This window comes from Triticum urartu, chromosome 7A (genome assembly GCF_056163025.1).
Source record: "Triticum urartu cultivar PI428250 chromosome 7A, HENAU_Tu73, whole genome shotgun sequence".
NCBI lineage: Eukaryota > Viridiplantae > Streptophyta > Magnoliopsida > Poales > Poaceae > Triticum > Triticum urartu.
Window position 1 is genome coordinate 397,078,730 of NC_141879.1, and position 72,089 is coordinate 397,150,818.

Genomic DNA, 72,089 nt, shown 5'->3' on the forward strand with positions numbered 1-72,089 from the left:
CTCAGGGACCCGGTACCAAAATCTCAACAACGGGCACACAAGGTTATGCCTGCTTACCGGCCAGGGTAAGCACGCCCATAACCTTCCCTAGTTGGAGGCACCGACCAGAGACATGTCAATGGACCGAATCAAGGCCTCCCCACAAAGGCAAATGTGATTGCACTGGGAAAATCTCCATTCAGCGGCACCATGCCAAGTCAATGATATATTCAAGATGAGTTATATTAAGGTTCAACTTAAAATGAAAATGATCGGTGTCATAGCATGCCATGAAATGCAATACTACACATGCATCATATAATACAAAAATGAATGTTGTCAACCATATTCACACTAAGCATAAGCATCAACAACTTATTTTACTTTCCTGGTCTCACTTGAACAATATATTTTTCAGCAAGTAACATTATTTTCTCATGCAAGAAAATAACTTCGATTAATTCCTCATATGCATAGCAAAGATTCTACCATCATCACCTCAAGCAAATCCAAATTTCTTTACCAATCAAGTTAGGTTCAAACATTCTGGAAATTAAGTAAAATGGCTACACCAGCACTAAACAGGATATATTCTAGCAAATTTAACTATTTATTTATGCAAGAAAATAACTTTAAGCAATTATTCATACACATAACAACTTATTTTATCATTACCATAATTAGATCTTAGCCTATTTACCAACTAAACTAGTTTCAAGGTTTTGTAAATCAAGCATAATACCAGCACACACTTTAACAGCATATAAACAACATAATAGTTATTTAAAATGCATGGATTGATCATTCAATTCAAGTAAGAAATTCATCAATATTGAAATGGCACCATGAAAATGTTGTTGTGGCTTGCCTTAGTGCAGATGAGGTTCACAAGCCTTCTGGTGATCCTCAAGACAAGCCTCCCCTCTGAAAATAATTTTAAACATAAGAAGAAAATATCAAGAACTCTTCTGAAAATCACCAGAAATTCTAGACACCTCAGAAAAATCTCATTTTTGGTGAGCTGCTAGATTTCCTTGCAAAGAGCATAATGCAAAAAGAATCAATTCATTTGGACTTATGGTTGAAAAGTTATGGTTGTTTGAAGCTCTCTGGAATTGAATGAAATTTGAATTTAAATAATCAGACTAGGGGGGTGATGTCGAAGGCGTAAAGCCTCAGGGTGCCACCACTCGTACCGCATCGCGCGCGTACAGAGTGGCTGACTAGCGTGCCCCGCTAGTCAGGTGAGAAGGAGGGGAGAAGGAAATAGAGGAAGGTCGCGGCTTTGCCGGAGCTCTCGCCGGCGACGAGGGCTCCTTGGCCAAAACCAGAGGGAGGGATTGAGGCACACCTGCTCGTACCCGTAGCACAGCTAGGGGTGGTCAGACGTGTCAGAATCTTCCTCGCAAACGGAGGCAGAGGGCGGGGGTCACTGGAGATGAAGAAGACGGAGAGGAGAGGCAGCTCCAGGGGCTCCAGGGGGAAGGGATGGCTTCTCCGGAGAGGCGGAGGCCCTAGAAGGATCGCCCTGGCCTGGGAGGGGCTGGAGCTACTGCGGCGACCAGAGGGGATCGCCGGCGAGCTCGAGCTCGAAGACGGCGGCCCGCGGCCTGCCCGGCTGGGCTATGGCTTCCTACGCATTTGTGGGGTGTGTGGGAGTGGTGGATGGTGCTCGAGGAGGCTGGGGGCTGCTCCATTTATAGACGAGCGGAGAGGCGGGTTCGGGCTCTGCCGGTGGACACTTGTCCATGGCGCCTGGCGACGAGCGGCGTCAATGAGAGGGGGAGAAGGCGACGCAGCTCACGCGGGAACTATGGGCGAGCGGGGACGAGCACAGGAATGAGGAGATGGCTATGAGCACAGTGCGCACCGCTCTGTTGGGTTGGCCGGACCGTGCTCGTGCTCGCTGCGGTGAGCTCCGGCGTCGGCGGGCGCCAGGGAGGAGTAAATGGCGTTGAGACGATGATGGTGGTGAGGTTTGGCACGCTTAGGCAGGCGAGGAAGCGAGCACGCGAGTAATAGAGGCTCGGGCGCGTCGCATAGCGCATCGGCTGCATGCCAGCACGCCTGGACGAACGCGGTCACCGCATGAACTATGACCTCATGCCGACCTAAGCCCAAACTCCATGTCTGGCACGTTGTTCGTGGTAGTTTTGAATGTTACCACACCTTGGTTTGCCTCCAGGTGCAGTAGAGAAGATTTCACACGCCAAGTAAGCTTCTGATCAGTAACTTTGAGGTGTTACTGAGGTTAAATGGCTGGGAGTTGGGGGCTGTGCTTTGGAGGCTAGCCATCATCTATTAAGGTGATGATGCACAAGAAAATTCAGGCACGGGGGAGCAAGTAAAATGGTAGTTGCTGTAGAAACCACCATTTCTGTCCTGAACAGAAAATATTTTCTGTAGCAAATATATTCCAAAAAGTGATGAAATATTTTTGCTCAGGAAGGTGCCCTAGGTTTCAAAGAATATTTGGGAATTTTCTCAGATTTTTGTGGGCCATAAAAATGAGGGTTGCTTTGGAGCTCATTGAACTAACTAGGGTTTTAGAGAAGAAAATGAATATTTTTCATTTAAGAAAAATATTCCCAAGATTATTTTGAGATGGATCGAAGGGGAAAGATGATTAGAGAGGGGAATGATGCACTTGGGTGAAAGCTAAGGGTACCTAAGTGTTTAAGTCCATATGAAAATATTCAGAAACCCCAACTTTCAAAATAAATCCAAATGAAAATTGGGCAAATAAGAGAGGGCAAAATCAGGCTGTCACACTCACTGTTATGAGGAATAATAAGATCGAGTGGCACTCAAGGCTGAAAATGGATGTTTCTCAGCTTTGTGGTCGAAGATATGATGAGATTTACGTCAAGCAGATCTTGCTCGACGAAGAATATAGGAAGAGAAGAGTTAGAAAGCTAAGTAAAGATCTAGCAAACCAAAGGCTATCAAAGATCGCCAAATTCAAACTGTAGCAACTGATGCCCCTGTAGACACCAGTGCTTCACTGCAGCAGATACCACCATCCCCTCTTCACAAGGAAGAAGCCATGTAGCAAGCTGAGCCTGCGGTAGTTATCATTCCTACCACAGTTGCTCAAGAACCTGATGTGGTGGATATCTTTCTGAACAAGAATGACGAAGATAATGTCATGCCCGAGCAGCAAGCCACTAAGAAGAGAGTTGATGAAGAGATTGAGGTTCAGAAGGCAGTCTCATCGCCTCTGAAAGAAATGCAAGTTGAGCCCTCCCGATCCAACAAGGAGGATGATAAAGCTGAGGGGGGCAACTTGCTTCCTGAGGAAATACCACCCTGGTCACCTCATCTGGTGCCCCTACCCAGATGGAGGTTGATCTGGCTCCTGCTTCTTTGGCTTCACAGCCAGAACTGGGAGAAAAGATGTCTGAAGAGCCCATGTCTCACGAACAAGTTCTATCGCCTGTTGTGACTTAAGTGTTCGAAGAGGTTGTAGTGTCTCCCACTGTTGAGAGTTCACTGAAAGAAAAGGCCCTAGTGCCTGATAGCCAGAAAGCCGCTGAAGGAATTCCAGCGAAAGAAAGTGTAGGTCAGACAAGTGCTTCAATGTCATCTGCACCAGAGAAGATGAGAAGGCCCCTCGCTCCACTTAAGCCCATCGATGAAAATGTGCTAGCATCTAATGATGTTCAGCTGATAGAAATTAGCGATGAAGAAAATCGAAAAAATCCCTAGGAAGCATTTCCTTTGTTCCCTGCGGGATATGGCCCAAATGGTCCTGCGTTCAATGAGCAGCTTCATCTTTCGAAGCTTGTGTTCTTTGGGATCAGTCTGTATGAAGGAGAAAGGACTTCACTGTCACCTAGGTTCTGGACAAAAGAGAAAGTTGTATATTATGCTCAGATCTTGTTTGGCAAGAATAGAATTTTCAGTCACAAGATATTAAACTTTGCTGAGCTCGAAGAAATTCCCTATTTCCACCATGCAATTGAGCATATTGAACATGGCCTCCTAAAAGGATTCATGCACTTCAATCATGGCTGGAACAAAGAAATTATCCTTCAGCTCTATGCCACATTGTATATCTCAGCAGAGCTTGGAAACGCCTTGAAAGTGCAACTAATCCCCGGGTGGTTTTGGTAATTTATAATAACATATAGCTCACTGAACTAATAACCATTCAAGTTTAATATTTCATAAATTTCAATGAATGGCATTGCATGGACTAGAGATGTGGACCCCTCAAAATGCTAAGGACGCATATTGGCAAAACCTCAAGACTCTTCATTTCATTTTTAGTGATCCAAGATCACATTGAGTCCATAGGAAAGCCAATACTATTAAAAGGGGATGAGGTGTTGCTTAATGGATTGCTTGCTCAAATGCTTAGTGGTATTGCTCCAAATCCCTCAACCACTTTCTCATTCCAAATATGTCAAAACCCTAAACTCCAACTCAGCCCCACCGATTCTTTCTATACTGCGCCATCGAGTTCATATGACATAGCCACTGCTAGAAACCCTAATAGTTTGGTCACACTGATACAGATCTCGGTCTCACCGAGATGGCCTTGCCAATTCTCTGTTGCTTGTTGCAATTATTTTGGTCTCACCGAAATAGCGACCGGTTTCAGCGAGATGGCTTGACCAATTCTCTGTTACCCTATTGCTTCACTTCGGTCCCACCGAGTTGATGCAATTAGCGCTATTGAGATGAGGTTTGTGTCGGTGTCAAAACCGGCAGATCTCGGGTAGGGGGCCCCGAACTGTGCGTCTAAGGCGGATGGTAACAGGAGGCGGGGACACAATGTTTACCCAGGTTCGGGCCCTCTCGATGGAGGTAATACCCTACTTCCTGCTTGATTGATCTTGATGATATGAGTATTACAAGAGTTGATATACCACGAGATTGTAGAGGCTAAACCCTAGAAGCTAGCCTATGATTATGATTGTTGTTCTTGTCCTACCGACTGAACCCTCCGGTTTATATAGACACCGGAGGGGGCTAGGGTTACACAGAGTCGGTTACAAGGGAGGAGATCTACATATCCGAATTGCCAAGCTTGCCTTCCACGCAAAGGAGAGTCTCACTTGGACACGGGATGAAGTCTTCACTCTTGTATCTTCATAGTCCAACAGTACGGCCAAAGTATATAGTCTGGCTGTCCGAGGACCCCCTAATCTAGGACTCCCTCAGTAGCCCCTGAACCAGGCTTCAATGACGATGAGTCCGGCGTGCAGATTGTCTTCGGCATTGCAAGGCGGGTTCCTTCTCCGAATACTCCATAGAAGATTTTGAACACAAGGATCGTGTCCGGCTCTGCAAAACAAATTCCGCAAACCACCATAGAGAGAATAATATTTCCACAAATCAAATCCGCTGAAAACTTTTCATGACGTGACGTCCTGTCGTAGCCTGGTCATTACGAACTGTTTTTCCCTGCCTGCCATTACACGTGTTGCGAGGCGGTTTTATCGGCACGTCTTGTCGAAGCAGAGATCGTGTTCCCCTTATCACGGTAGTCTCATCAATACGGGCGTGGGTAACCCAACCGTGCTTGTTAATATGACTCCTTGATTTTAGGCAAGTTCCAAACGGGCACACGAAGGACGCTTGATATTCGCCCTCTTTATAAAGGGGCCAAGGCATGTCCTTTTCTTCTCGCGCTCAATCCTTCCCCTCCCCCACCTCGAGTTCCAACACCCAAGGCCCAGGCTAAGCGCTTCAACCATGTCCGGATCCAACCTTCAAGGCCGGTGTATGGCCTCCTCTGTCACAGAGGGGGACATCAAGAAGCTAAGGGAAGCCAGGTATCTGACCACCGAAATCTCGCACAGGCTGCCTGCTCAAGGGCAGGTCATCCCCACTCCCGAACCCAACGAAAGTGTCGTATTTGTTTCCCACTTCCTCCGAGGGCTAGGCTTTAGTCTTGATCCCTTTGTCAAAGGGCTTATGTTCTATTACGGGCTCGACTTCAACGATCTAGCCCATCCTTCACATCTCGTCGTTTATCGTTGTGTGTGAGGCCTTCCTCCGCATCACCCCACACTTCGGCTTATGGCTCAAGACCTTCAATGTGAAGCCAAAGACGATCGATGGGCGACACGCAGAATGAGGAGGTGCCATAATAAGCAAAGGCGCCGATGTTCCATGGCCAAAGGGTTCCTTCCCGGAGGTGTCCAACTTATGGCAGCGGGAGTGGTTTTACATCACAGCTCCCCGAAGTACTAAGTGGGTAGCTGCCCCCGCCTTCCGTTCGGGCCCCCCGCCACAACTGGCGTCATGGGTCAACAGGGGGCTAGACTGGGGGCCAGTTAATGACATGCCGACATTGCAAAGTCGTATCCGAGATCTCCTCAAGAGGGATGTCAATCTCGTCAAGGTAATGCAAGTTATGCTAGTTCGTCGGGTCCTGCCATGCCAACGTCGATCTCTCTGCATGTGGGAGTTCAACCCGGAAGGACCGCGAACTATTCAGCAATTCTTCGGCATGACGCTTGAAGGGATGTATGGATTGTTCTTCGGATCACGAATAAAGTGTCCGGACACCACCGAGGATGCTGGTCTAAACTGCAATCATCCAGATACCCATGTAAGTAATTATGCGGCCAAACATGTCGTCTTTTCATTTATCATAACATCATTCTGAAAAAATTGCTCTTGGCCAGGACTGGATAAGAAAGGCGAAGATGATCAGGTGTTCGGCCCCCCTTCCCGAAGGCTCACCGGATCCTGTACTAGCCAGGATGCTTGAGCACGCACTTTATCAAGTGCCATCAGGGGAAGATAAAGGGAGGAATAAAGAAGCCGAAAGCGGGCCTCACGCATTACTCATCCAAACCGGGGGAATTAGTGTCTCCGCGAAGAAGGATGATCGGGGAGAAGAATCTAGAATCCCCTCTTGCCAAGGAAGGAAAAGGACTGCCTCTGACGACTTGGAAACGGAAGTTTTCAAACGAGGGAAGAAACCTTCGCTAGGGGGCCCTGCCCCGAAGGGCGTCCTTACCGCACAGTGCCCGCAAGGGGGCCAGCCCTCCACCGAGCTGTAAGTGAATCAAGAGTACTTTTGGTAAATATATCCTGCTTTATCTCCGAGGACAATAATGAGACATATATCTTGCAGCCCGGCTCGTAGCCCTTCTCAACAGAGTTCGTCTTCGGGGGATCTTCTTCTAGAGATGATGGACAGTGAAACGCCTCCCCCTGTCTCCCCGCCTCCTGGGGCGGACGACCCTGAGGTGTCATCACAGAGGATTTCTCCTGATCCGCCGAGGCCAGAAGGTAGCCCTTCAGCCACCCGAAATCTGGAGCATTCATCTCCTAAGGAGAGCAACTGAAAGAGTTTGGGACTGTCCGGTGCGCAACCGGATGCACTGATGGGTCTTTTGGAGCAAGCGGCTATTTTAGAGGCGCATCATACTTTAATGGGTATGGTGGTTGAGAGGATTTCATCTACCCAGAGTGGCTTGCATGAAGCTTTTATGAGTCTGCTAAGAGGCTTTGAGGTACGCAAAGTAATATATAAATTTTTTGACGGTACCGCACACGCTAAGTGTGCTCTATACATATAGTAGCCCCTGATACTCTGGTTGCTATACAGAGGCGGTAAACAGAGGATCGTAGTCCCAGGTAATGATTGTGCTGCTTTCATGTGCAGGCGGCTGACGGTCCGGTGGCTGGCCGGACTGCTGAGTTTGCCGGACTTAGCCGGCAACTTGACGTGGCAGATGCTGACATTGCGCTTGTGAACAAGCGGCTTGACGAGGCACAGGGTATGTATTTTCGGGTAGTCAACAAATATTTAAGAGGAGCATGATGCTAGTATCTATAATATGTTGTGACTGCAAATGGAGTTGCCACCGTGGAGACCCTTTGGGCGGAACTTGCTTGAGCCAAGGAACAAGCCAGGAGGAGTGATGCGGCCACCCTAAAGGCGGTTGGTGAGTTAAGAGCCGAACGGCCTGCTCATCGCCAGAGCGAAGATAAAATAGCCAAGATGGTCGTTGAGCTGAAGGATGCCGCCAACCGGTATGAACTTCTTGAAAAGGAAAGCCAAGCGAAAGTGGCGGACCTGGAGAAAGCACTGGTAGCAGCCAAGGAGACCCGCTCTAAAATCAGAGCAGCGAAGGAGGAGCTTCGTCAAGCCGGAGATATCATGGCTGGAAAGCCCTTTTTGTTGCGGACGAAGTTCGAAGATCCGAAGTATGCCCCTCTGCATCAATTATGGAGTTCTGCGGACGCGTATTCGGACCTGGCAATGAGTGTTGCTGATGCGACTGAGTTTTTCAAAGATAAAAAAGATCACGAAGTGGAAAAGTTGTTCTGGTCGCAGTTCAGTGCTCCAACGCGTCCGCTGCTGTTAAATGAGCAAATGGCCGAGTGGGCTGAGCTCCATAGGTTGTCCAGGCTTGCCATGAGGTCTATCGTGGATCATCTTTGGCCGGAAGGACCAAGGCCGAATAGTTATTTTGGTTTAGTGCAACGATTCCTTCGTGTTGTGCCGCATATCGACGCTGTAAAGAGGTCTGCATGCATAGAGGGTGCGCGGATGGCTCTTGCCCGTGTTAAGACATACTGGGAAGAGATGGATGCCACCGCTATTGCAACCCGGGGTCTGGCCGTAGGCCAGGTCTCGTTCGAGCACTATTTTGAAGAAGTCCTAGAAGGCACTCGTTTAATAGAGGCTCAGTGCTCGGAGAGTATCATGTTCGAGTGACATGTATCCCAATTTGTAAAAACAATGATATTTGTCTTATAAAAGGCTGTGTTTATACTTTTGCCTGAAAGTATTATGATACCTCCTATGCGGCCATTTTATGTATGTATATAACCTGAAAGTTTGCGGTCGTCGGCTTCAGCCCCCTCGCATATAATGCGGGGGTGTTCGGAAAAGCGCGTATTCACACTTGATCCAATGTCTTGGTCCATTAAGGAGGTGATAGCGCGGCGAACAAGCCAATTGGACTATATTGCTTTAACACTTTCACTTAGCCATAGGAGTTTGACAGTGGGGCTACTATATAGCCCCTGGTACTTCCGCGCTTATCCGAATACGGTGTGTGTACATACATGACCGGGAAACCGGTCCTTCGTTAATGCGGAGGAATCGCGAAGATTCCGCTAAGTCCTCGAGTGGTTGACCAGTCTCGCGCTTTATCATGACAGTCAGTTTTCGGCTTTCTCTACCGAGGTGCTCATCCAGATGAACCAAGGCACAATCGCAGTAGTTCTCCCAGTGCCACCTTAGCCGATAGAGCGGAACGTAAGGTAGCAAAACACGGGAGCCTGGCAAACCCAACTATTGACCAAAGACATGATTCGGAGCTGATGCATATAAGGCCAAACTCGTAATGCCGAAAACTCCCTAAGGTATTCGGTCTTTAGAACATATGCTGGGCTGAGTAACGCCCTCGATAAAAAGCCCTGAATTTCTAGGTACGTGCATTAGTCTGACGTGACGAAATGTCAATAACGCCAGCATCCCTCTTGGTTATGTTGAGTATCCTGAGGGTGTGAAGCAACAAGAGACAGTAAAAAGGTTTACACAGGGTCTTAATCTAAAAAGAAACCTTTGAACGGGGCCCTGCTGCACGTCTGCGCCTGTGTCTCCATTGTGCCGTATCCTGGAAGGGTGTAGCACGATGATCATCTGTAAGAGAGAAAAGCCCAGGTGAAAGTTTTCGTGTGAAGAATTGGTTATTCTCAATAAACCATGAAAATTCAATCTAAATAAGATCGAGCCAAACTGTAGTCCTTTTTACATGTGGGAAGCCCCTAGCACCACCTATGGGGGTATATCCATCGACCCAGCCTTAGGTTTATTTGAGCTGTTACAGCTAGTGGTGCGCCAGACTCGTCTAGCTGTGTTCGCGGTCTTCTCGACCGATCATTTATTCCGGTTGGAGAGGGCGTTTAGTGATCGGCTGCTAAAGCTGCCACATGTTCTTCCGCACGTAAGGAACGTTCTGTGTTTCTGCTAACTATGATGATGCCACGTGGACCGGGCATCTTAAGCTTAAGATAAGCGTAATGTGGTATTGCATTAAAACGAGCGAAAGCCGTTCTTCCGAGTAGTGCTTGATAGTTGCCTCAGAATGGAGCTATGTCGAAGGTTAACTTTTCACTTCGGAAGTTGTCGGGACAACCGAATACAACCTCTAGTACTAGAGAGCCCGTGCAGCGGGCCTCTGGGCTTGGTATTACTCCTTTAAAGGTAGTATTGATTTGGCTTATTCTTGTCAAGTCTATCCCCATTTTGCGGAATGTGTCCTGATATATCAGATTAAGACTACTGTCGCCGTCCATAAGGACTCGGGTGAGGTGGTATCCGTCAATTATTGGGTCTAGTACCAAGGCAGCCGATCCTCCATGCCGGATACTAGTCGGGTGATCCCTGCGATCAAAAGTGATCGGGCAGGCCAACCAAGGGTTGAACTTGGGGGTGACGGGCTCCACGGCGCATACGTCTCGAAGTGTGCGTTTGCTCCCCCTCTTCGTTACGTGAATCATGTTCACTGTTTTGACCTCTGGTGGGAATTTTTCTGTCCCCAGTGTTTGGCTGGCAAGGCTCATCCTCGTCTTCGCTTGGTGTTTCCCTCCCCTTGTGTTCGGCGTTTAGCTTGCTGGCCAGCTTGAAGACCCAACATTCACTGTTGGTGTGATTTGCGGGTTTGTCGGAGGTGCCATGAATCTGACATAATCTGTCTAGAATCTTGTTTAGGCTGGACGGTCCATCTCTACTGCCTTTGAGTGGCTTTTTCCGTTGACCAGGTCGAGAGCCCCTGAATCCGGCGTTTACCACTGTGTTGTCTGGGCTATCTTCATTGTTTTGATGCTTGCTTTTATTGCGTCGTGGTTTTCCATTGCCATCCCTGACTTCGGATGTGCCTGGGTCGCTGGCGCCGCTACGGGCCAGCCAGCTATCTTCGCCCGCACAAAAGTGGGTCATAAGGCTTGTTAGGGCTGCCATTGTCCTCGGTTTTCCTGGCCGAGGTGTCTGGCGAGCCATTCGTCCTGGACACTGTGTTTGAAAGCCGCTAAGCCTTCAGCATCCGGGCAGTCGACAATTTGATTCTTCTTAGTGAGGAATCTGTTCCAAAGCTTTCGGGCTAACTCTCCAGGCTGTTGAATTATATGACTTAAATCGTCTGCATCCGGAGGTCGGACATAGGTCCCTTGAAAATTAGCCCTAAAAGCATCCTCAAGCTCTTCCCAACTTCCAATTGAGTTTTCAGGGAGGCTCTTTAGCCAGTGCCGAGATGGTCCTCTCAACTTGAGGGGCAAGTATTTGATGGCGTGGAGATCATCTCCGCGAGCCATGTGGTTATGAAGGATAAATTCCTCAATCCATACCCCAGGGTATGTCGTTCTGCCGTATGCCTCTTTGTTCACGGGTTTGAATCCTTCTAGAAATTCGTGATCCAGAACCTCATCGGTGAAGCATAGGGGGTGCACGGCACCCCTGTATTTGGATGTGTCATGGCATTCTGACGGTTATAGTGTTCGGTTTTGATTCTGTGTCTCAGCGTGCTTCCTAGATCCGTAGATGGACCTGGTCATACCGGCTTTTTGGTGCAAGTCCTCACGTAAATCGTGTGCTGACTTGTGTGTGACATCGTTAGCCGCCCTATCGCGGCCACGGGGTGGTCGATCCGGCTGATCGGTCGTTTTATTCTTCAGCTGTGTAGGCTCTAAAGCCTCGTCGTCGAATTCAGGCAGCAGCTTGCGCTTTGGATAGCTCTTTGTGTGGCGGCTGCCACCGTACTTTTCTTCAGTGTTGAGCACTTTATTCCATCTACTATTGAGTGTATTTTGCGCGGCCTTAAGCCTTTGCTTCTGCTTCTTCAGACTCCTCACGGTGGCAATAAGCCTTCTATGGAGGTCCTCTTGCTCCAAGTGCCTTTCCGGGATGATGTGTGCATCGTCGTCCGGACTGTTCTCCTCTCCGGAGACAGGTTGATGAGCTTTACCCTCGGCGTCGCCGTGATCGGACAGCGGCTTTGTACTATGTTCGCCGTCCGCTGGTTCATCCCGCTCTGTCGCTGGGTCCATGTGGTCATCGTTTTCTTTGGAGTCGACCGGGGTATTATTCTTTCTTGCGATGTTATCGTTGTTTTTGCTGAGGCAGGATTTGGAGCGGCGCCTACATCGTCGCTTTGGTTGCTTCTCGAGGGAACTATCCTCCGCTGCATCCTTCCGTTCCTCGTCATTGTTTTCTTTGGGTCTATCCAACATGCATATATCGTGTGATGAAGTGGTTGTCCAGCGCCCTGTGGGCGGTGGTTCCTGTTCCTCTCCTGCATCGTCGTCCATACCGTCGATGTCTTTGGAGTCGAAATCAAGCATGTCGGTTAAGTCGTCGATAGTGGCTATTAAGTGGGTGGTGGGTGGGGAGCGAATTTCTTCGTTGTCTGCTTCCCACTCAAGACGGACATAGTTCGGCCAAGGGTGTCCTGACAAGGAGAGAGACCTCAATCAATTTAGCACGTCGCCCAAGGGCGAGTGCTGAAAGATATCCGCGGAGGTAAACTCCATGATCGGTGCCCAATCAGATTCGATAGGCACGGACGCAGGCGGTTCGGAGCCTGTGGATGGGGACAAATCCAAGGGTCCGGCAACACAGGTCTCATAGGAGGAGAAGTCCGTATTCGGCTCTATCGCCGCTGGGTGTGCGGCCTCCGTGGCGGGGTCCATCCACCCGTCCTCGGACGGCACGATCTGCTCCGGATTGAGGGCCGGAGTTGCCACAGGTGTGATCTCCCGAACACCGTCCGGCGGCAGAGCTAAGTCATGCTCGTCGTGACTGTGCGGCGCACCTGACATGGGCTCGAATCCGTCGAAGATCAAGTCTCGCGGATGTCGGTAGTATAGTTCAAGCTTCCAAACCTGACCTGATGGCCAGGGGCGTAGCTCTCGATCTGCTCCAGATGGCCAAGCGAGTTGGCCCGTAGTACGAAGCCGCCGAATACGAAGATCTGTCCGGGGAGAAAAACCTCACCCTAGATCGCATCGTTGCCGATGATCGAAGGAGCCATCAAACCTTATGGTGATGACACAGTGGAACTCTCAGTGAAAGCACCAATGTCGGTGTCAAAACCGGGGGATCTCGGGTAGGGGGTCCCGAACTGTGCGTCTAAGGCGGATGGTAATAGGATGCGGGGGACACAATGTTTACCCAGGTTCGGGCCCTCTCGATGGAGGTAATACCCTACTTCCTGCTGGATTAATCTTGATGATATGAGTATTACAAGAGTTGATCTACCACAAGATCCTAGAGGCTAAACCCTAGAAGCTAGCCTATGATTATGATTGCTGTTCTTGTCCTATGGACTAAACCCTCCGGTTTATATAGACACCTGAGGGGGCTAGGGTTACACAGAGTCGGTTACAAGGGAGGATATCTACATATCCGAATTGCCAAGCATGCCTTCCACGCAAAGGAGAGTCCCACCCGGACACGGGACGAAGTCTTCAATCTTGTATCTTCATAGTCCAACAGTCCAGCCAAAGTATATAGTCCGGCTGTCCGAGGACCCCCTAATCCAGGAGTCCCTCAGTTTGCCCTAAGCCCTAGCACATCGGTCCCACCGATTTGTTCCAGTTGGTCCCACCGAGATTCCTAACGTTCACATTTTAAACTAAATCGGTCTCGCCGAGTTCATCTATTCGGTCTGACCGAGTTGGGTCAAATATGTGTAATAGTTGGATTTTGTGTGGAGGCTATATATACCCCTCCACCCCTTCTCCATATGAGAGAGATCCATCAGAACATGCCTACACTTCCACCATACATTTTTTGAGAGAGAAACATCTACTCATGTGTTGAGATCAAGATATACCAATCCTACCACAAGAATCTTGATTGCTAGCCTACCCGAAGTTGCTTTCCACTCAAATTATCTTTCCACCATACCCAAATCCGTGAGAGAGAGTTGAGTGCTGGGGAGACTATCATTTGAAGCACAAGAGCAAGGAGTTCATCATCAACACAACATCTATTACCTTTTGGAGAGTGGTGTCTCCTAGATTGGTTAGGTGTCGCTCGGGAGCCTCCGACAAGTTGTGGAGTTGAAGCAAGAAGTTTTTAAGGGCAAGGAGATTGCACACTTCGTGAAGATCTACCCGAGTGAGGCAAGTCCTTCATGAGCGATGGCCATGGTGGGATAGACAAGGTTACTTCTTCGTGGACCCTTTGTGGGTGGAGCCCTCCGTGGACACGCGCAACTGTTACCCTTCGTGGGTTGAAGTCTTCATCAACGTGGATGTACGATAGCACCACCTGTCGGAACCACTCCAAAAATCTTTGTGTATCCATTGCATCTGCACTCTCCAAACCCTTCCCTTTACCTTCATATTCAATGTTTTACTTTCCGCTACTACACTATTGGAATTGCATGTGTAGGTTTATTGCTTGACTTGTGCTAGTTGCTAAAATCTGCCCACAACTAAAATTGGGAAAAGGTTAGATTTTTATTTGGTCAAGTAGTCTAACCACCACCCCCCTCTAGATCTACTTTGTGTATCCATTGCATTTGCACTCTCCAAACCCTTCCCTTTACCTTCATATTCAATGTTTTACTTTCCGCTACTACACTATTGGAATTGCATGTGTAGGTTTATTGCTTGACTTGTGCTAGTTGCTAAAATCTGCCCACAACTAAAATTGGGAAAAGGTTAGATTTTTATTTGGTCAAGTAGTCTAACCACCACCCCCCTCTAGATCTACTTTCGATCCTACAAGTGGTATAAGAGCTTTGGTCTCCATTGGCCTTGATTTCCATAGCTTTGGTGATCATAGCCTTGGTTTCACAATCTAGGATAGTATGGCGTCTAGCGAGGGAAATTACCACCGTATAGGTCCTTACTTTGATGGTACTAATTTTGCTAGTTGGAAGCATAAGATGAAAATGCATATTCTTGGTCATAACCTCGCTGTTTGGGCTATTGTGAGTATTGGTTTGAAAGGTGATTTCTTCGAGGATGGAAAAGAACCGGATCATGAAGCATATGTGGAAGAAATGAAGATGTTGCAATACAATGCTCAAGCTTGTGATGTTCTCTTCAATGGATTGTGCCCCGAAGAATTCAACAAATCAGCCACCTTGAGAATGCAAAGGAAATTTGGGATACTTTGGTTGATATGCACGAAGGTACCGAGTCCGTGAAGGAATCCAAATTGGATGTGCTTCAAAGTCAACTTGACAAGTTCAATATGAAGGATGGTAAAGGAGTCGCCGAGATGTACTCTAGGCTTGCTCTCATCACAAATGAGATTGCCGGCTTAGGAAGCGAAGAGATGACTGACAAATTCATCATCAAGAAGATTCGAAGAGCCCTGGATGGAAAATATGATACCATGTGCACCTTGATCCAAATGATGCCCAACTACAAAGATCTCAAGCCCACGGAAGTCATCGGTAGAATTGTTTCTCATGAGATGTCACTAAAGGATAAGGAAGAGATGCACAACAAGTCAAGTGGCACTTACAAAGCTTCAAGTGATGTTCCTACAACATCAAGTGAGAAGCAAGCCTCCAATGAAGAATTGAGCTTAATGGCAAAGAACTTCAACAAGTTCTACAAGAATAGAAGAAAAGAGAGAAGCTCCAAGTCAAGATCCTACAATGACAAAAGATATTCTAGTCGTGATCGTAATTGCTAAAATTGTGGAAGACCCGGACACTACTCCAATGAGAGTATGGCTCGCTACAAGAAAAGAGAAGGTTCACTAAAAAGGAGAAGTAGAAGAGATGAATCACCTCCAATAGAGAGAAGGAGTAGAGATGATCATTATGAATGAAGACCCTCTCGTAGAAGCAAAGATTCGAAAAGGAAGGACAAGTCATCAAAGAGCTACACAAGACGAAGACATCAAGCTCACGTTGGTGAATGGGTATCTAGTTCCGACTCCGACAACTACTCTGATAGAAGCTATCACTCCGACTCCGAATATACTCAAGATGAAGGTGCTGTTGGTCTTGAACTTGTGTCATCCAACTCCTACGACATATTTGACTCACCACATGAAGGAATTCGAAGATGCTTCATGGCTAAAGGCCCTAAGGTATCACACCCTGAGTATGTTGATTTCAATAGTGATGAAGATGATTTGCTAGGTGATGATGATTTACTTGTTGACAACACTAGTGATGGAAACTATGATAAACTTGATAGTAATCATGCTAATCAAGATGAACGAATGACAATGATAAGAAGGAGACTGAGCGTCTAACTAAAGAACTAAACACTCTTAAGTTAGCTCATGAAACAACTCTAGAGGATCATAGATAGCTCCTAAGGACTCATGAGAAGCTACGCTTCAAGAAGCTAAATTTAGAGCAGGAGCATGAGTTCCTAAAAGCTATCAATGATGATCTTCGAAAGAAGAGTTCTTCTTATCTTGCCAAACATCTCCTCTTGTCTACTTATATGCCACAAGTAAAATCTAGCAATAAGAGAAAGAAAGATTCTTCCTCTGGCAGTAACAATAACCATGTTAAATCCAATATTGTTGCTTCTATTAGTTCTCTTGATTCCACTAATGATTCTCTTAGCCAAGTTACCCTTGAGCAAGAAAATAGCTTATTGAAGGGAATTATAGAGAAAGGTGTTTACAAGAGCCTTGCAAGAAGTAAGCAATTTGAGGAAATTGTACGCAAGCAAGGAAGGCAACGAAAGAATCAAGGTGTTGATTTTGAACGAATGTTCAATGCCAATGGAGTTGAGTGGGAAGAAGATCAATACCCTAAGACGAAGTTTGTTCCTCACTAAGAGAAGTATGACCCCACTTCTTTCAAAGGAACACAAGGTCAAGATGATATTCCACCATGTCGGTGTCAAAACCGGCAGATCTCGGGTAGGGGGTCCCGAACTGTGTGTCTGAGGATCAATGGTAACAAGGGACGATGGGGACACAATGTTTACCCAGGTTCGGGCCCTCTTAAGGGAGGTAAAACCCTACGTCCTGCTTGATTGTATTCAAAGAGTATAGGGGTTACAAGAGTTGATCTACCTCAAGATCGTAATGGCTAAACCCCAGCTATCTAGCCTATGCATATTTTGATAGCCTCTACGGAATAAACCCTCTGGTTTATATATACACCGGAGGGACCTAGGGTTGTACAAAGTCGGTTTGTAGAGGAAGGAAACAACATATCCGGACACAAAACTTGCCATCCATGCTTATAGGAGTCCTACCCGGATACGAGGGATAGTCTTCTGCTTTATCCTTATGGCCCATCAGTCCGGGCCATATTGAATAGTCCGGACACCCGAGGACCCCCTAATCCAGGACTCCCTCAATATCCCCTGAACCAGTATTCGATGACGATGTGTTCGGCATGCAGATTATCTTCGGCATTGCAAAGCGGGTTCCTCCTCCTGAATATTTGAAATTAGCTGTCACGCCCAATATGCGACCCTATCCTAAAGGAACTCGAAGGTCCCAGCAAGGATAGAAGCACATATTGGAGACACTTTTGCAAGGTGGATATCATTACGTTGTACCATTACATAATAGCTGGGGATACATACAAAGGCATACAAATGCCACATGAATACATCAAACATCATACATGAGAACAACATACGACTACGGATGAAACACAAAGAGAATCTCAAACGACATCCACCCTACTAGCCCAGGCTGCCGACCAGGAACCTATCCCAAGATCGACGAACAAGAAGAAGAACTCCAAAACAAGTAAACATCGCTCTCACGTCATGATCATCGCATTACATGTACCTAAAACTGTTGTTCTAGTAATCTGTGAGCCACGAGGACTCAACAAACCCATTACCATGGGTATCAAGACTAGCAAAGCTTAATGGGTAAGGATTGGTTAAGTGGTGAGGTTGCAGGAAGCGACTAAGCATTGTATGGTGGCTAACTTACGGGTACAAGAATAAGATGAGAAACTACGCAAACGGTCGCAAACTAGTAATGATCAAGAAGTGATCATGAACTACTTACGTTCAAATATAACCCCACTGTGTTCTCTTCTCGACTCACTCGAAAAGCGACGGTCATGGTTACGCACGTGGTTGGTGTATTTTAATTGAGTTTACTTCAAGTCCACTACAACCGGATATTAAAAAATTCCCATCTGCCACATAACCGCGGGCACGGCTCTCGGAAGTTTGAACCCTACAGGGGTGTCCCAACTTAGCCCATGACAAGCTCACGATCCACGGAGATAATCCTCCATCTCAGGACCCTCCGATCAGACTCGGAATCCCGATTGATACGTCCATTTTGCATCATGCTTTTATATCGATATTTATTGCATTATGGGTTGTTATTACACATTATGCCACAATACTTATGCGCATTCTCGCCGACAGCTGGAATTCTGGGTTGGAAAAGGAGCAAATATTAGAGACCTATTTTGCACATCTCCAAAAGTCATGAAACCTCACGGGAGCATGTTTCAGAATATATAAAAAATATTGGGCGAAAGAAGTACCTGAGGGGGGCCACCCACCATCCACGAGGGTGGGGGGCGCGCCCTACCCCCCTGGGCGCGCCCCCTGCCTCGTGGGCCCCCTGGTGGCCCTCCGATGCCCATATTTGGCTATATAGAGTCTTTCGTCCGAGAAAAAAATCATAAGCTAGCTCACGGGACGAAACTCCGCCGCCACGAGGCGAAACCTTGGCGGAACCAATCTAGGGCTCCGGCAGAGCTGTTCTGCCGAGGAAACTTCCCTCCGGGAGGGGGAAATCATCACCGTCGTCATCACCAACAATACTCTCATCAGGAGGGGGTCAATCTCCATCAACATCTTCACCAGCACCATCTCATCTCAAACCCTAGTTCATCTCTTGTATCTAATCTTTGTATCCAAACCTCAGATTGGTACCTGTGGGTTGCTCGTAGTGTTGATTACTCCTTGTAGTTGATGCTAGTTGGTTTACTTGGTGGAAGATCATATGTTCAGATCCATTATGCATATTAATACCCCTCTGATTATGAACATGAATATGCTTTGTGAGTAGTTATGGTTGTTCCTGAGGACATGGGAGAAGTCTTGCTATTAGTAGTCATGTGAATTTGGTATTCGTTCGATATTTTGATGAGATGTATGTTGTCATCCCTCTAGTGGTGTCATGTGAACGTCGACTACATGACACTTCACCATTGTTTGGGCCTAGAGGGAGGCATTGGGAAGTAATAATTAGATGATGGGTTGCTAGACTGACAGAAGCTTAAACCCTAGTTTATGTTTTGCTTCGTAAGGGGCTAATTTGGATCCATATGTTTCATGCTATGGTTAGGTTTACCTTAATACTTCTGTTGTAGTTGAGGATGCTTGAAATGGGGGTTAATCATATGTGGGATGCTTGTACAAGTAAGGACAGCACCCAAGCACCGGTCCACCCACATATCAAATTATCAAAGTACCAAACGTGAATCATATGAACGTGATGAAAACTAGCTTGACGATAATTCCCATGTGTCCTCGGGAGCGCTTTCCTTCATATAAGAGTTTGTCCAGGCTTGTCCTTTGCTACAAAAAGGATTGGGCCATCTTGCTGCACCTTATTTACTTTTATTACTTGCTACTCGTTACAAATTACCTTATCACAAAACTATCTGTTACCGATAATTTCAGTGCTTGCAGAGAATACCTTACTGAAAACTGCTTATCATTTCCTTCTGCTCCTCGTTGGGTTAGACACTCTTACTTACCGAAAAGATACGATAGATCCCCTACACTTGTGTGTCATCAAGACTCTTTTCTAGTGCCGTTGCCGGGGAGTGAAGCGCCTTTGGTAGGTGGAATTTGGTAAGGAAAAATTTATATAGTGTGCTGAAATTTACTTTCACTTGTTACTATGGAACATAATCCTTTGAGGGGTTTGTTCGGGGTATCTTCACCTCATCCGGAACCACAATTAGTTACCCCTCAACCTACTGAACCTACTGAAAATGTTTACTTTGAAATTCCTTCGGGTATGATAGAGAAACTGCTAGCTAATCCTTTTGCAGGAGATGGAACATTGCATCCCGATTTACACTTAATCTATGTGGATGAAGTTTGTGGATTATTTAAGCTTGCAGGTATGCCCGAGGATGTTATCAAGAAGAAGGTCTTCCCTTTATTTTTGAAGGGAGATGCATTGACATGGTATAGGCTATGTGATGATATGGGATCATGGGACTATAAGCGATTGAAATTGGAATTTCACCAGAAGTTTTATCCTATGCATCTTGTTCATCGTGATCGTAATTATATATATAATCATTGGCCTCGCGTAGGAGAAAGCATCGCTCAAGCTTGGGGGAGGCTTAAGTCAATGTTATATTCATTCCCCAATCATGAGCTCTCAAGAGAAATGATTGTTCAAAAATTTTATGCTCGGCTTTCTCTCAGTAATCGCTCCATGCTCGATACTTCTTGTACTGGATCTTTTATGATGAAGACTATTGAATTCAAATGGGATTTATTGGAAAGAATTAAATGCAACTCTGAAGATTGGGATCTCGATGAAGGTAAGAAGTCAGGTATAACACCTAAGTTTGATTGTGTTAAATCTTTTATGAATACCGATGCTTTCCATGCATTTAGCACTAAATATGGACTTGACTCTGAGATAGTAGCTTATTTCTTTGAATCCTTGGCTACTCATGTTGATCTCCCTAAGGAGAAGTGGTTTAAATATAATCCTCCCATTGAAGTAAAAGTAGTTGCACCTATTAAAGTTGAAGAAAAGACTATCACTTATAATGATCCTGTTGTTCCTACTCCTTATGTTGAGAAACCACCTTTCCCTGTTAGAATAAAGGATCATGCTAAAGTTTCAACTGTAGTCAACAAAAGTAATATTAGGACACACAAACCCCCTGAGCAAGTTAAAGTTGAACAATATTGCTATGGTTAAAGATCTCTTGGCTGATAATATTGATGGGCATGTTATTTATTTCTGTGATGAGACTACTAGAATTGCTAGACCTGATACTAAAAATAAACATACACTTGTTGTAGGCATGCCTGTTATTTCTGTTAAAATAGGAGATCATTGCTATCATGGCTTATGTGATATGGGTGCTAGTGCAAGTGCAATACCCCGTTCCTTATACAAAGAAATTACGCATGATATTGCACCTGCTGAGATAGAAGATATCGATGTTACCATTAAGCTTGCCAATAGAGATACTATTTCACCAATTGGGATTGTTAGAGATGTTGAAGTCTTGTGTGGGAAGGTTAAATATCCTGCTGATTTTCTTGTTCTTGGTTCCCCACGAGATAGCTTTTGTCCCATTATATTTGGTAGACCCTTCTTAAATACTGTTAATGCTAAGATAGACTGCAATAAGGATATTGTTTCCGTTGGTTTAGGGGATATGTCTGATGAGTATAATTTTGCTAAATTTCATAGACAACCCCGTGACAAAGAATTGCCTTGTAAAGATGAAATTATTGGTCTTGCTTCTATTGTCGTGCCTCCTACTGATCCTTTAGAACAATATTTGCTAGACCATGAAAATGATATGTTCATGAATGAAAGAAGGGAAATAGATGAAGTATTCTTTAAACAGGGACCTATTCTGAAACACAACTTGCCTGTTGAAATCCTAGGGGATCCTCCTCCACCCAAGGGTGATCCCGTGTTTGAGCTTAAACCTTTACCTGATACTCTTAAATATGCTTATCTTGATGAAAAGAAGATATATCATGTTATTATTAGTGCTAACCTTTCAGAGAAGGAGGAAGAAAAATTATTGAAAACTCTGAAGAAGCACCACACTGCTATTGGATATACTCTTGATGATCTTAAAGGCATTAGTCCCACTCTATGTCAACACAAAATAAATTTGGAGAAAGACGCCAAACCAGTTATTGATCACCAACGACGGCTAAATCCTAAGATGAAAGAAGTGGTAAGAAAAGAAATATTAAAGCTCCTTGAGGCAGGTATAATTTATCCCGTTGCTGATAGTCAGTGGGTAAGTCCTGTCCATTGTGTCCCTAAGAAGGGAGGTATTACTGTTGTTCCTAATGAAAAAGCCGAATTGATCCAGCAAAGAATTATTATAGGTTATAGGATGGTAATTGATTTCCGCAAATTAAATAAAGCTACTAAAAAGATCATTACCCTTTGCCTTTTATTGATCAAATGCTAGAAAGATTATCCAAACATACACACTTTTGCTTTCTAGATGGTTACTTTGGCTTCTCTCAAATACCTGGGTCAGCTGATGATCAAGCAAAGACCACTTTTACTTGCCCTTTCGGTACTTTTGCTTATAGACGCCTTTTGGTTTATGTAATGCACCTGCTACCTTTCAAAGATGCATGATGGCTATATTCTCTGACTTTTGTGAAAAGATTTGTGAGGTTTTCATGGACGATTTCTCCGTTTATGGATCCTCTTTTGATGATTGCTTGAGCAACCTTGATCGAGTTTTGCAGACATGTGAAGAAACTAATCTTGTCTTGAACTGGGAGAAGTGCCACTTTATGGTTAATGAAGGTATTGTCTTGGGGCATAAAATTTCTGAAAGAGGTATTGAACTTGATAAAGCTAAAGTTGATGCTATTGAAAAGATGCCATGTCCTAAGGGCATCAAAGGTATAAGAAGTTTTCTGGGTCATGCCGGTTTTATAGGAGGTTCATTAAGGACTTTTCAAAAAATTCCCGACCTCTGACTAATCTTTTATAAAAAGATATTCCTTTTGTCTTTGATGATGATTGTGTAGAAGCATTCGAAGTACTTAAGAAAGCTTTGATTTCTGCACCTATTGTTCAGCCACCTGATTGAAATTTACCTTTTGAAATTATGTGTGATGCTAGTGATTATGATGTAGGTGTTGTTCTAGGACAAAGAGTTGATAAGAAATTAAATGTTATCCAATATGCTAGTAAAACCCTAGACAGTGCCCAAAGAAATTATGCTATAAGTTCAGACCTTATATTGTTGATTCTAAAGTAACTGTTCACACGGATCATGCTGCTATTAAATATCTTATGGAAAAGAAAGATGCTAAACCTAGACTTATTAGATGGGTTCTCTTGCTACAAGAATTTGATTTGCATATTATTGATAGAACGGGAGCTGAGAACCCCCTTGTAGAAAACTTGTCTAGGTTAGAGATTGTTCTTGATGACCCACTACCTATTGATGATAGCTTTCCTAATGAACAATTAGCTATCATAAATGCTTCTTGTACTGCTCCTTGGTATGCTGATTATGCTAATTACATTGTTGCTAAATTTATACCACCTAGTTTCACATACCAGCAAAAGAAAAAGTTCTTCTATGATTTAAGACATTATTTCTGGGATGACCCACACCTTTATGAAGAAGGAGTAGATGGTGTTATTAGACGTTGTATACCTGAGCATGAACAGGAACAGATCCTACACAAGTGTCACTCTGAGGCTTATGGAGGACACCATGCTGGAGATAGAACTGCACACAAGGTATTGCAATCCGGTTTTTATTGGCCTACTCTCTTCAAGGATGCCCATAAGTTTGTCTTATCTTGTGATGAATGTCAAAGAATTGGTAATATTAGTAGACGTCAAGAAATGCCTATGAATTATTCACTTGTTATTGAACCATTTGATGTTTGGGGCTTTGATTATATGGGACCTTTTCCTTCCTCTAATGGGTATACACATATTTTAGTTGTTGTTGATTACGTTACTAAGTGGGTAGAAGCTATTTCAACTAGTAGTGCTGATCATAACACCTCTATTAAGATGCTTAAAGAAGTTATTTTTCTGAGGTTTGAAGTCCCTAGATATTTAATGACTGATGGTGGTTCACATTTTATCCATGGTGCCTTTCATAAAATGCTTGCTAAGTATGATGTTCATCATAGAATTGCATCTCCATATCACCCGCAGTCTAGTGGTCAAGTAGAATTGAGTAACAGAGAGCTCAAATTAATTTTGCAAAAGACTGTTAATAGATCTAGAAAGAATTGGTCCAAGAAACTTGATGATGCATTATGGGCTTATAGAACTGCATATAAAAATCCTATGGGTATGTCTCCATATAAAATGGTTTATGGAAAAGCACGTCACTTACCTCTCGAACTAGAACATAAGGCATATTGGGCTATTAAAGAGCTCAACTATGACTTCAAACTTGCTGGTGAGAAGAGGCTTTTTGACATTAGCTCAGTTGATGAATGGAGAACCCAAGCCTATGAAAATGCCAAGTTGTTTAAAGAAAAAGTTAAAAGATGGCATGACAAAAGGATACAAAAGCGTGAGTTTAATATTGGTGATTATGTGTTGCTATACAACTCTCGTTTAAGATTTTTTTACAGGCAAACTTCTCTCTAAATGGGAAGGGCCTTACGTTATCGAGGAGGTCTATCGTTCCGGTGCCATAAAAATCAACAACTTCGAAGGCAAAAATCCGAAGGTGGTGAACGGTCAGAGAATCAAACATTATATCTCAGGTAATCCCATAAATGTTGAAACTAATATTATTGAAACCGTAACCCCGGAGGAATACATAAGGGACACTTTCCGAAACGTTTCAGACTCCGAAAAGGAATAGGTACGTGGTATGGTAAGTAAACCGACTCCAAAACAGTTCTAATGTCAATTTTTCTCCGTTTTGGAATATTTAAGACAATAGAAAAATAAGAAGCAAACCGGAAAGGACACGGAGCTTCCACGAGGGTGGAGGGTGCGCTCTACCCCCCTGGGCGCGCCCCCTACGTCGTGGGCACCTCTTGCACTCTCCGGACTCCGTTTTCTTGCACGATATTTCTTTTGGTCGGTAAAAATTCATTATATAATCTTCCGAAGGTTTTGACCACCGTATCACGCAAAAATTCTCTGTCTTTGTTTCGAGTTGTTTCTGCTGCAGATTAGAGCAATATGTCATCCCAAGATTCGGAGGGAGAAGCTATGTGGCTGATTACCTTGCAGATCATAAAGTCTACGGGGACTTGGAGCATTGTGGTTGGACCACGGAGGAAGAAGAAGACTATGAGCCTAGGGGAAAGGAGGAGACGAGATCAGATGAAGATGAAGTCCCATTACCTCAACCTAGGGACATGCATGTGGAGTTCAAAAAGTCAAGCCTCCCCAATAGAGAAAAGAAACCTAAGATCGAATTAATCCCTTTTCGTCTCTTGCGGGAGGACAAACAAGAACTATGCAAAAAGGTACTAAGCCTTGAGCAGGAGATCGAGGACCTAAAGGAGCAGAATTATATTCTCAAGCACAAATTAAGGAAGAAGCGGACATCATCAACAACTCCTTCATCACCACCTCCGAGGAAGGAAACATAAACACATGGGTATGGGCACTCCCCTTGGCAACTGCCAAGCTTGGGGGAGTGCCCCGGTATCGTATCACCATCACAACTTTTATCTTTACTGTTTTTCTTAGTTCGATCCTTTTGGTAATATCTTGATCTAGTAGAATAAAGTTTTAGTATGATCTAGTTGTGAGTTTTGCTTTATGATCCTTCTATGTAATCGAGTCCGTGAGCTATATAATAAAGATTAGTGTTGAGTCAAGGGCTTGATTATCTTGCTATGATCTTGAGGGAATAGAATAAAAGAGAAAGAATAAAAAGAAATAAAGAGATCATATGGATCTTATGGAGAGTAATGACTTCATATATAAGAGTATGATGAATAAAAGTTGTTGAGAGTTGACAAACATAGTTTTGGTCATCGTTGAAATTAATAGGAAGTAATAAAGAAAGAGAGGTCTTCACATATAAATACACTATCTTGGACATCTTTTATGATTGTGAGCACTCATTAAAGTATGACATGCTAAAGAGTTAGCGTTGGACAAGGAAGACAACGTAATGGGTTATGTTTTCTTACATCTGAGATAAATTATATTGTCATGGATCATCTAACATGTTGAGCTTGCCTTTCCCTTTCATGCTAGCCAATTTCTTTGCACCATGTAGAGATACTACTTGTGCTTCCAAATATTCCTAAACCCGTTTTTGCCATGAGAGTCCACCATACCTACCTATGCATTGAGTAAGATCCTTCAAGTAAGTTGTCATCGGTGCATGCAATAAAAATTGTTCTCTAAATATGTATGACTTATTAATGTGGAGAAAATAAGATTTATACGATCTTATGATGTGGAAGAAATAAAAGCGACGGACTGCATAATAAAGGTCCATATCACAAGTGGCAATATAAATTGATGTTCTTTTGCATTAAGATTTTGTGCATCCAACCACAAAAGCGCATGACAATCTCTGCTTCCCTCTGCGAAGGGCCTATCTTTTGCTTTTAGCTTCTACCTTATATAAGAGTCATGGTGATCTTCACCTTTCCTTTTTACATTTTATCCTTTGGCAAGCACAATGTGTTGGAAAGATCCAGATACATATAGCTAATTGGATGTGAGTTTGCATGAGCTATTATTGTTGACATTACCCTTGAGGTAAAACGTTGGGAGGCAAAACTATAAGCCCCTATCTTTCTCTGTGTCCGGTTAAAACTCCATACCCATAAATATTGCGTGAGTGTTAGCAATTGTGAAAGACTAAATGATAGTTGAGTATGTGTACTTGCTGAAAAGCTCTTATACTCTTTCCTATGTTATGATAAATTGCAATTGCCACAATGACTGAGATTGGAGTTTGTTAGCTTTCAATGAAGTTTATGATTCATACTTGAAATTGTGATTGAATTGGTACTTTAGCATAAGAGATCATATGACAATATATATATGTTGTTCTAAGAATGATCATGATGCCCTCATGTCCGTATTTTATTTTTTATCGACACCTCTATCTCTAAACATGTGGACATATTTTTCGATTTTAGCTTTCGCTTGAGGACAAGCAAGGTCTAAGCTTGGGGGAGTTGATACGTCCATTTTGCATCATGCTTTTATATCAATATTTATTGCATTATGGGCTGTTATTACACATTATGTAACAATACATATGCCTATTCTCTCTTATTTTACAAGGTTTACATGAAGAGGGGGAATGCCGGCAGCTGGAATTCTGGGCTGGAAAAGGAGAAAATATTAGAGACCAATTCTACACATCTCCAAAAGTCCTGAAACCTCACGGGGGCACGTTTCAGAATATATAAAAAATATTGGGCGAAAGAAGTACCTGAGGGGGGCCACCCACCATCCACGAGGGTGGGGGGCGCGCCCTACCCCCCAGGGCGCACCCCCTGCCTCGTGGGCCCCCTGGTGGCCCTCTGATGCCCATCTTTGGCTATATGGAGTCTTTCTTCCGAGAAAAAAAAAATCATAAGCTAGCTCACGGGACAAAACTCCGCCACCACGAGGTGGAACCTTGGCGGAACCAATCTAGGGCTCCGGCGGAGTTGTTCTGCCGGGGAAACTTCCCTCCGAGAGGGGGAAATCATCATCGTCGTCATCATCAATGATCCTCTCATCGGGAGGGCGTCAATCTCCATCAACATCTTCACCAGCACCATCTCATCTCAAACCCTAGTTCATCTCTTGTATCCAATATTTGTATCCAAACCTCAGATTGGTACCTGTGGGTTGCTAGTAGTGTTGATTACTCCTTGTAGTTGATGCTAGTTGGTTTACTTGGTGGAAGATCATATGTTCAGATCCATTATGCATATTAATACCCCTCTGATTATGAACATGGATATGCTTTGTGAATAGTTACGTTTGTTCCTGAGGACATGGGAGAAGTCTTGCTATTAGTAGTCATGTGAATTTGGTATTTGTTCGATATTTTGATGAGATGTATGTTGTCATCCCTCTAGTGGTATCATGTGAACGTCGACTACATGACACTTCACCATTGTTTGGGTATAGAGTGAGGCATTGGGGAGTAATAATTAGATGATTGCTACCTCTGGAGCACTGCGTTGGTTTTCCCTTGAAGAGGAAAGGGTGATGCAGCAAAGTAGCGTAACTATTTTCCTCAGTTTTTGAGAACCAAGGTATCAATCCAGTAGGAGGCCACGCACGAGTCCCTCGCACCTACACAAACAAATAAAATCCTTGCAACCAACACAATAAAGGGGTTGTAAATCCCTTCACGGTCACTTACGAAAGTGAGATCCGATAGATATGATAAGATAATATTTTGATATTATTATGATAAAGATGCAAAGTAAAGAAAGCAAAATAAACGGAAAAGGAAATAGCTTGTTGACGAAAGATTAATATGATGGAAAATAGACCCGGGGGGCCATAGGTTTCACTAGTGGCTTCTCTCGAGAGCATAAGTATTACAATGGGTAAACAAATTACTTTTGAGCAATTGACAGAATTGAGCATAGTTACGAGAATATCTAGGTATGATCATGTATATAGGCATCACGTTCGAGACAAGTAGACCGACTCCTGCCTGCATCTACTACTATTACTCCACACATCGACCGCTATCCAGCATGCATCTAGAGTATTAAGTTCAAAAGAACAGAGTAACGCTTTAAGCAAGATGACATGATGTAGAGGGATAAACTCATGCAATATGCAATAAACCCCATCTTGTTATCCTCGATGGCAACAATACAATACGTGCCTAGCTGCCCCTACTGTCACTGGAAAGGACACCGCAAGATTGAACCCAAGCTAAGCACTTCTCCCATTGCAAGAAAGATCAATCTAGTAGGCCAAACCAAACTGATAATTCGAAGAGACTTGCAAAGATAACCAATCATACATAAAAGAATTCAGAGAAGATTCAAATATTGTTCATAGATAAACTTGATTATAAACCCACAATTCATCGGTCTCAACAAACACACCGCAAAAGAAGATTACATCGAATAGATCTCCACAAGAGAGGGGGAGAATTTTGTATTGTGATCCAAAAAGAGAGAAGAAGCCATCTAGCTAATAACTATGGACCCGAAGGTCTGAAGTAAACTACTCACACTTCACCGGAGAGGCTATGGTGTTGATGTAGAAGCCCTCCGTGATCGACCCCCTCCGGCGAAGCTCCAAAAAAGGCCCCAAGATGGGATCTCGCGGGTACAGAAAGTTACGGCGGTGGAATTAGGTTTTTGGCTCCGTATCTGGTAGTTTGGGGGTACGTAGGTATATATAGGAGGAAGAAGTACGTCGGTGGAGCAACATGGGCCCCACGAGGGTGGAGGGCGCGCCGGGGGGGGGGGGGGGTAGCACACCCCGCTACCTCATGCCCTCCTGGTTGCTTTCTTAACGTAGGGTCCAAGTCCGTTGGATCATGTTCGTTCCGAAAATCACGTTCCTGAAGGTTTCATACCGTTTGAACTCCGTTTGATATTCTTTTTCTACGAAACTCTGAAATAGGCAAAAAAACAGCAATTCCGGGTTAGGCCTCCGGTTAATAGGTTAGTCCCAAAATTAATATAAAAGTTTATAATAAAGCCCAATAATGTCCAAAACAGGATATAATATATTATGGAACAATCAAAAATTATAGATACATTGGAGACGTATCAATGATGGGTTGCTAGAGTGATAGAAGCTTAAACCCTAGTTTATACGTTACTTCGTAAGGGGCTAATTTGGATCCATATGTTTCATGCTATGGTTAGGTTTACCTTAATACTTCTGTTGTAGTTGCGGATGCTTGCAATGGGGGTTAATCATAAGTGGGATGCTTGTGCAAGTAAGGACAGCACCCAAGCACCGGTCCACCCACATATCAAATTATCAAAGTACCGAACGCGAATCATATGAACGTGATGAAAACTAGCTTGACGATAATTCCCATGTGTCCTCTGTCGGGGATATACCCCATGGTATGACCCGGCCGGATGTATGACCCGGCTGGAGCTTGGCGACTCACTGGCAGCTCGCTTGAGCATTATGATTCACTGGTGACGCGACGGGCGGGTCAGACAGACGACAAGGCCCAAGGCCCAATAGGCTAGTTCATGTAATGATGGGCCAGCTTAAGAGGAAAGCATAAGGAATATTCCCCTACAAAGGAAGCAAGACTAGGACTCCACTTGTAATAGAGTAATCCTAATCCTACTAGGACTAGTCATGTAACCCGCCCCTTCAACTTATATAAGGAGGGGGCAGGGCACCCCAAGAGGGGGAGAAGAGAATCGCGAAGGCTAGACACAACTAAAGAGGAGCTGGCTTATGCGGCGACTCCCTCATGAGCATAATGAGACCTAACCACAAACAGCATGTAGGGCTATTACCGGATGATGTTTCCCGGGGCCCGAAGCTGTCTAAACCCTTGTCTTGTGTTGCGTCTCTCGATTCTGATCAACCCCTCTCAAGCTACCACATAAATGCGTTGGCCTCACGACTAAGTCCTTTCAACTAGGACATCTGCCGTGACAATTCCATGACAGTTGGCACCCACCGTGGGGCCTGCGCACGGTGGTGTTGAGTTCTTGAAGGGCTCTATCTCAGGGATTAAGAAGTTTGCAATTTACGGATGAGACGCAACCGGATTGATTAAGTTTGTCGGTCAAACTTTGAATCAGGCAGTGCAATATTTTTTGAGTTCAAGATATGTCAACCGCTGTTTGTTTGAGCGGGCGGTCGAATTACAAGTCGCCGAGGACGTCGTTTTTTCCGCTATAGCTTATTTCGCCGGCATGTCAAGTTTGGATCTATAACCACCGTCAAGTCAGAATTTTCAATTCAATCAACCGAGGCATGGTTAAATTTTCCTACTCAAGCCCCAAGAAGATCCGGCGTTGTAGCAAGTCATGATGGTGTCTGACCAATTAGTGGTACTACTCATTACCTGAAGGGAATCAAAGACGGTCTGGATTGGGATGATAAAAAAGGAAACTAATCTGTTGATCCAATGATTTCCCACGAAAAAGGGCTCTAGACCCCCCAAAAAAAAGAGAAAGAGGGTGTGGGGACCGTGAGCTGGAGAAAGACCCGGATGAGGATTGATCAGATCAACCACGACCCGGGGTAGGAGTTCGATGCGCCTCTGCTTCCTGCTGCCGCGGCCTTGCTTCGCTGGCACCTTCCCACCGTCGCTCTCCACTTCCACCTGCAGAGAACCGGCCACAACCTCCGCCCCTACACCTGCGGCCTCGTCCGCAAGTCGGCCACCGTCGACCCGCTGTCTTCATGGCCCTGCCGCCGGCCGCCGGCGGCGCCTCTGCAGCCGCTGCCGTCTCGACTCTCCGCCTCCGCGTTGCTCCGCTGAGCCGCCCCCTCGGCGTTCAAACTGTCGTCTTCCAGCAGGCCCTCGACCTTCACGCCCGGTTCGTCTCCACCTGAGCCGCCCGCGCCTCGCCGGTTTTGCCTCTACGTTGAGTCACCGCAGAGCTGCCTGCCTCGGGTCGACCTCCCTTCGCCGGTGCTCCGCCAGTGCATCTGCGGTCAGCCTCAACCACCACCTCGGGTCGACCTCCCGCCGCATGACTCCGCCTCTAAGTCATCGGCCCTCATCGCAAGTTGCCTCTGTCGGCCGTCTTTAAAACAGCCGGCCGCGCCTGAGCTGCCAACGCCGGCGCGCTAAGCCGTGGTTGTGGCCTGTTTTGACCCCGCTCCTCGAGTCGCCGACCTGCCTCACAACGCCGCCGCTTTACCTCTAAACCGCCATCACCGGTTTACCTCGCTGCCCCCGCCGACGGTACACCCCGTCGCTCCTCCTTAAATCGCCTCCGGGCCGGTCGTCGCTGTCGCGCCCTTGTCGTTCGACTCGTCGGTGCCTCTCCGACTGCACCGCGAGCAGCTTCCCATGAGCCATGACAAGGCCGAGCCGCCGCCTGCCTAAGTCGCCCCGCGACCGTTGAACCGCCGGCCGCTCCTCTCGATATTACCGAGAGTTGCTCCTGCTAAGCCGCCGCCAGAGAAACACCGTCCCATGTGAGCTGCTGCCTACCCTTGGGTTGACTCGCCCTGCCTTGTCGTGCGCCTCCGCCTCGATTTCAGAGAGCCGCCCGCACCCGAGTTCCTCTTCTTCGCCACCGGGTTGCGTCCGAGCGGTTGTGGCCTTGTTCTACCTCTGTTCCAACTCGCCCCCGAGCAACACCCTCCGCTGCTGCTGGCGGGTCGCTGTCCTCTGTGCCAAAACGCTATACGCCTGCAGCCCAGTACTCCTCCCGAGACATCGCTCACACCGGATTCTAACTCACCTCGTGAGGAGCAAAGGAAAAAGTTGCAGCTCAAGCACGGGGCACCACTACGAGCCGGATCAGTAGTGTCAATCCAGTAGACAATTCAAATCATGGAGTATTAGTGCTTGCTACAATGACCCTATGTGAAGCGTCAATCAAATGGAAGATGGTGCATGTACGCACAAATTCTGGATGGTAATAGAATCGCCAGCGCGCCAAGTTGTCGGCCGCTTTGACGTTGTTCCTCCAGCCGCCCTCCGCTATGGTCTCACCTCGCCTCCGACGCGAGTCGCCCCTGTGCGGCCTTGTCCTGAGACGCCCCGGCCGGCTATCGGTTTCGACCCCCACGACCTCTAGTTGACCTGCTTCTGAGACACCGTGACTCGTGCTGCAAATCGCCGCCTTTGAGCTGCCGCTACCATTGAGAGCCTATACCTCGCCTCATCGGGTGATCCACCAGCACCGGCCCTTCGCATCGCCGAGCTGCCCTTCGTTTGAAGCCGCCGAGGCCGTAACCCGCCGGCACCCCCATTGAGCCGCTGCTGCACGCCACCTCTGTTTTGGTCCAGAGCCTCTGGGCCGGCCTGTACCGCTGATGAGTCGCCACTCCGGGTTGCCTCCGTCGTTGTGCCTCGAGTTGCCACGTTCCTTCTCCGCTTTGCCGGGGGCTTCCTTGAGCCGCCTCGCTCCGCCACAGATGAGCCGCCCTGCCTTGGAGCTGCTCCATTGACCCGCCGGCGCGGCCTTCAGCCGCCCCCGCCGGTTGCGTTTTACTTTAAGCCGCCCCTGCTCGAGGACACCTTGCACCTTGCCAGCTGTTGCTATTCAGCTGCCGTGGTTTTTTCCGTTCTGGATAACAAAAACAAGGAAAGGCTGGGTTGGCCGAAAAGTCAAAGTGGTCAGGGGTTGAAAAAAAATAGCGGGTCAACATGACCCGGAGAATCAATCTTGAGCCACCCGGTTCCGCGCTTTAAGCCGCCACCTTCACCGCGGCCATGAGAGAGTGGCTAAATCACAGTTGAAGTGACTGGAGGTGATCTATGGACGCTATATACGGCTCATTTTTCGTCCAGACAAATCAGGTGAAAGTTGTCCAATCAATTTTTATTGATACATTTTTATTTTCTTCAAGAAAAATTACTCTCGTTTGTACAATTTCTTATGCAAAACAATTCATCATTACAATAGAGACCATCAAACTATGGCCCTTGCCTACGCCCAACGGGTCAATGGACAGGGTCAATTATAATCCACCGAGATTCAACATATTCTAGCAATCCACTGGTCATATCATGATCAAGTATGGAGAGTCTCAAGTCAACTCCTCGAGTAAGTCTTAAGACTCGGGGGCTACGATGACATGCCTTGGTAAATATTGTGAGATTCAAGACCCCGGATCATTGGAGGGAAGATAACCTGGTTCCGCAGGCTGCCGCCATATTGGTGAAAAAAATTTAAAAGCCATTAGAAAATTGCCGGTTCAAAATGAAGATTTTGGTTTAAAATCCAGTTCAAGAGACATCCCTCTCCCACAAAGATTTGAAGCTCTCAAATCCGGTTCAAAATCCAGCTCAAGGTAAATTTGTCTCTCACGAAGCCTTGAAGCTCTCAATATCCAGTTTAAGAATTTCCGGTTCAAAAAGAATTAGTCTCTCGCAAGTTCGAGTTCTCAGAAAAATTAAAGGGACTAAAGAGATTCTGTTGCAAAGCGCAACTCAAACATAGGTACACTGCTTCCAAGACCATTGGGGGTTGATCGTATTCGAATCTAGCTTAACCCCTTTTTGGTCTGACTTTGATCGTATTCGAATCAGAGTCGTTAAAAAAGTCTCAAGGTCATTTGGGGGCTTCCTGTTCAAACATAGGTCGTATTCGAACCAAAAAGAACATAGCTGTCAGTACCCTCTTGATCGGCACAATGCCAAACCCACTAGGGGGCTTCTTGATCGTATTCGAATCATAGCTTAACCCCTTTTGGGTCCGACTTTGATCGTATTCGAATTAGAGTCATTAAAAAACTTTCAAGGTCATTTGAGGGCTTCCTGTTCAAACATAGGTCGTATTCGAATCAAAGAGAACATAGTTGTCGGTACCCTCTTGATCGGCACAACGCTAAAGCCACTGGGGCTACATGATCGTATTCGAATCCTAGCTTAACCCCTTTGGTCCGGTTTACTGATCGTATTGGAATCAGAAGCCTCAAATTTTTCTTTCTATTTTGCTTAAGTTTTTTGCAAACAATCTTTGTTTTTGTCTTGAGGCTTTTGTCCAGATCTAAGTATAAGTGTGGTTTAAATTTAACCCGGCTTGACTTTGGATGATAAGTCGCCATTATAAGACAATCATAAACATTTGGAAGTTTTGGCTTCTAAAGATTGGGTTATCACCCTTACTGCACAGGTATCATAAGCCGGCAGTGCAATTCAATATCACAGGTATGATATAGTTTATACATGATTATGTTTAAACCGGCCCTGGCTTTTGACGTTAAGTCGCCAGGGCATATGTTGTTTAAACTCTGTGCAGGATTTGCAGAACTATGCCTTATATAAATGCTTAAGTCCAAGCTCATCATTAAAATTGATGCTTCAAAATGATTATCTATTCTAGATTTTCTCAAAGGCTATAAGCCGTCGGGTTATAAAAATTCTGGCTTACAATGGAGGTGTATTAAATCGACATTGGTCAAGAGCCGCCAAGTATTTAAACTCCATATTTACTTGTTAATAGATAAGGTATTCAAAGTCGGTTTGGCGCAATGGCTATTATTTTATCAATGGATATTGTTTATTCTACAATGGAAGGAATAGTCCCGAGTCGCTGCAGGCTTACGACCCGGGGGCTACATTATTCAAATTGAGATTATATCAAATATGCAAGTCCCATGTCACTGCCAGCATGCACCATGGCACTTGGGGGCTAGTACAAAGTCATTTTTTGCTCAACTTATTGAAGACCCGGCTCATCACATTCTAAATGAGTCGGCCCTTGGGGGCTACCAATTGTTGTCAACAATTCAAGGTACACAAGTCTTAATCCATTATATTGAAGGGTCCACTGCTCAGTTGGTAAAGCACAAAGCTCTTAACCTTGTGGATGTGGGTTCAAGCCCCATGGTGAGGGTTACATCATACGATATTATTTTCAATGAAGTATATATAAAGTCCCAGCTTAGTATTATCTTACTAAGCCGACCCTTGGGGGCTACACTGATTGAAGTTTTTATAAGCATAAGGTAATTTTCAAGTCCTAGGTTGCTGCAAGCATGACAACCCAGCACTTGGGGGCTACATATGTGGAATACTTAGTTCTGACTAAGATGAACAGCATGAATTTCTTCAAAGTGGTAATATTTATATTGAAGCAAGTCTTAAGTCATCACTTTGCTCTAGTCAAGACTTGGGGGCTGCAGGTAATATGGATATGAGGGAGAGAAATCTTCAAAATTCTCGGTTTTGACCCGGCGTCAACAACAATTATGACCCGGTGCTATCAATACTTACAAGCTGACAATTTTGGATAAACCGGGAAGTTTTACATCTTTAAGCCGGATGAATATCAATTGAATATTTGCTGACCAATATTTTTTGTCAAGTGATTGAAGGTCGACTCAAATGGATTCTTTGTTTACAATATTTCTTCTACAAGCAAATTGATTATGAAGCTGGTCTATTGACCCGGATTTTCTAGGAGGAAATGACAAGGATTTAAGGATGATCAGGTGCCGGCTTACAAGAATATTTAACCCGGAGCACAACCTGTCAAATTTGTTCTTGTGTTTATGTTGCAGATCAGTTTAACATGGATAAATCCAAATTAAACTTGGGGCTAATGTCGGGGATATACCCCGCGGTATGACCAGGCCGGATGTATGACCCGGCTGGAGCTTGGCGACTCACTAGCAGCTCGCTTGAGCATTATGATTCGTTGGTGGCCCGGCGGGTGGGTCAGACGGACGACAAGGCCCAAGGTCCAATAGGCCGGTTCATATAATGATGGGTCGGCTTAAGAGGAAAGCATAAGGAATATTCCCCTACAAAGGAAGCAAGACTAGGACTCCACTTGTAATAGAGTAATCCTAATCCTACTAGGACTAGTCATGTAACCCGCCCCTTCAACTTATATAAGGAGGGGCAGGGCACCCCAAGAGGGGGAGAAGAGAATCGCGAAGGCTAGACACAACTAAAGGGGAGTCGGCTTATGCGGCGACTCCCTCATGAGCATAATAAGACCTAGCCACAAACAGCATGTAGGGCTATTACCGGATGATGTTTCTCGGGGCCCGAAGCTCTCTAAACCCTTGTCTTGTGTTGCGTCTCTCGATTCCGCTCAACCCCTCTCAAGCTACCACATAGATGCGTTGGCCTCACGACTAAGTCCTTTCAACGAGGACATCTGCCGTGACAATTCCACGACACTTTCCTTCATATAAGAGTTTGTCCAGGCTTGTCCTTTGCTACAAAAAGGATTGGGCCATCTTGTTGCACCTTATTTACTTTTATTACTTGCTACTCGTTACAAATTACCTTATCACAAAACTATATGTTACCGATAATTTTAGTGCTTGCAGAGAATACCTTACTGAAAACTGCTTATCAGTTCCTTCTGCTCCTCGTTGGGTTCGACACTCTTACTTATCGAAAAGCTACAATAGATCCCCTACACTTGTGGGTCATCACCGGTGCACAAGACATTTCGACAATGGTAAAACAAATCCAGCAAGACCTCTCGACGTGCTGACACCCTGATAGTAGCCGCGCGTATCTCGTCTCAGGCCATGATCAGATGGGACAAGCTACGAGTAAAACTAGCCCTCGAGTTTCCCCGAGGTGGCCCCGCAGGCTGCCCGTTTGGGACCAACACCATCAGCACTGCCCCCTGTTTATGTAGAAAGAATCCTCGGGTTCATGACGCCTTATGCCAATTAATTATTTATTTCAATATTATTATGTAGGAAAATATTAAAACCAATGTTGGGCCTTGCTGGAAGAGTTTTATTCAAAGCGAACTATCAAGAGGGGGCCATAAACCCTCATCATGTTAGGGACGCAAAATCAAGGAATATAACACCGGTATGACAGAAACTAGGGCGACAAGAGTGGAACAAAACACCAGGCAAAAGGCCGAGCCTTCCATCCTTTGCCAAGTATATATGTGCATTAATTAAATAAGAGATATTGTGATATCCCATGATATCCATGTTCCAACATGGAACAACCTGCACCTGCAACTAGCAATGCTATAAGAGGGGCTGAGCAAAGCAGTAACATAGCCAAACAACTGTTGCTAGGATGGTGGAAAAGGTTAGAGGCTATCATGGCAATTTGGGAGGCTTGATAAACAAGTGATAGGTAGCGCGACATAGCGATAGCATCGAGACAACTAGCATAGCAAAGATAGTAGTGAGATCCAAGGTGACGGTCATCTTTCCTGAAATCCCGCTAGGAAGAAGAACGAGTCCATGAAGAAGGCAAACGGGCGTAGTCGAACGAATCCTCACGATCGCAACAAAACAGGAACTATCGAGAAGAAGCACAACCGAAAAGGAGCAAACAACATGGTAAACACACAAGACATAACAAGGTGTGATGCTCATCCAAGTATGATGCATGACAATTCTATATGATGCTACTCATGGCACGAGATGATGCATACAAGAACATCACATCAAAGCAAGTTTAAATGAGGCCGGAAACAACATATAACAATTTCGGAAACTCCCCATATGCAAATTTCGAATTTGGTACTGATCTGAATAACACATAATGTTGAAGTTGTTAAACAGAAAGTTAAAGTGCACCATGATGATTTACGTGTCTTTCTAGTCAAGTTACATATAAAGTTCATTTAATTTAGAGTTACGGCCTAGAAGATATGAGCAAAACAAGTTAAACATGGCATTGATGCAAATGCAAGCAAAACAACATCGCAAACACTCCAAAACAAGGATGCAACAAGGTAACATGAAACTACATGCAAAACGAAGCAAGTTTCATATAGAGCATGCTCAAAACGGAGCAACGGTTCAACACATACACTCAATACAAGTTCCAAACACAATCTGTCCAAAACAGCAACTAAGCACTTTGCAATCAAGGAAACAACATGCTACAGGAGACATATGGACACAAACTTGCTATGCACTTGAAGTACAGATTAAATGCTTCAATTATCATCAAGGTTCAGGTTCATAGGCATAAAGATTAATCCAACGTGATCAAAGAAAAAGGCAACTTTATAACACGGATTATAACTTAGTGAAAAACAGGGCATACATGTGAGCAGAAATAACATGTTGACATGTTGGAGGCATGAAACAAACATGCTAGAGTGCAAGATCATGGCAAACAAAAGCATGACATTAAAGTACAGGCTATACATGGCAAAAAAATCATTACTAAGCATCTCCATATATGTCGTGGAATTGTCACGGCAGATGTCCTAGAGCAAGGACTTAGTCATAGGGCCATCGCACTAGGAAGCTTAAAGGGGTTAATCGGGACAAAGGACACGAGAGGGTTTTATACTAGTTCGGCCCCTTACGATGAAGGTAAAAGTCTACGTCTAGTTGGGATTGGTATTGCTGGGGTTTCGATCACCAAGAGGCTCAACTCGCCGGCTTGGTTATCGACTTGTTGTTACTTGCCCTAAGCCGCCACTGGGTCGTCCCCTTATATACATGGGTTGACGCCTGGTGGCCTACAGGGTCCCGGCCGGCTCATAATCGTGTCCGGCTCGGTGACTTCCTTTATATGCCTTTCTTTACAAGTCTTCCCTTACATACGGCGGTTTACAATATCAGGCCTTAAGCCGCCCCCAGGCCTTTGGGCCTTCTATAAGGTTTAATAAACTATCACCTTGAATGTTCACTGGGCTTCTTATGTAACCCGCCATTGGGGCTGACCCGGCCCCTCCTGGGCGGGTCATACTGGTAGTAATATCCCCAACATTAGGCCCCAGGTTGACTTTGAACTTCGTTCTTGGTCAATCTTCAATACTTAGACAAAAATTCATCTTCTTATCTTCGCTGAAGTTGTTGTAACCTGCCGTGACGTCATCTTTTGAAAACGCAAAAAACTTTCATGACGTCATCTCCCAACAGATCTTTTATCTTTAATGTCTCCCGAGAATCGAGGCGCCTATGTAGATGGATAACCATTATTCGGCTCTTCCTTGATATTCGCGCCCGTCTGTTCACATCTTTCCCTTATAAATAGGCACGCCTCGGCCTTCTCATTTCCTCTCTCGCTCCGTCTTCTTCCTCTCGCAAACCCCCTGCTGCTCGAGTTTTGCCGCCGCTGCACCTCATCTCCGTCTCCGTCGACTTTGGCCGCTGCATCAACCCGAACCGATCCAGAGAGACCGCGGCGACCTCCGCAGAAGACCTGCAACCATAAGTTGTCTTTCCTTCGTTTCTCAGATCTGCATTAGGGTTTCCGAGCTCCTGCGTGTTCTCCATAGTTCATCGCAGTTCATCGTAGTTCTTCCACCGCAAGCCTTTCTTGATCCAAAAAGCTATATATATGCTCGCGCGGTAGTGTTTTTGTACCTCTTCTTGATCCATAAATCCCTTTTTCGAATTCAAAGGCTGCTTTTAGAACTTACCAACTTCTCTGTACTGAACTTTTTAGGTCTAGAATTTTTTTCATTTTGAATAGCCATTTGATCTGAAATAATATCAAGCAATGTAGGAAACTTATTTGTCTCAACACTTAGCTGAAATTGCCTTCTTCAAATATCTGTAGTCATGGTGGCTTATCATACCGGCTTAATTTTCCTTATATGTCATTAGCCCTTAACTAAGCCGCCATTACTTGTTTGCATCTTCATCACTTAACTGTCAATCTCACCATTTAAACTGAACTAGCATGTTGCTTTTCTTTTCAATTCTTCTTTGCACATCATGCCGTCCAAAGCACCAACCATTTGTAACTGGGTTCCCTCAACCGTAACTGAGGAACGTTTAAAAGAGTTCTTCACTATAGGATTTCTGCCAGCGAAAACCGTCATGTCTTATCGTGCCCCTGACTCGTAAGAAGAACGACCCAATCCAAGAGACGGCGAAGTGATCGTTTTCACTGACCACATGAACCGTGGCTTCTCACCGCCCGGCTCAAAGTTCTTCAAAGAGGTCCTCCACGTTTTCAAGCTCCACCCTCAAGATAGCGGGCCTAATTCCATATCTAACATCTGTAACTTCCAAGTACTCTGTGAAGTATATCTTCAACAAGAGCTGACCGTGGAGTTGTTTAGAGAATACTTTTATCTGAACCGGCAGAACGAGTGCACCAACGGTCTTAGCTTAGAGCTTGGAGGCATATCAATTCAGCGTCGGCAGGGTGCCATCTTCCCCCTCATTGTCTTACCAAGTCACCCAAAGGACTGGAACCAGACTTGGTTCTATTGCCAGCACACTTCACCAGCAAACGAGAAGTCACTGCCGGGTTATCGCCCCGATCGTCTTGACTCCAAGTTCGTGCTTCCTAATAAGCTTACTGTCACTGAACGCAAGAGGCTAATACCATCCATCAAAAGGATCAATGCTCTGTTGGGGAACGGGTTAACTGGAGTTGATCTGACCAGCTGCTGGATCTCATGGCGGGTCATCCCTTTGAGCCGCCGGTCAAAGCTGATGTATGAGTATGGTGGTGGCCCGAATGAGTCTCTTCGTCACAGCCCCGTTCAATTGACAGAAGAAGATATTGTCTCAATGTCAACTCTTCTGGTGAATGGGAAATACGAAGATTGTAGTGTCGTCGGGTTAAACCCCTTCTGCCAGCTTAACCCGGTGCTAGAAGTAAGGATGTCATTATTTCTCTCCTTTGTATTTTCCCAGCCGTATTGTTTTAATACTTGCCTGACTCTTTATCTTGTTTTTACCTGTCTGCAGGCCAACTCTGACTTCTGGAAGGTTAAGTATGACCACGAGGCTGCCAAGAAAGCGAAAGTCGCCGCCATAAATGCCAAGAAAACGAGCCAGAGGTCGAAAAAGAGGAAAAAGAGCACTGCTGAAGATTTGATGAAACTTGATGATACATCTGATTCAGAGGTAGCCCTTGATTCCCTTGGCCAATTTTTTAACAATCTTATTGACGCTGATCATTAACAGGATGACACTGGGGCCAGTCAGGCTGTGGAAGCAGAGGTAACTATCATTTCCTCCGACTCAGAGCCTTTGCCAAGACAACAAATTTGACGAGTGATCCGTAAAGTAAGGTTTCTAACCCTTTAGCTCACTTGGATCCCACCTTTCGTTTGAAAAAGCAGCAACATGAAAGCCGCCGTCAGGCCCGGACTGAAGATGAGCTGGCTGTCATTCTTCAACAAACTCCTCAGAAGCGCCCAAATGAGGTTTACTTCTTTCTGTCTTTAACTCTGTTTAATGGATCATTTCCCCTGCCTTACTTTTAACTTTGTTTTATCTTTTCAGGAGGTGTCTCGCTCTTCTGGCGACTCATCACAGACGCAATTTCCGGCCTTCAAGACTACCCCTGGGTAAAAAATCCTCATTTTTTCTGGTTTGTTCAAATTGTATCTTTATACTGACAATCCTGCAACATTTCTCTTAGTGGCCAAGCTAAATCCAAGAAGGCAAAGGTAGCTAAACCGGTAGAAGACCCGCCGGTGCTTGCATCTGACCCAGCCAGGCCACCTTCTCCATTAACCGACGCTCCAGAAGGCCCGCCTGTTGATACAGAAGCAAATCCTCCTGAACCGTCGTTTGATGAGACCACTGTAAACCTGTCCGCAACTGGACCATCAAGCTCAGTCAACCCGCCATCACCATCTGCCCAAGACGTTTAGATCACCAAACAGATATAAACAAAGGACAAGGGCTGAGACTAACTCTTTTAGTTAATGTAGCAGGTAATTGCGTATAAGTAATAACCACACCTTGTACCTTTTGATCCTTAGACCACCGGCTTTAATAACCCGGGTGATGAAGTTGATAATTCAAACTTTATGAGAAGTCAATGCTTTTGTATACCCAATGATCATTATACCTTGGTAGATGTGTTGTCAAATAGTCGAGCCGGTGAAGAAGACCAGGCTAATTATTTGTAATATTGAGACAACAAAAAACTAAAAGGTAAACAACAGATAATAAGTATAATTTAACCTTGTATTAAAAAGGTTGGGGGCTTCTGATTCGAATACGATCAGTAAACCGGACCAAAGGGGTTAAGCTAAGGTTCGAATACGACCATATAGCCCCCAGTGGTTTTGGCGTTGCGTCGATCCAGAGGGTACCGATAGCTATGTTCTCTTTGGTTCGAATACGACCTATGTTTGAACAGGAAGCCCCCAAATGACCTTGAGAGGTTTTTAACGACCCTGGTTTGAATACGATCCAAGTCGGACCCAAAAGGGGTTAAGCTATGATTCGGATATGATCAAGAAGCCCCCAAGTGAGTTTGGCCTTGAGCCGATCAAGAGGGTTACGACAACTATGTTCTCTTTGGTTCGAATACGACCTATGTTTGAACAGGAAGCCCCCAAGTGACCATGAGATTTGCAGCTAGATTTGGATACGATCATAATCCGGACCAAAAAAAGTTAAACTTGATTCAAATATGATCAGCTCCTTAATAGTCATTTGAAAATAAGAAATAACAAAGATGCATAATCTTTGAAAAGAAAAGAGACCGATGGTCTTACTTTATTGCTTATCATGGTATATACAATGTTAAAGTATGTACATGATGAGAGCCGGTGGCTCAGGTGTAGTATGGCCGAAGTTGAGCAATGTTCCACGGCCGGCGGGTCTCCTCCTCTGACTTACGTGAGTCTTTGTGCTCTCGAACGTCAATGAGGTAATATGACCCGTTGTTTTAAGTTCTTACTGACCACAAAGGGTCCTTCCCAAGGTGGGGATAACTTGTGTGCATCTGACAGATCCTGGATTAGCCGGAGCACTAGGTCGCCTTCCTGAAAAGTCCTGGACTTAACCCGGCGGCTGTGATAACAGCGCAGGTCCTGTTGATAAATTGCTGACCAGGCCGCTGCTAAGTCTCTTTCTTCATCCAACAAGTCAAGTGCATCCTGTTTGGCTTGTTCATTATTAGCTTCAACATAAGCCGCCACACGGGGCGAGTCATGACGGATGTCACTAGGCAACACTGCTTCTGCTCCCTAAACCATGAAGAAAGGTGTATAACCTGTAGACCTGTTAGGTGTGGTGTTGATACTCCACAACACCGAGGGTAATTCCTCTACCCAACAACCCGGCGTAGGGAACCATAAGCCGGGGTTTGAGACCTTTCAAAATTTCCTGATTGGCTCTCTCAGCTTGACCATTGGATTGAGGATGAGCTACAGAAGAAACATCAAGACGGATGTGCTCACGTTGACAAAACTCCTCCATAGCCCCTTGGGATAGATTAGTGCCATTGTCAGTGATAATGTTGTGTGGAAAACCAAAACGGAAGATCACCTTTTTCATGAACTAAACCGCTGTGGCCGCGTCACACTTACTCACTGGCTCCGCCTCAACCCACTTAGTGAATTTATCAACTGCCACCAAGAGATGTGTCTTTTTATCCTTAGACCTTTTGAAAGGTCCTACCATGTCAAGCCCCCAGACCGCAAACGGCCAAGTGATTGGAATTATCCGGAGCTCTTGAGCCGGCACATGCGCTCGTCGTGCAAACTTTTGACATCCATCACATCTGCTGACCAGATCCTCTACATCAGCGTGAGCCGTCAACCAGTAAAAACCGTGACGAAAAGCCTTGGCCACCAGAGATTTTGACTCGGCGTGATGACCACAATCGCCTTCATGGATCCCACGAAGGATTTCTTGACCTTCTTCGGGGGAAACACGCCGCTGAAACGCTCCAGAAATGCTGCGATGGTATAATTTTCCAGCCGAAATCGTCATTGACTTAGACCGCCGGGTTATCTGTCGAGCCAGGGTCTCATCCGCTAGCAACTCTCCCCGGGTCATGTAAGCCAAGAACAGCACTGTCCAATCTGGGATGACATGAAGAGCTGCCACTAACTGCGCCTCCGGGTCAGGAACGGCTAAATCCTCGTCTGTGGGCAACTTGACAGATGGGTTATGCAAAACATCCAAAAAGGTGTTAGGTGGTACCGGCTTATGTTGAGACCCCAACCGGCTTAAGGCATCAGCCGCTTCTTTCTTTCGACGGTCAATGTGCTCCACCTGATAACCTTTAAAATGCCCTGCAACAGCATCAACCTCCCGGCGATAAGCCGCCATGAGAGGGTCCTTGGAATCCCACTTGCCTGATACCTGTTAAGCCACTAGATCTGAGTCGCCAAGACATCTGACCCGGCTCAAACTCATCTCTTTTGCCACTCGAAGACCATGGAGCAAGGCTTCATACTCTACTGCGTTGTTAGTGCAAGGAAACATCAACTGTAACACATAACAAAATTTGTCACCTCGCGAAGAGGTTAACACAACTCCAGCCCCCGAGCCTTCCAACTGTCTGGACCCATCAAAATGAATAGTCCAATATGTGTTGTCTGGTTTTTCTTCTGGCATCTGCATCTCTGTCCAATCATTAATGAAGTCAACCAGTGCTTGAGATTTGATCGCGGTGCGTGGCACATATTTCAACCCATGAGACCCAAGCTCAATCGCCCACTTGGCGACTCGTCCAGTGGCTTCCCTGTTTTGAATGATGTCTCCCAAAGGAGCAGAGCTAACCACGGTGATTGCATGTCCCTAAAAATAATGCTTAAGCTTCCGGCTTGCCATGAACACCCCATATACGAGCTTCTGCCAATGTGGATATCGTTGCTTGGATTCAATTAGCACCTTGCTGACGTAGTAAACCGGCCGTTGAACCGGATGCTCCTTGCCAGCCTCCTTGCGCTCCACCACAATAGCCACACTAACAACTCGTGAGTTGGCGGCCACGTATAACAGCAGCGGCTCTTTCTCAACTGGAGCAGCCAGGACCGGCGACTCTGCAACTGTGTCTTCAGATCTTCAAAAGCAGAGTTCGCAGCATCGCTCCAAACAAAATCATCTATTTTCTTCATCATCTGATACAGAGGCATTGCCTTCTCCCCTAACCGGCTTATGAACCGGCTCAAAGCAGCAACACGGCCGCCAGTCGTTGAATGTCATTGATGCATGTTGGTTTGGCCAGGGATGTAATTGCCTTGATTTTCTCCGGGTTAGCCTCAATACCTCGGTTAGACACCAAAAAACTCAAGAGCTTGCCGGCTGGGACTCCAATAACACACTTGGTTGGGTTAAGCATCATTTTGTAGACCCGGAGATTATCGAAAGTCTCTTTCAGATCTGTGACTAAGGTTTCCTCTTTCCTAGATTTTACCACTATATCATCCACATAAACATGAACATTATGCCCAATTTGATCGTGAAGACAATTCTGCACACACCGTTGGTAAGTCGCCTGGGCACTCTTAATCCCAAAAGGCATAGACACATAGCAAAAAGCTCCAAAAGGAGTGATAAAAGCCGTCTTCTCCTGATCCTTGACTGCCATCTTGATTTGATGATAACCGGAATAAGCATCCAGGAAACTCAAACATGCGCAACCCGCCGTAGCATCAATGATCTGATCACTACGGGGGAGAGCAAAAGGATCAGCCAGACAAGCCTTGTTCAGATCGGTGTAATCCACACACATACGCCAGGTGCCATTCTTTTTTAGTACAAGCACCGAGTTGGCTAACCACTCTGGGTGAAAGACTTCTACAATGAACCCAGCTGCCAAAAGCCGGGCCACCTCTTCTCCAATGGCCTTGCGCCTTTCTTCATTGAACCGTCGGAGAAATTGTCTGACAGGTTTAAACTTTGGATCAATATTGAGAGTGTGCTCAGCGAGTTCCCTCGAGACACCCGGCATATCTGAAGATTTCCATGCAAAGATGTCCCGGTTCTCATGGATGAACTCGATGAGCGCGCTTTCCTATTTTGGATCCAAGTTAGCACTGATGATGAACTGCTTGGATGAGTCGCCAGACACAAAGTCAACCATCTTGGTGTCATCAGCTGATTTGAACTTCAACACCGGCTCATGCTCTGTTGTTAGTTTCTTTAATGACGTCATGTCTGTCGGGTCAACATGATCTTTGTAAAATTTTAACTCCTCTGTTGCATAAATAGATTCAGCATAGGCAGCATCACCTTCTTCACACTCCAAAGCTATTTTCCGCCCCCCGTGTACTGTAATGGTGCCCTTATAACCCGGCATCTTAAGTTGCAAATACACATAACACGGCTGAGCCATGAATTTGGCATAAGCCGACCGTCCAAACAGAGCATGATACGGGCTTTTGATCTTAACCACCTCAAAGGTTAATTTTTCTGCTCTGGAGTCATACTCATCCCCAAAGGCTACTTCCAGTTCAATCTTACCCACTGGGTACGCCGACTTGCCAGGAACCACACCGTGAAAAATAGTGTTGGATTGTTTAAGACTCTTATCAGTCAATACCATCTGGCGGAACGTCTCATAGTAGAGGATGTTGATGCTGCTGCCTCCATCCATGAGTACCTTAGTGAATTTGTATCCACCAACCTGAGGCGCCACCACCAGGTGACCCAAATTATCGACCCAGGGTGGGTGATCCTCTCTGCTCCACACAATAGGCTGCTCTGACCAACGTAAGTAACATGGAACCGCCGGCTCAACGGCATTGACGGCCCTCTTGTGAAGTTTCTGGTCTCTCTTACATAAGCTAGTGGTGAATACATGGTACTGCCCACTATTCAGCTGCTTCGGGTTGCTCTGGTATCCGGACTGCTGCTGATTACCTTGGCCGGGTTGTGGATTATACCCTCCTTGGTTACCAGGATGGCCCTGACCGTGGAATCCTCCTCCACCTAAGCCGGCGCCCGGGCCTTGGAAACTGCCTCCACTTGAGCCGCCACCTGGGTCGTGACCTCCATCAAACGCGTTTGAATTTTTAAACGCCTTCATGATCGTACAATCTTTCCACAGGTGGGTGGCTGGCTTCTCCCAGGTGTCGTGCTTTGGACAAGTCTCATTCTATAGTTGCTCAAGGGTGGGACCTGACCCGCCCGACCGAGGGGGCTGTCTGCCCTTGCGCCGTTGATTTCCACCATGTGCATTGGTGTTAGCAACAAACTCATCAGCCTTACGTTTATTACCTCATTGATTCGTCGGGTTATGCTGGTGACCCTTGCCGTTGCCGTTCTTCTTTCCCTTTGTTGCCTTTTCTTTGTCAGACACCGGGTCCTTGGTAGTATCAGAATCAGCATACTTGACGAGAGCCGCCATCAACATTCCCATGTCATTACAGTCACACTTGAGCCGCCCCAGCTTCTGCTTCAGAGGTTCGAAACGGCAATTTTTCTCCAACATTAAGACTGCTGAGCCGGCATCCATCTTATCAGATGAATGTATTATCTCTTTGACCCGGCGCACCCAATGGGTTGTGGATTCACCATCCTCTTGCTTGCAATTGGTCAGGTCCACAATCGACATAGGCTGCTTACATGTGTATTTAAAGTTTTGGATGAACCAGGCCTTCAACTTCGCCCATGAGCCGATAGAATTGGTTGGCAATCCCTTCAACCAAGTACGAGCTGTTCCATCTAACATCATAGTGAAATACTTGGCCATTGCTGCATCGCTGACCTCCAATAACTCCATAGCCATCTCATAACTCTCAATCCAAGCCCCGGGCTGTAAGTCAGTTGTGTAATTAGGCACCCTACGAGGGCCCTTAAAGTCCTTTGGCAAACGCTCATTATGTATGGCCGGCACCAAGCAAGGAATGCCTCGGTTCTTGTGGCCACTCCTGCCTCGACCAAGGTTGCTGGATAAGCTGGAAAAGTTTGATGAGCCGCCTGATCTGCTGCCATTTGAATTGCTCGTTCCGCCTCTTGACGAATCCTCTCCTGATCTGCCAAGTTAAGGGCTCCAGCCCGCATTGGCTCATGCTTGTATGGCCGGTTGCAGCATTGAGCATTGCTTGACATATCTGCGGATTCCATATGCCTACTGTAACTCGGGCTCCAGCTTGGGCGGGGAGTTGAATGGATCCTGTCTCGACTATAGGAGTATGCATCCTGCTGCGCCAGAGCTGTTTGAAGTTCTCTTACCGTCCGTGTTTCAATTGTCGCCGGTGAGTCACCTTCCATCGGAAGAGCCGCCAGACGAGCCGATGTTGCGATGAGGTTTTCCAAAGGGTTGGAGAAGTGACCCGGCGGCGTTGGGACGTAATGAGGCGGAGCGGTCATTATACGAGGTGGATCCATGGCGCGCGGCTGGACCGGTGCGCCGGGTGTTGTAATCCGGGGTGCCTCCGGCGGGTTACTTCCCCCGGCTCCGGGTGTGTGAAAAAGATTCCTAGGATCGAGCGTCAGAGGCAGACGTGATTGGGTTTTCTGATGCCTCCTCCTCATGACCTCGTTCGATGCGTTCAGATCCACCGAGAGCCAGAAGGTCTCCGCTTGAAGCTGTTGAGCACGTACGTCCAAAGCCGCCCGCTCTGCTGCCATCCTGACTTCCTCTGCGGCTAGATTTTCCTTATCTTGCACCATCTCTTCATGTACGCGTGCCACCTCTGCGTCATGCTGGGCTTTATCCGCCGGCTCTACCACGGCAGTCAACAGAGTCGTCAGTTTATCCATGAGGTCCATCAAGATCTGAGCCGGGGGGCGCGCGGGGTCTCCTGACCCGGCTGCAACCGACCTGGTGGCTGTTGCCGCCGCTGCTATAGAGTTCTGCCTGGGCTATGTCCCTGCCATGAAGACTCCGGCCCAATTCGGCAGCTCAAGAGGGTCCGGAATACTGCTGCCATCGGAACAGCCCCTGAGCATGTCGTCCTGCAGCTGGTACAAAGAGTCCGTCTCGCCCGTTGATGATGCAGTGTCAGAACAGACGATCGTCTCACCGCCCTCCACCGATCCTTTAGAGTATTCACCACCGTGGACGCAGCCTACAAAGGCATGCTTCACGGCAGATTGAACACGGGCGGTCCTCACGCGCCGAGCCATTTCGATGAGGTTGGTGTGGACGTCCGGCTCAGGACCTGACTCGCCGATCTGGCCGATGAAGACGTGAATTCCACCGAAGGGGACCCGGTATCCGTACTCAATTGAGCCGGCCTCGGGGCCCCAGCCTTCGTCGTCGATGTAGAGCTTGCCACGATGACTCTTGGTCATCCGGCCCACAGCGTATCCCTTGAGCCCTTCGAAGTTGCCCTTCAAGAACTCAAATACACCGTGCGTTGGGCCCACGGTGGGCGCCAACTATCATGGAATTGTCGCGGCAGATGTCCTAGAGCAAGGACTTAGTCGTAGGGCCATCGCACTAGGAAGCTTAAAGGGGTTAATCGGGACAAAGGACACGAGAGGGCTTTATACTAGTTCGGCCCCTTACGATGAAGGTAAAAGCCTATGTCTAGTTGGGATTGGGATTGCTTATCAGTTCCTTCTGCTCCTCGTTGGGTTCGACACTCTTACTTATCGAAAAGCTACAATAGATCCCCCACACTTGTGGGTCATCACCGATGCACAAGACATTTCGACAATGGTAAAACAAATCCAGCAAGACCTCTCGACGTGCTGACACCCTGATAGTAGCCGCGAGTATCTCGTCTCAGGCCATGATCAGATGGGACAAGCTACGAGTAAAACTAGCCCTCGAGTTTCCCCGAGGTGGCCCCGCAGGCTGCCCGTTTGGGACCAACACCATCAGCACTGCCCCCTGTTTATGTAGAAAGAATCCTCGGGTTCATGACGCCTTATGCCAATTAATTATTTATTTCAATATTATTATGTAGGAAAATATTAAAACCAATGTTGGGCCTTGCTGGAAGAGTTTTATTCAAAGCGAACTATCAAGAGGGGGCCATAAACCCTCATCATGTTAGGGACGCAAAATCAAGGAACATAACACCGGTATGACAGAAACTAGGGCGACAAGAGTGGAACAAAACACCAGGCAAAAGGCCGAGCCTTCCATCCTTTGCCAAGTATACATGTGCATTAATTAAATAAGAGATATTGTGATATCCCATGATATCCATGTTCCAACATGGAACAACCTGCACCTGCAACTAGCAATGCTATAAGAGGGGCTGAGCAAAGCAGTAACATAGCCAAACAACTGTTGCTAGGATGGTGGAAAAGGTTAGAGGCTATCATGGCAATTTGGGAGGCTTGATAAACAAGTGGTAGGTAGCGCGACATAGCGATAGCATCGAGACAACTAGCATAGCAAAGATAGTAGTGAGATCCAAGGTGACGGTCATCTTTCCTGAAATCCCGCTAGGAAGAAGAACGAGTCCATGAAGAAGGCAAACGGGCGTAGTCGAACGAATCCTCACGATCGCAACAAAACAGGAACTATCGAGAAGAAGCACAACCGAAAAGGAGCAAACAACATGGTAAACACACAAGACATAACATGGTGTGATGCTCATCCAAGTATGATGCATGACAATTCTATATGATGCTACTCATGGCACGAGATGATGCATACAAGAACATCACATCAAAGCAAGTTTAAATGAGGTCGGAAACAACATATAACAATTTCGGAAACTCCCCATATGCAAATTTCGAATTTGGTACTGATCTGAATAACACATAATGTTGAAGTTGTTAAACAGCAAGTTAAAGTGCACCATGATGATTTACGTGTCTTTCTAGTCAAGTTACATATAAAGTTCATTTAATTTAGAGTTACGGCCTAGAAGATATGAGCAAAACAAGTTAAACATGGCATTGATGCAAATGCAAGCAAAACAACATCGCAAACACTCCAAAACAAGGATGCAACAAGGTAACATGAAACTACATGCAAAACGAAGCAAGTTTCATATAGAGCATGCTCAAAACGGAGCAACGGTTCAACACATACACTCAATACAAGTTCCAAACACAATCTGCCCAAAACAGCAACTAAGAACTTTGCAATCAAGGAAACAACATGCTACAGGAGACATATGGACACAAACTTGCTATGCACTTGAAGTACAGATTAAATGCTTCAATTATCATCAAGGTTCAGGTTCATAGGCATAAAGATTAATCCAACGTGATCAAAGAAAAAGGCAACTTTATAACACGGATTATAACTTAGTGAAAAACAGGGCATACATGTGAGCAGAAATAACATGTTGACATGTTGGAGGCATGAAACAAACATGCTAGAGTGCAAGATCATGGCAAACAAAAGCATGAAATTAAAGTACAGGCTATACATGGCAAAAAAATCATTACTAAGCATCTCCATATATGTCGTGGAATTGTCACGGCAGATGTCCTAGAGCAAGGACTTAGTCATAGGGCCATCGCACTAGGAAGCTTAAAGGGGTTAATCAGGACAAAGGACACGTGAGGGTTTTATACTAGTTCGGCCCCTTACGATGAAGGTAAAAGCCTACGTCTAGTTGGGATTGGTATTGCTGGGGTTTCGATCACCAAGAGGCTCAACTCGCCGGCTTGGTTATCGACTTGTTGTTACTTGACCTAAGCCGCCACTGGGTCGTCCCCTTATATACATGGGTTGACGCCTGGTGGCCTACAGGGTCCCAGCCGGCTCATAATCGTGTCCGGCTCGGTGACTTCCTTTATATGCCTTTCTTTACAAGTCTTTCCTTACATACGGCGGTTTACAATATCAGGCCTTAAGCCGCCCCCAGGCCTTTGGGCCTTCTATAAGGTTTAATAAACTATCACCTTGAATGTTCACTGGGCTTCTTATGTAACCCGCCATTGGGGCTGACCCGGCCCCTCCTGGGCGGGTCATACTGGTAGTAATATCCCCAACATTAGGCCCCAGGTTGACTTTGAACTTCGTTCTTGGTCAATCTTCAATACTTAGACAAAAATTCATCTTCTTATCTTCGCTGAAGTTGTTGTAACCTGCCGTGACGTCATCTTTTGAAAACGCAAAAAACTTTCATGACGTCATCTCCCAACAGATCTTTTATCTTTAATGTCTCCCGAGAATCGAGGCGCCTATGTAGATGGATAACCATTATTCGGCTCTTCCTTGATATTCGCGCCCGTCTATTCACATCTTTCCCTTATAAATAGGCACGCCTCGGCCTTCTCATTTCCTCTCTCGCTCCGTCTTCTTCCTCTCGCAAACCCCCTGCTGCTCGAGTTTTGCCGCCGCCGCACCTCATCTCCGTCTCCGTCGACTTTGGCCGCTGCATCAACCCGAACCGATCCAGAGAGACCGCGGCGACCTCCGCAGAAGACCTGCAACCATAAGTTTTCTTTCCTTCGTTTCTCAGATCTGCATTAGGGTTTCCGAGCTCCTGCGTGTTCTCCATAGTTCATCGCAGTTCATCGTAGTTCTTCCACCGCAAGCCTTTCTTGATCCAAAAAGCTATATATATGCTCGCGCGGTAGTGTTTTTGTACCTCTTCTTGATCCATAAATCCCTTTTTCGAATTCAAAGGCTGCTTTTAGAACTTACCAACTTCTCTGTACTGAACTTTTTAGGTCTAGAATTTTTTTCATTTTGAATAGCCATTTGATCTGAAATAATATTAAGCAATGTAGGAAACTTGTTTGTCTCAACACTTAGCTGAAATTGCCTTCGTCTAGTTGGGATTGGTATTGCTGGGGTTTCGATCACCAAGAGGCTCAACTCGCCGGCTTGGTTATCGACTTGTTCTTACTTGCCCTAAGCCGCCACCAGGTCGTCCCCTTATATACATGGGTTGACACCTGGTGGCCTACAGGGTCCCGGCCGGCTCATAATCGTGTCCGGCTCGGTGACTTCCTTTATATGCCTTTCTTTACAAGTCTTTCCTTACATACGGCGGTTTACAATATCGGGCCTTGAGCCGCCCCCAGGCCTTTGGGCCTTCTATAAGGTTTAATAAACTATCATCTTGAATGTTCACTGGGCTTCTTATGTAACCCGCCATTGGGGCTGACCCGGCCCCTCCTGGGCGGGTCATACTGATAGTAATATCCCCAACAATATAACCTCTATATCAATGGAAATCATCAAGAGAAGTAAGCAAGTCATAACAGATTCTGAGACTTGGTGAAAAAATAGAAGGCTGAAAATAGATTCACGATGCACACTTTGAGACAACAAAAGTATATGCTACAGGAACATTTTGTGGCATCAAAGGGTATGGCAAGTATGTACAAGTAGAGCACCACAAAACATGAACACTGAGCTACTACTAGAAAGCATTAGAACATGCTCAAAACATCGTGGCAAGGATGCAAATGATTCCGGATTCACAGACTTAGTGGAATTTAGTGAACATGGCAGAAACGGTGACAAGTAGACATGTTTGCAAGCTTGGTTAACTCAACATAAAGCATATCATGGCAGGTGAATATAATCAACAGCAATAAGACATATTTGTGCAACTACTCATGTCCAAAACAAGGTCATAAGATGCATAGAACACTAGCTATTCACATGAAAAAACTGAACTTACTGTTAGCAGACTGAAAGAAACATTAATTAGCAATTTGAGAGCATGGTGATGACTAGCTACAGCAGGCCATAAATGAAAACAAGGGCATGGATGGATAGAGCATAACAAGATCTACGAAACATCCTTACTAGGAATATCCAGATTATGCATAGATTCACTAGTAGCATCAAATTAACATGGCAACATAATGTAGCAGATTCAGACTTGGCAGAAATCAGTCACTGAAATCAGCAACAGCAACTAGCCTACTTTGCATGCTTGTGCTAGTCACCATAGGGCACATACAAATACATGGATTGCACCACTATAGAGATGGCATGAATAGGCTCCTAAAACATGTTGACATGATGCTCAAAAGATAGACACAGAAAATGTTATGAAAAAGACAAATCACCAAGTTATGGTAACTTCCAGCAGGTTATAACATTTAGCAATTTTGCAATGACGATTAAGGCATTAAGATGATCAGTAACATGAATGCAAATTACACTAGCGTGTAGAGCATCAAGAGATGAACAATTCTATATAAGGAACATCATCATAGGATTAACACGCACAAAGTTATGCCCATCACAAGATGCACAGATAACGTTCCAGATCCAGGACTTGGTGGAAATTTCACCTCGTGAAACGGGACGGGGAGATTCCGGGACAGAGGGATCCAGGGACGGGGCGTGGTGTTTGGTTTGGGGGAGTGGTGGATCTGGTCCACTCCCCGGATCCGACGCCGGCGAGCTCCGGCGAGCGCGACGCGAAGGAGGACGGCACGGTGGAGGCGAGGGGCGGCGGCGAGCTCGGCGGGCAGCGGAGCGCGGCGAAGCAGCGGCACAGGTCACCGGCATGGGGGCGCGCAGGGCGGCATGCTGTGGCGGTGGCAGCACGGCTTCCGGTGGTGGCATTGTGGGCGGCGATGGCGGCGCGTGGCGGCGAAGGCGGAACGGGCGGCGGCGTGGGGCGGCAAGGCGGCGCGCGATAGCGAAGGCGGAGTTGGCGGCGGTGGTGACGCGCGGCGGCGGCGGGGTTCGGTAGCGAACCGGTGCGAGGCGGCGGCGGCGGGATGGGCTCACACTGGCCCGATCCGGGCCGGGCGGGCCTGGCGCGATGGGAAGGAGAGAGAGGGACGGCGGGGTGACGTGTCGCGCCCTGATTGGCTTGGGGCGGCGGCTGGACGCGTCCAGCCGTCCGCGGACACGTCCGGCAGCGGGAGGAGGAGGAAGCTAGGGTTTTGTCCGAAAATGGAGGGGGTGCCTTTATATAGATTCTGGGAGCTAGGAAAGGGCTATTGAGGTGCGGTTTTCGCCCACATGGTCGTGATCCAACAGCGAAGAGCATGGTGGGGGTTTAGATGGGCTTGTGGGCTATTGTGGAGGGGTTCTGGGCTGCAAAGAGAAGGAGGGCTTCGGTTAACCTAGTTAACCGTTGGGGCATCAAACGACCTCTAAATGGAACTAAATTTGACAGGCGGTTTACCAGTGATGTACCAAGACCACTCGTCAACTCTCAGCCCATTCCGAGAATGTTTTTCTCCCGCTCACGAAACAAGATCTGGGAGGTGCGACTGGTGCGTGTGAGAGTGTCGGATACCGAAATGGACAATAGAGAAAAATGACCGGATGCAAGAGAGGAACACGAATGCAAATGAGATCCACATGATGACTTGAGATGAAATGCAGATGATGACATGGCAACATGTAACACGCAAGCAAATGACATGGCAATGACGGCGAATAACTGGAAGACACTTGGAGCATCGGACTCGGGGCATCACATCAGCTTCCTGTATAAATAAGCTGTGTCCGGCTCTGCACAATCAATACAACCCTTAGCCATGAAGGCAAAACATCAAAAACGGGAACAATGTCTGTTACTGACAACTTTTTCGGTGAAGCGTCACACTTGACCCTTCAACATTTTTGAACCGTTTTCACACCTCCCGTTTCGTGTTTCGAGGCTTAGCCTCTATTGGTACGTCTTGTCAAAACAGATATCGTGCCCGCCCATTACGGGATTCTCATCAAGATCGTTTGGGTAACCCAACCGCGCCTTAACGCACCATCTTGTTGGGAACAGGCGAGGTTTACGGCTTGAGAGGAGGGGCGTTTTGTATTTTCGCTGCCTATAAGAGGGTAAAAATCCCTTCTCTTTTTTCCCATGCCTTCCTCTAGCCTCTGTATTCCCATCTTCAAGCTCCAGCGCCCAAAAACTCCAATCTTTCACACCACTGCCACCCTCCCCAGCAATGGCTGGATCCGGCTCCAAGGGCAAGTGGGAGACCTCCTCCGTCACCAAGAAGGACATCAAGGAGCTCCGGAGCGCGGGCTTTTTGTCCGCAGATATCGCGCACAGGCTCCCTGACAAAGATCATGTTATCCCCACTCCGGAGGTCGGCGAGAGAGTTGTGTTCATTCCTCATTTCCTCCGAGGGCTAGGGTTTCCCCTCCACCCCTTCGTCCGAGGCCTCGTGTTCTATTAAGGGCTAGATTTCCATGAGCTAGCCCCAAATTCCTTCCTCCACATATCGGCATTCATTGTCGTGTGTGTGGCTCTTCTCCGCATCCCCCCACACTTCGGCCTATGGCTCAAGGTCTTCAATCTGAAGCCGAAGGTGGTCGATGGACAGCACGCGAACTACAGTGGGACCATGGTGAGCAAGCTTCCCAATGCCGTCTGGCCCAACGGGGTTGTCCTGGAGACGGTCAAGGTGTGGCAGCAGGAGTGGTTCTACATCACCGAACCTCGCGACACCAACTGGGCGGCCATGCCTGATTTCAGATCCGGACCCCCCACGAGACTTACCTCATGGACCTCTAAGGGCCTTGATTGGGGGTCCCAACCAGAGGTGCAGATGCTGCAGAAACGCATCTCCAACGTGTTGGGTTCGAACACCGGACTCACAAATATGATTCAGGTGATGCTCTTCCGCCGCATTCTTCCCTGCCAACTCCGGGCCTCCCGCATGTGTGAGTTCAATCTGGAGGAGCCACGGACCTTGAAGCGCTTCTTCAGCACCACGCACGAAGACATATGAAAGCAGCTCTTCAAGGCCCAGAAAAGTTGGCCTATGAAGACCGAAGACATCGGACTCGATAGCGAGAACCCGGCCTCACTGGTAAGCATAATATTTCCAAAGACCTATTCGATCAGATAAGTTAGATATAATGTGTTACATGTCTTCCATACAGGGCTGGACGGCAAAGGCGGAGCGGATCAACTATCCGGCTCCGCTGCCCAAAGACCCAGCTACACCCCAGCTAACAGAAATGCTCATGCCGGCGCCTTATCAGGCGCTGGAGATGAAGGCCAAGAAGAAGAAGGGCAAGGAGGCCAAGGGCGGTCCCCGCCACAAAGGTCCTTCGGACACGGTGTCCGGAGAGACAGAAGCCCTCTCTTCCCACGAGGGAGATGAGGAAGAAGAGGAGGAGGAGGTGGAGAGAGACTCCCCATGCAAGGGGAGGGAGAAGAAAAGGGCGGCATCTGAGGACCCGGAGGGGGAGGCGCCCAAGAGAGGGAAGGTGGTCCTCTCGGATAGTTCAGACTCAGAGTCTAAACTAGTCCCCAAGAGACCTCCCAGGGTGAAGCCCCTAGCCGAACCGTAAGTATTCAGAACTCTATTGTTTATCTTCGGTCTTCCTATTTACATTATATAAATTATTTTGTTATTTTGCTTTTCAGCCCTCCATGCGAGCTCCCACAAACTCCAATATCGGAGGGGAACTCTCTGCCACCCGAAATGGCAGAGGGTGACACGCCGCCGCGAGCCCCCTCGCCTACCCCCATGGAGGACACCGAAGTGTCGTCCCGAAGGACCTCTCCGAGGAAGGGGGCGAGAAAGGTAGTCGAGAAGGCATCCGAGGTTAATACCTCGTTCGCCGAAGACGGGGGACAGCCCCCATGACAACCGACGACGAGGAGCCCCAACAACCCAGGCCCCAGCTGAACATCGTCCCGGAGACCAACACGACTCCGAGATCAAGCGAGCAGCCCCCTTTGAAAGAGGGGGGAGGAGCATCAGCTCCGTCGGTGACCTCCACTAATCCGAAGGCGCCCGGCGCTCTGGAGGAAGCACTGCAACGTGCTTCCATCATGGCGAAGCACCGCACCCTGATGGGTGTGGTGGTGGAGAAGGTTCAGTCTGCTTAGAGCGGACTGAACGAAGCCTTTACCAGCCGGTATGTGACGTAATGCTCTAAAAAACTTTTCATATAGAGGAATATACCTGTGCATAGACAATAGTGTTGGGGAACGTAGCAGAAATTCAAAATTTTCTACGCATCACCAAGATCAATCTATGGAGAAGTCTACCAACGAGGGAAGGAGAGTGCATCTACATACCCTTGTAGATCGCTACGCGGAAGCGTTCAAGAGAACGGGGTTGATGGAGTCGTACTCGTCGTGATCCAAATCACCGATGATCCTAGAGCCGAACGGACGGCACCTCCGTGTTCAACACACGTACAGCCCGGTGACGTCTCCTACGCCTTGATCCAGCAAGGGGAGAAGGAGAGGTTGGGGAAGACTCCATCCAGCAGCAGCACGATGGCATGGTGGTGGTGGAGGAGCGTGGTACTCCAGCAGGGCTTCGCCAACACTGGTAGAAAAAGGGCCTATAGTCCCGGTTCGTAAGGGCCTTTAGTCCCGGTTCCGGAACCGGGACTAAAGTGTCGGTACTAATACCTCCCCCCTTTAGTCCCGGTTCAATCCAGAACTGGGACTAAAGGCCCTCCACGTGGGCAGTGCGCAGAGCCCAGTCAGGAGACCCTTTGGTCCCGGTTGGTGGCACCAACCGGGACCAATAGGCATCCACGCGTCAGCACTTCTGTGGCTGGGGTTTTTGTTTTTTTTTTGAAAGGGGGGGGGGGTTGGGGGTTTTGGGGGGTTAATTTAGGTGTTTCATATATTGTGTTAGCTAGTTATAATTAATAGAGAGAAGTGTCCTCTGTTATGTCCGTGCTTGGTCGACGCTACGTACTATACATACGTATATAGAGAGGACTAGACACGCTAGCTAGCTAGTAAGCAAACGAAGGAAACAGAAGATCGTCATGAACATATATGCATATATACAGAGAGAAGTGATATCGACCACCTCTCCTTCTCCGAGAGATTGGTCGAACAACAAGTTCTCGTATATCTATCTGACACTACCGGCTACATATATACAATAATTATCTCTTACAAATATAATCATACGGACTCAGGGTCTACATAGAATTCTCCGTCTTCAGGGATCACGTGGTCAAGAAAGAATGCTGCCAATTCCTCTTGAATTCCTCGCATGCGAGCTGGTGCTAGGAGTTCATCCCGCTTCCGAAACATCTAATTTAAAGAAGGGGGTCAATACATATATATATATATGAATGAATGAAACTCAACACAAATGATGGTAATAAAATAAAATTGTGAATGTTGTTATTTACGTACTTCATATTGTTCGTCAGTGTAGCCCCGCTCACAGGTCGTGTGGCGGATGGACTCGCAAACATAGTATCCACATAAATCATTCCCTTGTTCCTGCCACAACCACTTTACAAGAAATAGAGGTTAATCAAACTGATAAGCAAGAATGCCAAATGGTATTGATGAAACTAGCGCTTGAATGACTAGTAGATGCGCTTAAAATGCTACTATAGCTAGTACTTACTTTCGGGTGTCTAAATTGCAGCTCCTTCGGCAGTCCCGGAGCTTTTCTGGTGAATTTTCTCCAAACCCTGCCGGACAAAGAAAACAATTACTTGATATATCAGAAAATGAACAAAGTTGCTGATATGGTGGATAATGATCGATTTAACTTACTTCTCGAGTATTTGAGTCATGTCTGCATAGTCCTTGGGATCTTTTCGTCTTGAGTCTAAGACGGTTACTAGTCCCTGCTCAAGCTTAATATGTAGGAGAATATAGTGGAAACTGCACACGCATGTATAACTCATCAATTACATTACTATAACCTTGACTAATATATAAGGGAAACCGAATACGCACAAGACAGTAACACTCACTTGAAGTTGTAAGGAAAGAGTATTATATCTTTGTTTTGATTTATTATCAACGATTCAAGCATGCTGGCCTCGGTTTCTGCGGCATGAAATTTAACCTGAGTTGCATCTATGAGATATTTGTTAATGAACCCAATATCACCGACTTGTCTTTTCTTCAATTCGATGATCTTCAATCTGCATAATATAGTGAGGATGATTATAAATACATGCAATGAAAGAGCTAAGCTATATAGAGAAACTTAATGACAGAAGTAGTACTACTTACAGACAGTAGCAGGCGACCGTTGTTTTATCGAGGGCCAATTGATTGAAAAACTGATAGAACTCCTCAAATGGAACAGGCAACAGATCAATTCCAACGAGGTCATGCTCCTTTTTAACTTTCACATACAAAGTACTCCTCCCCCCAGAGTCTCTGCAGATTTTCAAGTACCAATCATGCAATCTTCGCATCATCGTTGATAGAGATCTTTCATCTTTGACGAGAGGCTTCTGTGACGCCCCCGGTTTGACCGTACACTAATCATGCACGCAAATGTGTACGATCAAGATCAGGGACTCACGGGAAGATATCACAACACAACTCTAAAACATAAGTAAGTCATACAAGCATCATATTACAAGCCAGGGGCCTCGAGGGATCGAATACAAGAGCTCGATCATAGACGAGTCAGCGGAAGCAACAATATCTGAGTACAGACATAAGTTAAACAAGTTTGCCTTAAGAAGGCCAGCACAAACTGGGATACAGATCGAAAGAGGCGCAGGCCTCCTGCCTGGGATCCTCCTAACTACTCCTGGTCGTCGTCAGCGGGCATCACGTAGTAGTAGGCACCTCCGGTGTAGTAGGGGTCGTCGTCGACGGTGGCGTCTGGCTCCTGGGCTCCAACATCTGGTTGCGACAACCAGGTAGAAGGGATAGAGGGAAAGAAGGAGAAAGCAACCGTGAGTACTCATCCAAAGTACTCGCAAGCAAGGAGCTATACTACATATGTATGCATTGGTATCAAATGGAATAAGGGTATCATATGTGGACTGAACTGCAGAATGCCAGAATAAGAGGGGGATAACTAATCCTTTCGAAGACTACACTTCTGGCAGCCTCCGTCTTGCAACAAGTAGAAGAGAGTAGACTGAAGTCCTCCAAGTATCATCGCATGGCATAATCCTAACCGATGATCCTCCCCTCGTCGCTCTGTGAGAGAGCGATCACCGGTTGTATCTGGCACTTGGAAGGGTGTGTTTTATTAAGTATCCGGTTCTAGTTGTCATAAGGTCAAGGTACAACTCCAAGTCGTCCTGTTACCGAAGATCACGGCTATTCGAATAGATTAACTTCCCTGCAGGGGTGCACCACATACCCCAACACGCTCGATCCCATTTGGCCGGACACACTTTCCTGGGTCATGCCCGGCCGCGGAAGATCAACACGTCGCAGCCCCACCTAGACCAACAGAGAGGTCAGCACGCCGGTCTAAACCTAAGCGCACAGGGGTCTGGGCCCATCGCCCTTAGCACACCTGCACGTTGCGTACGCGGTCGGAAGCAGAACTAGCCCCCTTAATACAAGAGCAGGCTTACGTTCCAATCCGGCGCGCGCCACTCAGTCGCTGACGTCACGAAGGCTTCGGCTGATACCACGACGCCGGGATACCCATAACTACTCCCGCGTAGATGGTTAGTGCGTATAGACCAAATGGCCAAACTCAGATCAAATACCCAGATCTCGTTAAGCGTGTTAAGTATCCGCGAACGTCGACCAGGGCCAGGCCCACCTCTCTCCTAGGTGGTCGGAACCTGCCCTGTCGCTCCGCCTCAAAGATCCACTCGCGGGTGCTCCTCAAGCTGACCCGTCTTTAGTCACCACATGTATCATGTATAAAGTATATAGTATATACCCGTGATCAACTCCCGAGTGATCACGGCCCGATAGTATAGCATGGCAGACGGACAAGGATGTAGGGCCACTGATGATAAACTAGCATCCTATACTAAGCATTAGGATTGCAGGTAAAGGTAACAACAGTAGTAGCAAGGACAGGCTATGCATCAGGATAGGAATAACGAAAACAGTAACATGCTACACTACTCTAATGCAAGCAGTATAGAGGAGAGTAGGCGATATCTGTTGATCAAGGGGGGGCTTGCCTGGTTGCTCTGGCAAGAGAGAGGGATCGTCAACTCCGTAGTCGATCACAGGGGTACCGGCATCGGCCTCAGGGTCTACCGGAAAGAAGTAACGGAGGGGGAACACAATAAATAACAGAGCAATCAAATGTAACACAAAGCAAGACGCGGCCATACGCGGTGCTAGGTATGCCCTAACGCGGTGTTATGTGATACCGGCGAAGGGGGAAACATCCGGGAAAGTATTCCCGGTGTCTCGTTTTCGGACAGATGAACCGGAGGGGGAAAATTGCGTGTTCGCTATGCTAGGGATGCGTGGCGGACGAACGGGCTGCGTACCCGAATTCGTCTCGTCGTTCTGAGCAACTTTCATGTACAAAGTTTTTCCATCCGAGCTACGGTTTATTTTATATTAATTTTAAAAGATTTAAATCATTTTTAAGATTAATTTAAATATTTTAAGTCAACATTATCCAAAACAGTGTTTGCTGACGTCATCATGACGTCAGCATGACATCAGCAGTCAACAGAGGTGTTGACTGGGTCGCTGACGTGTGGGTCCCGCATGTCATAGGTACAGTAACCTAATTAACCTATTAATCAGTTTAATTAGTTAATTAGGTTCCTAATGTTTAATTAGCTTAATTAAATGGGATTAATTAAGTTAATTAATTAATCAATTAACATTTTTATTTACTTATTATTAATTTCCTTTTTTTTTAATTCATTCACAGGGGGGTGGGCCCCGTTGTCCAGTGGCACAGTGGCCTATCGGGGCGGTTACGGGTGCTGGAGCGTTGCCGGCGCCCGACCCGTATGAGGGTCGAGCGGGCACTGATGGGCGCCGGCGTCGGGCGACCACCAAGGCCGCAGAGAGGCCGGCCAGGAACGGCACCGGCGAGGTCGGCCGAGTGGCGAACTGCCGCAGAGGTCGGCGGGGGTCGCGCGAGAGGGCGGTGGAGGTGGTTGCGGCCAGAGACGGAAAGGGCCGGAGCTGCGCGGGCGCCAGGCGGCGAGCAGTGGCTGCGGTGGCGGCACAGACCGGTGCACGCAGAAGGGCGCAGACCACGGTGAGGAACGGCGAGGCGCAGGTGAGGGGCGCCGTCGGCGCGAGCGGTGCCCGGGGCGAGGCCGTGGCCGGGGCGGTGCGCTGCCCGCGGTGAAGCGGCGAGCAGGGGCCGTGGCGGGGGAGCCTAGTGGCGTGGAGCGTGCGACGGGTGAGGCCACTGAGGGCGGGCGGCGCGAGCTACGACGCGGGCGTGCGAGTGCGACGAGCGGCCGGAGTGGGCGGGCATGGCGTCGGTCGCGCGGACGAGGCCGCGGCGCACGGGAGGAGGGGAAGGAGGGTAGGGGGTGGATCCTCACAGGGGAGCTGCAGGGGTTCGGGCAGCGGGGGAACGAGGAGGTGGACGGGGACGACACGCGTAGACGGGGAAGTCTGGCGGCGTTCGGGACGGCTTCGGGCGACGGAGTCGGGGTCGATGCGGCGATGGCGGGGCGGCGCCAGGAGGAAGCAGAGGCGCTAGGAGGTCGGTCGGGGAGGAGGGTTGAGGAGGCGGTGTGGGAAGGCGACGAGGAGGCGCCGGCGGAGACGGGCGGCGCCTGCCGACGACGGGGCGTAGGGAAGAGGCGGCGGTGTCGGGGCGCCGTTTCCCCCGATCCAGATCGGGGGGAGCGAGTGGGGGCGAGGGGAATGGGGAGTGGGGGGTTACGGTTTAGGGTTTCCCCCTCATGGGGATAAGGCAGGGGCGGTTCGGCCGGCTGGGCCAGGTGGGCCGGCCTGGTCGGTGAGCTGGGCCGTCTGGCCCAGTTGGCCAGGGGGCTTTTTTTTTCTTTTTTGTTTTGTTTTATTTTTACTTTTTCTTTTCTGCTTTCTTTATTTACCTAATAATTTATAGTTTTACAAAAAGTAAAACCCATATCTAAAATAGAGTTACAATTCCAACTACTTTCACAGAAAGTTTTACCCCTGATCAAAATAGTTTAGTATTTTATAACATTCAAAGACATTTATTCAATAGTTTTACCTACTGTTTTAATCATTTAAGTGCATTTAAACTTTTATAAAATTTTGGTTTCTCCACAATAATTACCTATGCATTATTTGGCAATACCCCAACATTATAGTTTTAACATTTGAAAACCTTTACCGTTTGACTTTATTTTGAATTTGAAGTTGAATCGGTTTCGTACTAACTCGAGATTAGCAACTATAAACGAGGTGACGTGGCATCATTAGCAGAGGGTTACTGTAGCTTAATTATCCGGGCGTCACAGCTTCCCGTACTCGTATCTTTGTATCTGCATCTCCATGGGTTCATAATGTACTTCGTCGGGCAGGTAATCTGCAAGATTGCTATAACCGGGCACCATCCTCGGATCATTATCGACGTTGTGGCTAGGCACCTTGAGCGGGGGGCACGATTGCTTCGCTTGTTCGCCGAGCTGGGCAATTTGTTTCCCAGCTCGTCATTCTTTCAGCCTTTGATCACTGACAGTACTTCCCGACCGCTCCGCTTCGGCAAATTCCTTTCCAATAATGCGGTCATAGTTTCCTCTCGGCGGATCAGACTTCGGTGGTTTTGTCAGGGCAGCCAGAGTGCGCTTCACTTTCACCCGATCTACCTTCTCCTCCGGAGGTGGATGTTTCTTTTCTTTCACCCCTTCAAAGAATTTCTTCACTTCTTCTTGCGCGATCTCGGCGTTCTCCTCCTGGGTCCTCTCGTATGGTAACTTCTGTGGAGTCTTCAGAGAAGGACCGAATCTGTATGTCCTCCCGCCTCTGGTTGTACTGCTAGACGCCGACCGAGCAGACGTAGCGGTTGTCTTCTTTACTTGCTTAAGAGGCGGAGGAGAAGGACTACGACGCGCTGGAGCAGCTGGAGCGGCGGCAGGTCTCTTCCGCCCTTGCTGACGAGGTGGAGAAGGAGGAGGCTGGCTGCTCGGGCGCGTCGGCGCAGGCGGAGAAGGAGGCGGAGTGCCGCCACGCGCCGGAGAAGGAGCCGGCCGAGGGCCCTGGTCGTCACTCGCCGGAGGAGGAGGCGGTGGAGGCGGAGTGCCCTAACTCGCCGGAGGAGGAGGAGGAGGCGGTGGCGTCCAGTTCGGAAGGTTGATGAGCTCCTTCCGCCATAGGCATGGAGTCTTCAGAGCAGACCCCAGCCGAGTCTCCCCTTCACCGGTAGGGTGGTCAAGCTGGAGGTCCTCAAATCCCTCCGTTATCTCATCCACCATCACCCTAGCATATCCTTCTGGAATCGGCCGGCAGTGAAAAGTTGCACCGGGTTCAGTAGGAAAAACAGAGCCAACAGCCGCCTTGACCTTCAAATTCATACATTGCGTCATAAGGTGGCAATTTTGAGACTCCGTTATAGCATCCACGGGATAGCTGGCAGGAGCCGTCAAGGCATGCTCCGGCTGAAGCATCTCGGTGGAAGCCACGCTGCTTCTGCGCTGAGATGGCGGGGTAGCTTCGGGGGAGGCTTCGGCAGTACGTTTGCTGCGATTTGCTTCTCGTTCCTCTATCGCGTCTACCCTTGCTTTCAGCGCCTGCATTTGGGTCTGCTGCACTTTTTTCCTCCTCTCATGGGATTTGTAACCGCCTGCGTCCGAAAACCCAACCTTCCACGGAATGGAGCCTGGCGTGCCTCATGTCCGTCCAGGGTGCTCAGGATTCCCGAGGGCCATTGTGAGCTTGTCGTTCTCTCTGTCTGGAAAGAACGTCCCTTCATGCGCTGCTTCGATATACTGCTTAAGCTTACTGACTGGTATGTCCATTTGATCGTTCGTCCAAATGCACTTCCCTGTTACAGGGTCCAGTGTTCCGCCAGCCCCGAAGAACCAAGTACGGCAACGGTCTGGCCAGTTAATTGTCTCTGGTTCGATCCCTTTATGAACCAGATCATTCTCAGTCTTGGACCACTTAGGCCGGGCTACGAGGTAGCCACCTGACCCCGTGCGATGGTGAAGCTTCTTCTTCGCAGCATTTTGCTTGTTTGTCGCCGACATCTTCTTACTCTTTTCCGATGTCTTGTGGGCCACAAATGCGGGCCAGTGATCTCTGATATTCTCATATCTGCCCTTGAATTCTGGTGTCTCATTATTTTCGACAAACTTATTCAGCTCTTTCTTCCACCTCCTGAATAGTTCTGCCATCCTCTTTAGAGCAAAAGACTTGATTAATTTCTCTTTAACTGGGTTCTCTGGATTATCCTCAGGCGGTAGGGTGAAATTTGACTTCAGCTCAGTCCAAAGATCATTTTTCTGCATATCATTGACGTAAGAGACCTCAGGGTCTTCTGTAGCCGGCTTAAACCATTGCTGGATGCTTATCGGGATCTTGTCCCTAACCAGAACCCCGCACTGAGCAACAAATGCGCTCTTTGTCCGGAGGGGTTCAATAGGTTGGCCGTCGGGCGCGATTGCTATGATCTCAAACTTTTCATCCGAGCTCAACTTTTTCTTCGGGCCTCGTCTCTTTACCGAAGTTGTGCTCGATCCGGAGGGCTAGAAAAAAAGAACAAAGACTTAATTAATATGTGTACATACCAAAACAATGAATGCATCAATCAGCTAGTCAGCATAGGCTTAACTAATATATATACCTGGCCGGACTCAGTTCGGTCACCAGAGCCGTCATCACGGTCTCCTTCTTGCACCGGCATTGGGTCACCGGAGCCGTCCTCATGTTCTTCTTCTTGCACCGGCATTAGGTCACCGTAGCCAGCTTGTTCACCCTCTCCTTCCAGACCATCGGTTTCGTTGAGAAACAACGAGATGGCATCACTTCCTTCTGCGATTATGTCCCTCAACAACGCTTCTTTTGTTACTTCATCTAGGGCGGTGTCCATAGTTTCTACAAATATTTACAACATGGCAATTATTATTCAAACATGACAGATGGATATATTAGTGCCAAACGTAGAACTAGCTACCTAATCATAGTAAGCTATCGGGAGGGGGTATATATCGACAACGACGACACTACATCTATGTCCCTTGACGACCCTCGTTCCCGATAAAAAAAGAGGAAGAAGAAGAAAAATAAGAGGAGAAGAAAGAATAGAGGAGAAGAACCCTCGACCCCTAGACGACCCTCTTCTTCCTCTCATGTTCGAGAGGATCGCCGAGGGGTCGGGAGGTTGCCTAGTGTCAAAGGATTCAACAAAACCATGTCTTCATCATTAGGCGAAAGTAACATGTGCATGATGGTACGAAGCTCTTCAAAGTTGTTCTAGAACGGAGTCCCAGATAGGATAATTCGCTTTTTGGTACAAAGTTCAGAAAGAGCCTTCCGAATATCGCTATTTGGAAGGCCTTTGCTGAATTCGTACCAAAAAGCGGATTATTCTATCCGGGACTCCATTCCAAAACAACTTTGCAGAACTTCGTACCAACATGCCCTGGTTACTTCCGACTAATGATGAAGGCATGGATTTCTTCAATACTTTGACACTAGGAAACCTCTCTCGACCCCTCGGCGATCCTCGACCCCTCGAACCCTCGACGACCCTGGAACCCTCGACCCCTAGACGACCCTATTCTTCCTCTCATGTTCGAGAGGATCGCCGAGGGGTCGGGAGGTTGCCTAGTGTCAAAGGATTCAACAAAACCATGTCTTCATCATTAGGCGAAAGTAACATGTGCATGATGGTACGAAGCTCTTCAAAGTTGTTCTGGAATGGAGTCCCAGATAGGATAATTCGCTTTTTGGTACAAAGTTCAGCAAGAGCCTTCTGAATATCGCTATTTGGAAGGCCTTTGCTGAATTCGTACCAAAAAGCGGATTATTCTATCCGGGACTCCATTCCAAAACAACTTTGCAGAACTTCGTACCAACATGCCCTGGTTACTTCCGGCTAATGATGAAGGCATGGATTTCTTCAATACTTTGACACTAGGAAACCTCTCTCTACTTCCGGCTAATAAGAATAAGAAGAAGAAGAAGAAGAAGAAGAAAAGAAGAAAAAAAAGAGGAGAAGAAGAAAGGAATAGTGGAGAAAAGAGAAAATAGAATATATTCTATTTTCTCTTCTTATCCACTATTCCTTTCTTCTTCTCCTCTTCTTTTTCTTATTTTTTCTTCTTCTTATTTATTTCTCCTCTTCTTTTCGGTAGAGGAAACCCTAAATAGCTAGCAAGTATCATGGGTGTGAGATACATGTGGCCTTCGGTGTCGGACACTACATCCACGTCCCACAAGTGACGTGGGCGTCGAAACCCGTGCCACTTGTGGGATGTGGGTGTAGTGTCCGACACCGACGGTACATGTATCTCACACCGACGATACTTTCTATTTAGGGTTTCTCCTCTACCGCTCGGCGACCCTCTCGACGACCCTCGTTCCCGATAAAATAAAGAGGAAGAAGAAGAAGAAAAAAGAAGAGAAGAAAGAATAGAGGAGAAGACTTCCTCTTCTTCCTCTCCTCTTCTTCTCCCTCTTCTTCCCCTTCTTCTTTGCCTCTCTCATGAATGTCCGACGTTCTCGACCCCCCCCCCCCACGTGTCGAAGAAAAAGAAGAAGAAAAAAATAGGAGAAGAAGAAAGGAATAGAGGAGAAGAAGAGAAAAATAGAATATATATTCTATTTTTCTCTTCTTCTCCTCTATTCCTTTCTTCTTCTCCTCTTCTTTTTCTTCTTTTTTCTTCTTCTTATTTATTTCTCCCCATCTTCCTCTCCCCTCTCGGTGACCCTAGACCCCCTCTCGACCCTCGACCCCTAGGCGACCGTCGACCCCTCTCTTTTTTTTCTTCCTCTTCTTTTTTATCCTCTTCTTCCTCTACTGCTCGGCGACCCTCGACGACCCTCGTTCCCGATAAAAAAAAGAGGAAGAAGAAGAAAAAAAAGAGGAGAAGAAAGAATAGAGGAGATCTTCTCCTCTATTCTTTCTTCTCCTCTTTTTTCTTTTCTTATTCCTCTTCTTTTTTTATCCTCTTCCTCCTCTCATGTTCGACGACCCTCGACCCCTCGGCGACCCTAGACCCCCTCTCGACCCCCTCTTCTTCTCCCTCTTCTTCCCCTTCTTCCCCGCCTAAAATGACCTAAAATGAAAATAACCTAAAATTCACTAAAGTTATCGATGACCCTCTCGACACACCCACGAATAAGAAAATATATCATCTTCTTCATCTCCTCTTCTTTGCATATTCACATAGCCACATACACATACATAGCCACATACATATAGAACTTTTCTGAACATATATATATATATATATATAGCCACATTCATATAGAACTTTTCTGAACATATATAGATGATTTTCTAAAAAAAGTAACTTTTGCATATATGAACAGAGAGCAGCGGCGGCAATGGGTGGCATCGTCGGCGACGGGGATGGGAAAGGGGGGAGCTCACTGGGGGCGGGCGGCGACGGGGAGAGGAGGCCAGTGACGGGAAAGGAGCTAAGGCGGGCTCGGGGATGCCGGCGACGGGGACGGCGTGCGCGGGGCGATGGGGAGACGGGGACGGCCGCGGGCTCGGGGCGGCACACGGCGACGGGGACGATCGAGGAGGTGGGGCTCGGGGCAGGGCGGACGGCAGCGAGCTCGGGGCGGGGTGGCACACGGCGACGGGGACGGCCGCGGGCTCGGGGCGGCACACGGCGGCGACGGGGACGATCGAGTAGGCGGGGCTCGGGGCAGGGCGGACGACGGCGACGAGGAGGACGATCGAGGAGGCGGGGCTCGGGGCGCAGCGACGGCGACGGCGACGGCGATGGGGCAGGGCGCAGCGACGGCGACGAGGAGGACGAGCAGCCTGGCGGCGTCGGCGATGGGGAATGGAGCAGTTGGCGAAAATTTCGCAAGGGTTGTATATATAGCCAGAGCAATGGTCCCGGTTTGTGGCACAAACCGTGACCAATGCCCCCCTTTGGTCCCGGTTGGTGCCACCAACCGGGACCAAAGGCCAATTTTCAGCAGCCCAAAGGGCGGGAAGCGGCGGCCTTTGGTCCCGGTTGGTGCCAGCGCCCAAAAGTTTAGTCCCACATCGCTAGCTGAAGGGCGCCGGCACTGGTTTATAAGCCCTGCTGTGCCTCCCCATTCGAGCTCCTCTCTAATGCAGGATTTCGGGCCTAAACTTGCTACTGCCTGTGGGCCTATTGGGCCTCTGCGGGCCTGAATCCTGGCCCATGTAGGGTTTCTAGTCGTATTCAGGCCGTGGAGGCCCAGTAGGAGGCATTTTTTTGGTTTTTTCTTTTTTATTTCTACATTTTTTTGGTTTTTTATTTTTTTTATTTCTACTTAAAACTAAATACTTATAGTTTTTTAGTGATTTCTTTTTGCTTTTAGGTCACAAAAATTATAAACTTTCTGTTAGTGCCATTAGTTTTAAATTTTGAATAGTTTAAATTTGAATTTTTAAAAATTTGTGTGAATCACTAGTTTATGAATCACTTTACTATAAAAATAGAATTTTTTTTTCTATTTATTTTTTATTTATACTTACAACTAAATAGTTATAGTTTTTTAGTGATTTCTTTTTGCTTTTAGGTCACAAAAATTATAAACTTTCTGTTAGTGCCATTAGTTTTAAAATTTTGAATAGTTTAAATTGGAATTTTATAAAATTTGTGTGAATCACTAGTTTATGAATAACTTTACTATAAAAATAGAATTTTTTTTCTTCTTTGCTATTTATTTTTTATTTATACTTACAATTAAATACTTATAGTTTGATTTTAGGTCACAAAAATTATATTCTTTTTGCTATTGAAGAATATTATAGTTTTATTTTAGTTGATCATAACATAATATTTTAATTGATTGTTTTTATTTTCATAAAAGTTTTGTAGTTCATTCTGTTTGCTATTAATTCATTCTTTGAGCTAAATGACTCTGAAATTGGAAAGCATTTCAAAATGAACTCTGAAAAGGTTGAAAGTTGGCATGGTATCATCATTTCACCCAGATAGCATGTTCCAAAAAGTAGAGAGGGTTACGATAAAAACTTGATGCACTTCGTGTACAAAATGGACAATCACTTTCGAAGTTTCAAAGTTTTGAACCATAAGACATGAAAGCATTTCAAATGAACTCTGAAAAAGTTGAAAGTTGGGATGGTATCATAATTTCACCCACATAGCATTTGCTTATTGCGGGAGAAAGTCTTCACTTTTTCTTCGCTTGTGTCATTTGCTTATTGCGCCGTAACCATGGATAATCTTCATTGTTTATCACGATGCTTGGGTCAGCCTTGACATTGAAGGGAGGAATTTCATGAAACTTTTCATAATCTTCAGACATGTCTGTCTTGCCGTCCACTCCCAGGATGTCCCTTTTTCCTGAAAGAACTATGTGGCGCTTTGGCTCATCGTATGATGTATTCGCTTCCTTATCTTTTCTTTTTCTCGGTTTGGTAGACATGTCCTTCACATAGATAACCTGTGCCACATCATTGGCTAGGACGAACGGTTCGTCAGTGTACCCAAGATTTTTCAGATCCACTGTTGTCATTCCATACTGTGGGTCTACCTGTACCCTGCCGCCTAACAGATTGACCCATTTGCACTTAAACAAAGGGACCTTAAAATCAGGTCCGTAGTCAAGTTCCCATATGTCCACTATGTAACCATAATATGTGTCCTTTCCGCTCTCGGTTGCTGCATCAAAGCGGACACCGCTGTTTTGGTTGGTGCTCTTTTGATCTTGGGCGATCGTGTAAAATGTATTCCCATTTATCTTGTATCCTTTGTAAGTCAATACAGTCAAAGATGGTCCCCTGGACAACAAGTACAACTCATCACAAACAGTGTTGTCACCTCTGAGACGTGTTTCCAACCAACTGCTGAAAGTCCTGATGTGTTCACATGTAATCCAGTCGTCGCACTGCTCCGGGTGTTTGGAGCGCAGACTGTTCTTGTGTTCATCGACATACGGGGTCACCAAGGTAGAGTTCTGTAGAACTGTGTAGTGTGCTTGAGACCAAGAATATCCGTCCCTGCATATTATTGAGTCTCTTCCCAGAGTGCCTTTTCCAGTCAGTCTCCCCTCATACCGCGATTTAGGGAGACCTATCTTGTTAAGGCCAGGAATGAAGTCAACACAAAACCCGATAACATCCTCTATTTGATGGCCCATGGAGATGCTTCCTTCTGGCCTAGCGCGGTTACGGACATATTTCTTTAGGACTCCCATGAACCTCTCAAAGGGCAACATATTGTGTAGAAATACGGGCCCTAGGATGACAATCTCGTCGACTAGATGAACTAGGACGTGCGTCATGATATTGAAGAAGGATGGTGGGAACACCAGCTCGAAACTGACAAGACATTGCGCCACATCACTCCTTAGCCTTGGTACGATTTCTGGATCGATCACCTTCTGAGAGATTACATTGAGGAATGCACATAGCTTCACAATGGCTAATCGAATGTTTTCCGGTAGAAACCCCCTCAATGCAACCGGAAGCAGTTGTGTCATAATCACGTGGCAGTCATGAGACTTCAGGTTCTGAAACTTTTTCTCTGGCATATTTATTATTCCCTTTATATTCGACGAGAAGCCAGTCGTGACCTTCATACTGAGCAGGCATTCAAAGAAGATTTCTTTCTCTTCTTTCGTAAGAGCGTAGCTGGCAGGACCTTTATACTGCTTCAGAGGCATGCCGTCTTTTTCGTGCAAAC